Source organism: Equus asinus, chromosome 26 (genome assembly GCF_041296235.1).
Source record: "Equus asinus isolate D_3611 breed Donkey chromosome 26, EquAss-T2T_v2, whole genome shotgun sequence".
NCBI classification, from domain to species: Eukaryota; Metazoa; Chordata; class Mammalia; order Perissodactyla; family Equidae; genus Equus; species Equus asinus.
Genome location: NC_091815.1, coordinates 15,989,988 through 16,057,511, shown reverse-complemented (window position 1 = coordinate 16,057,511; position 67,524 = coordinate 15,989,988). Strand labels below are relative to the sequence as shown.

At 55.7% G+C, this 67,524-nt stretch overlaps 1 long non-coding RNA gene across 1 annotated transcript; it reads right to left on the bottom strand.

Moving 5' to 3' along the window:
- Window positions 1-7,432: 7,432 nt before the first annotated feature.
- Window positions 7,433-20,773, bottom strand: LOC139042188 (uncharacterized). The gene is made up of 4 exons (XR_011498610.1): window positions 18,366-20,773; window positions 18,208-18,278; window positions 9,432-14,818; window positions 7,433-8,396 (listed from the first exon to the last, which is right to left on the bottom strand). It is a non-coding gene; the product is annotated as an uncharacterized lncRNA (long non-coding RNA).
- Between the last annotated feature and the right edge of the window lie 46,751 nt (window positions 20,774-67,524).

The following is a 67,524-nucleotide window of genomic DNA, read 5'->3' as shown; positions in this document are numbered from 1 at the left end:
AAGGTCAGGGATGAACATTCACAGCTCTCTCCACACATATGTGCGGCACGATTATAAAGACTGAAAGAAAAGCAAATACGGGCCATCCCGGGGCTTTGCTAGTTTACCTCCACCCCCCTTTACGTGCACACCTCTATGTGCGCATGTGCGTCAGCGCACACGCAGACATGCACGTCTATATATGCATATATACCCACACACACGTGCATTCAAGTCATGACTTGAATTTAAGCAGGAGCATGAGGCTGACTCAGAATGAGAGATCTCATCAGTTGCTCTGTACACCGCCCACTCCCCCACCCAAGTGACGAAATTGCCTAAAAAGATAAAATATAAATTAGGTCAAATGGGTTGCAAAATGGCAGGGACTGGAATTTTCTCCACGGAAACTACTGGGTGCAGAATGCCACCCTCCCAGTGCTGGAAAGCAGTTGGGTCTTCCTGAGATGTGGGCTGGACTGGGGCCTGGGGCCACGTCCCCTCTCCAGCTCCCTGAGGTCCCGTACAGCAGGGGGCGCTGACTACAGGGGTATCCTCAGCCCCCAGGAAGGCTCCTGCTGCCTGGACTGAGGGGCTCTTATCAAAGCCCTTTCTCGCTTTTCCTCCCACGTGAACTCCAGAAGCCCCTCAAGGAGGATATTGTTGTCCTCATTGTACAGAGGACAAACCTGGCACCCAGAGAGGTTGGATATATGTCTAAGGTCACACAGCAAGGACGCATGTCACTCCCAGCCTAGGCTGCATCATGCCTGGCGAGCTGGGGAATTGGGCAACAGGAAATGATGGGTCTGGTGCTCCCTGGGCTGGCTGACCTTGCTAAGCCAGCACATGCACCCGATCTGACCACTGGAATCAAGTGCTCTCTTTGCTCAAAACCACAGTCTCTCCACTCGCACTCCTCTAGCACTTGCTTCTAATTCTCCTTTTCCAATTGGGCCATAACCTCAGGTAAACGAGCAATGTCGAGTTACGACGACAGTGGTAGCGGATACTAATGTTCGATGGGCACTTCCCACAGGCCACTCTCTGTGCAAAGCACCTTATACACCTGATTTCACCGAAGCCTCGTGCCCGCTCCACAGACCAGAGTCCCGGACACAGGCTCCGCCCGCTGAGGGCGCACAGCCAGGGCCCAACCCATAAGGTACAGAGCGCATGCCTCCCACGCAGCCTCCACCAGCTCCTTCGGACCCCCCTCACACGTGGAGCCAGCTCTGCACCCACCTCTTCGAGTGGGGAGCACAAACAATGCCTCACATCTCACTGGAGAAAGCAGGGTGGCAAAGAGGGTGGGCCCCGAAACCAGACAGCCCTGGACAGGAATCCAGCCTCTCCGACTCCTACCCACCGGACCTGAGGCCAAAGACTTTCCTGAGCCCCAGTGTCTTCACCTGGAGGAGGGGGTGAAAATGGAACCTGCATCTTGGCGATGGATGAGGAGGGGAGTGAGATAAGCAGAGACTCTGAACAGTCTCAGAGGTTGTCATGATGAGTTTCCCGAATATACTCTCTGCTCCAGGTGGGCTGGTCAGTGTGAAGGGGAAAGGAGGGAGGAAAGGGCAGGAATAGCACAGGTGAGCCTCTTTCTGCACTGCCCAAGACCTCCCCCTCCAAGAAGCCCTCCTTGACTGCCTCAAGCCCTATGACCTCTCCATTCTGACCTGCAAATCAGAGACCCTGCGTCTGCCATCATTTTGCAGCTGGGTGTCCCGTTTGCCTTCCAGTGAAGATCTCCTGCAGGGACCATGAATGTCAAGGTGGGCACATGACACATGCCCAGTCACTTTGTGATGGCTAAGCTTGCATTCGTCTTAAGTACAGAACATTTGCCAACAAATAGGCCTCCTTGACTTGGGGTCCTGCATGACCCCAAGGTCATTTTCTGCCATGCTTGCCTGTCTTCCACCTCAATTCCTTCCATCACAGGGGGCCCTGCAAGGGCACATTTTAGAGCTGCTGACAAACCGTGGGTGATGACGACTGCCTCAGCCCCTCCATCTTCATCACAGAGCCTGTCGGGCACACCCCCGCACCCACGGCGATGGCCCTGTGACATGAGTTACTCAGATTTCCAGCGAAGTTGAGAGGCTCCTTGCGTCTGTTCTGTGTCTGTGTGTGTGCACGTGTGTGAGTCTGAGTACCATTGTGCATGCCTGTGAATGTCGGTGTGTACAGGTCTTTGTACTGATCTGTACATATGCGTCTATGCATCTGAGCTGTGTGTCTGTGCCTGTCTGTGTGTCTGAGCAGCGTGTGTGTGTGCACGAGTCTGCTGTCCAGGTGTCCCAGCAGCGTCTTTGTGTGTGCAAGTCTGTGCTCATCTGTGCTCTGTCTGTGGCCTTGTCTGTGACTCCTTGTGTCCGTGGGCAGGAATATCAGGAAGATCCGTGGGAGTGCCTGTCCCCATTGTGAGTGCGTGTGCTGGTGTCCTTGTGCATTGGGGGGGCGGGGAAGGGTCTGTGTGCATGTGTGAAGGCACCAACAAGGGGGCAGGCACAGCTATTTTGAGGTCCTGAGTCATCACTCAAAAAGGAATGTGGAACAGACGAAGTCGCTCATTGGGTTATTAATACGAAGGCTGGAGCCCTTGATGACAAATGATGACATGCCTTTTCAGAGGAACGACGAAACATTTCCAGGCTGCAAGAGGCAGCACAGCTCAGGGAAGGAGCAGAAGTGTGGGAGTCACAGGGTCTGAGACTGAGGCCAGGCCTGCCACCACCCTGTCCCCTCGTGACTTTGGGCTGCCCTTCTGAGCCTCAATTCCCCATCCCTTAAAATGGGCAAAATGGGGGCAGCAGAATAACAAGGAGGCGGAGAAGGCTGGCTCTGGACTCCAGCCGAGCTCTGAATGCTGTCTCTGTGCCTTCTTGACCCAATTACTTAACCTCTCTGGCCTTGAGTGTTTTTATCTGTAAAATGGGCACAATAAGGGCACCTACCTTGCGGGTTTGTAGGACCAAGTGAGACAAGCCGTGCAAATTGCTCAGGACAGTGCTGGCTCCTGGTCAACGCTGACCGAGGCAAGTCAGTACCACTTTCATCATTATTCTGCCACTGCCCGTCCCAGCTCTCGTCACTACTGCAAGATTCACACTTTCAGGAATTCCTGGACCAAACCACACCCAGAGACAGCTGCACAGCGGGCAAGACCCAGTGACCAATGAAAATGTGGAGCCCTTGTTCAAAGAGCAGGGGAAAACACTGTTAAAGGTAGTAAAATAGAAAGTGTTTCCTTTCTTCTGCTATCTTTCTCCACTTGTCATGGGGGTTTTAAATTGCTATTTAATGTCATTCTGAGTAAAGAAAAATTAAAACTTTAAATTATTAGCGTGACTTTTACTGTTCATCTTTATATTGTGCCATTCCAATTTTAAATACTAATATAAGAGCATTTAGCTCATGTGCAGATTCACCAAAATTACACAGTTCGTGTTTGTCGCTCGTACATTCAGAACAGGGAGGATGCCGCGCAGAGCTGTCTCGGCTGCTTTCATTTCACGTCTTGAGACCCATGCATTCTACCAACACCCTCTGCCTTCGGTTTACTGAGGACCAAATCACTGAGAGCTTTAAGAGGATGAGAGCAGAGCATTACACTGCGTACGGGGCCCTTCTGAGCACAGGGCCTCTCGCAACCACGCAGGCCACACAGCCATGAAGCCACCCTGCGCACACCCAGCCCTGCCTTGGCTGCCATGGGGGTGGTGTTGCCTGCCTCTCTTGGTGGCTCTCAGCGCCACCTCACCCCCACTCCCGTTAAAGCCAGGGACCAGGTGACACACATGACCAGGTCTCTGGGCCAGATGCCTCCTGTGGAAGTCAGCACCCCAGCCGAGTCCACCCATATGAACGCCACTGTGTTCAGCCACAGCACTAATTAAAATCCCTGCGGTAAAAGTTATCTCCCAGATGCTCTGTCATCACTAAACGTGCTGCAGGCTCCCCATCAGGATGGCCTGCACACACGGGCTCCGTGTTTATGGAGCAGCCCTGGAAGTGGGTTTGGGGCTGAGCTTGGTGTCACGGGGAGCCCAGCGGTCCCCCGCACTGGTTCAGCTAAGGGTGGGGCTAAGGGTGGGGCCATAGCCTCAGGAACTGTGAAGATGAGCTCCTCCTGCCTCAGAGCCCAGTGGAGGCGGCCCTAGCAGGCAAGTCAGAGCCTCGGGACTAAAGGACTCGGGACTCTACACAAGACAGGTTAATGTGCACAGGACAGCCCCACAGGGTCTGGGGAAAGACAGGGGCAGCTGGGTCTGGCCCACAGGAAAGCCTGGAGTCACCCAGCTGCCTAATGTGCCCATGCATCCAGTTCCTACTCTTAGCCAATGGCTGGCACCAACGATGTTCCAGGCTAAGCACTGAGTACATGATATCTCCTCTAACTCTTACAACCATCCCACAAGCAAACAGAGCATGGCCTCATTTTTAAGATCAGGAAACTGAGGCACAGGGATGGCACAGTTTGTCAACAGTGGAGTGGGACTTCGCTGTAGGAGGGCGTGCCCTCAGCCCCCCAGCAGCCCCTGGCTACTCAAGGCAGGAGCAACTCCTGGATAGCAGCTCTGCCTGTAGGCCCGGGACCGTCTCAGGGCATGAGGCCTTGAGAGAGCCACCTGCAGCCTGTCTTCCAACTCCTCCAGGTACAAGGAACACTTCAAAATGGCTTCTCCCCTTTCTTTCCCGTCAACAACAAAACAATTCATTTCTCTCGTAGAGACTGTTTCTGTGAAGAGTGGTAAGGTGCTGCCCCAGGAGGCATCATTACCATGAACGCATTAGTCTGGGCATGCGTGGGGGTCCCCTTAGGATAGGGCCCCCCTCTGGATGGGGCTCCTCTCTGGATGGTTCTCCCCTCGGGATGGCGCCCCCCTCTGCGTGGGGCCTTTGCTGCTGTCCCGTCTGGGCCTGCGGGTCCGCCCATCTGCCCCTGCCCTCACCAGCCGGGTGGCAGAGCAGCCTGCAGGGTCCGGCCGTGCTGTGCCCCCAGGGAGGGCTCTCCTCAGGAGGACCAGGCGGGGAGGCACGTCCAGACACACCCGCGGGCACACACAGTTATAGCCTTGGGAAGCCGCCACTCGCCATAAAATGCCAAGCGGCCCAGCTGTCCTCAACCGGTTCAAGCCGCCTGGTGGACTCGGTCAGAGGAATCCATAAGCAGGCCTGAGTGGAGGAAGGGTGCTTAACGAGGCGCCTGCTGCCTTCCCACGCAGAGGCCAGCGGGGGCCCCACCTGCTTCCCCGGGAGGAAGGGAGGTGGGCCAGGGCCAAGCCCGGGAAGGAGAGGAAGAGAGGACTTCAGAGCTAGTGCTCCCCGGAAAGCCCTGGGTTTGCCGGCCATGCCCCCAGCCCCGGAGGCTGCCCCTGCAGCCACCTCTCCCAGCAGCATGAGGATGGACCCGGCGCTCCATGCCTGCTCCTCCTGGTCCCCTGAAAGCCTGGGTCTACCCGGAGGCTCCACGAGGCCTCTGGGGTGCAACGGTTTTGCTGGGCATGCATGTTCTGCTAATACAGACTCAGACAGACCGGCCTCAGCATCCCTCTGCGGGGAACGGGGCCGGCCGGCGTCGGCCATGGACCTTCGCAGAAGCCAGGGCCGCCGGCCTCCGCGAGGTAGCAGCCTGGGGCTGAGGTCGGGCGCGGTCTCGTGCCCAGTGGTCAGGCAGGAAGAAGCCTGTAATCTGTGCACAGATGAGATCCGTTTGTCAGATGCAAGTACCTCATAAACGAAATGGCAGGAGGCCAAAAATAACGGCTGCAGCCACACACGTGTCCCGCCGGAGCCTCGCGTCCCCGTGACTGTGCCTGGACGCCACCCTGAGGAGAGCACACGCCGGGAAACCACTCCCTAGAAGGTTCCGTGGAAATCGCTGGGGCGGGACCAGGCCGGAAGCCCCAGTGGGGCCCTCCCGAAAGGCCGAGTGTAGCTCTGGGGGTTCTCCCTCCACGGCCGCACTGAGGGAGGATTGAAGGTGCCGATGACGGCTGGGAGAAGACAAACGCTACAAGGGCCCCGGTGGGAATGCAGTGTCGCTCGGCCGCTGCTTCTGCCCTGTGCTCCTCAGGTGGCCACAAAGGATATGCCCCTTTTGATCAGAACAGAGTCTGAAGAGTGATTTCCCTGCAGGGCTCGGCCATGTTCAGAAGGGCAGAAATAGCTCATAAATACCGCCCGATGGTGAAGAGGCGATACACTCGGTATTAACATAGGTTATGGCATAATCAATACTGTCATTAACTCCATCTGTGACTGGAGCTGATACTGACTAACTGTGGTCGAGCGGGCTTTATAAATAAGGTGCTCTTCGGGTCTCCAGCCCGAGGGAAGAGCTCCACTGGGCCAGCTTGCTAGCGGAGACGGCCAGGCATACACCACCGTCCCATGGGCTTCCCGAGAGAAGCAGGCCCAGGCCCGGCTCCCCAAGTGACCTTCCCAACCATAGGTGGCCTTAGGGACGTTCTGCCAAAGGCTCACATCGGGGTCCCAGAAATTGGCATGAGGAAAGCCTTCATAATGAAAAGAAACCCACAGCCTTGATAGAAAAGATTTCATTTTGTACATAATTAATAATAACTTCTTTCCCCTTTTTCTTTATTACGGAAGAAAATAAGTTATCGATTTCAACCACAAAGATAACTATTTGCATAAGATAGCTGATTATGTGCTGTAACTGGTCCAGATGGAATTAATTTGCTCGAAATATATTATATAATTTTCTTAAACAGGTAAAGATTTCACATCCAGGACTATTTCTGGTTGATTAGAAAGCCCCGCTCTTGCCACAGCTGGCTCAGAAAGACGCACCGTGAATCCCCTGTCTGCGTGGTCAGAAATGAGTTGTTTCTAAAACCAATTGCAGGAGAGAACTGAGGTCCTTCCCGGCCATTTGGGAAAGGTGCAGGCGGAGGAAAGTGTCTCTTATTCAACAGACACCTGAATTGCGCTCCCTCATCCTGCGTCTCGTGGCCTAATTATTTCAGAAGGCGAGTTTCCCAGGTCAGGCATATTCATTTTTAGCCTTAATCACCTCATTTCTCTTGCCTCCTGATTGCGGTGCACAGTGCAACGTGCCACTCTTGCTGGGCCTTCAGGTCAGATGTGTGTCCTTCGGTCCGAGGTTCTCTCCCTTGCCCTGGACGAGGAAGACAGGCGCTCAAGATGCTGTCAGCAGCAGTCCCCTCTTCTAGGTCACGGCTGCAGCCCAACTCCCTGCGGGGCGGCGGGGAGGCCCAGGGCTGGGCTGCAGGGCACCCAGGGCACACTGCTGGGGGGACGTCTACTTCCTGAGAAAAGTCTGGAGCAGCTGGACACCCTGCTGAGATAGGGTGAAACTGGGGCGTGCGCATGTGTGTATTTATTAAATTGGTTATTTTGGTCTGTGTGTTTGAAGAAATTCATAAAAGCCCATAAATATAAAAATAACTTAGAAGGAAAGGTAGACAGATGAAGCCTTTATTTTGATCAGAGCTTGTATATGACTAGGTCCCAATGCCTCACTTGGCATAATAACTGTAAATGTAGGAATAAGAATACACTTATTTATATTTGTAGTTGTGGGCACTTACAGCATAATCGACACTTGTGTTAAAAGATCTGGCTATTTTCCAGAAGGGACAATCCTGGAGCAAGAAAACCCCTTGGAAGCCACTTTACACAGCTCACTCATTTACAGAGGAGGAGCCGGGCCAGACAGCTAGAGCGGTCTGCCCCAAGGCCAGAGCCGTGAGTTCAGAGTCTCCCGGCCCCTAGGGAGTACATCTCCACAGAGGCCTTGAACGACCTGTGGCTCCCCTCCCTCTCCTGCTCTGCACCCTGACAGTCGATCAAGGTCCTAGAAAGTTCAACTTTGGTTTCGCCACAACTAGAGTGCCCTGTGAGGCCTGGCCCTGAGCTGGGCATGCTGTGCTTCTCTGCGCCTGGGGCCCCAGACAGGCCCAGATCAGAGAGGTGGCGTGAAGTGTTTAGCTCAGTGCGCATGGGAGCTCTCTGGAGAGGTTTGCAATGATCCAGGCAGAGGGGGTCTTAAACCCCAAGCCTCTAACTTGAACAGCCAGAGCTGCCCAGACAGGTTCTCTTGGTCCTATCTGTGTACATTTGCGCATCCTTCCAGACACACCTGGATGCGGCGGGGCCTCCCCGACTGAGTCTGGAGCGTGTGCGACTGCTTGGCTGAGAAAGCAGATTGAGACATTTTCCCAGGTGATGGGACCTTCAGTCGATGCTTAGAAAGCAACTGCCTCCACCCTCCACGCCTCATGCTCGGCCGCGAGATGTGAGGAAATGGTGGCTCCTCGGCTCTCCGGGCTGGACAGCAGGTCTTCGTGCCGTAAGTGGTGGGGACTGACGTCTGTTTCCATCGCTCCCCCAGCCTCTGTACACTAGAGAGCCTCCATACTCTAGGAACAAAAACAAGGGGAGCTTAATAGAAAGAGATCTTTTTATTAAAAAACCATGACTGCAACTGCATTCATTCAACCTTAGAAATGTTGTGATGGGTTTTCAGCATGGCAATATATTTAGATGGGACTATGTCATTAATATAAAGAGCAGAAAAGAAACTATTAAACTAACACAATTTAAAACTGAGCAAACCCGGGTGTTTGATTAAAGTTTTTATACATTCTGTACACTTCAGCAGGTAACGTGGAACCTTAATATTATTGTTGATTTTTAATTTGCTCAAGGTGTGACATCTGAAATGCTAAAATTTCACTAATTTGTATTTGAAATTAGGAGGCAGATCCCCAAGGAGGATTTTCAGTCTGATTTTCTCAACTGTCTTTAGACTTCCCAGAGAAGTCTACAGCAAAACAGTAACTCAACTTAATGTCGGCCCGCGTGAGAGGCAATCTCCTCTTTCTCTGAGCTGTAATGCGGCACTCAATTTGTTGAAGTTGAGTTGAATGTAAATACATATGGTGAATATTAACTTTGAAGATCCGGCCTAATTCCATATATTTTTTAAAGCCTGCATATTTTTCTAGAAGGTTTTCAAATTTTAAAAAGCCCAGTTCCCTGGGTCAAGTATGACACATTGCGTTTTCTTTAAAGGGTAGGTTTATTTTTCCATGATTGATAATTAGTGGAACATCTTCCCCCAATAACACACGACCATCACCGCAGGCCGGGGGGGACCTCCCCCGCTCGGGCCTGGTGGGGCCCAGGCTCTGCAGGAAATGTGAGTGTCATCTGGCTTGTTCCTCTCAGCAGCCTGTTCCCAGCCCATCCTGGCCCCCCAACGCCATCATCTGGTTTCAGATTTGGGCCCACCCTCCTCACCCAGGCTTTCAAAACTGGCTCCTGCAAAAGACTGGCAGATGCATGGGCTGGTGGGCTGGAGGGCATCATCAGAGCTGTTTCTTACCGAGTTGGAAACCGAGACACTGCCCCCTCGCAGACGGGAGCTCACCGGGCTTGCGGAAATGACTTACTGTAACACGACGGTTTGAATGGCCAAATTACAGCAACTCATTTTCATTCTCATCACAGCCGCTGGAATTCTGATATGCTGACATCCAGAATTATTGCTCTGTCGTTTAAAAAAAAAGAATGAGTGGGAATGTTTTGAACATTCCCCTCCAAGATACGAAACAATGATAACACAGTGGGCCCCTCTGATGCGAGGGGAGCCCCGGGGCCAGTGAGCGATGGGTGCCGTTGTGGGAGGGGTCCTTCTTCCCACTCACGCAAGGCAGTGTGGGCAGCTTCTTCTGAGTGTGAATCATCAAACAAGCCCTAGTCTGGGTGAAATACCTTTAAGACTTCCCCTTAAACTCTTAGAGATCTATCTTGTCTGCTGCAAGGAGCCTCATTTTCATGTTGGAACAGATGGGGCAAAATTGTCATTAACGGAAACTGACAACTCTAAAACTGAAATATAGATTTAGAAAGGAATCTAATGAATTAAATCAATGTTATTGCAGTGAAAGCCAAAGAAATTATTAGTGATTTGTAAAGTTACCCTGTATTTTAACCTCGGTATATTTTAGTCTGGGCCATTTTAGCATTCGCAATACTTTTTCTCTCTCGTGGTTTATGTCTGACTATGCAATACACTCGTCTTAATTTCTCTCCCCTCCTGACACCGCGACTGCGGGACGGCCAGGACCGGCTCTGGACGCTCCCCAGGTCTCGTTGGAGCCGAGGAACCCCGCACCCCACAAGCGGAGGCCTCGTCGTGACCTTGTGGGGTCTCTTCAAAGACACGCAAGAGTAAGCTCATGGTATTTTTTATTTTTTAATTTTTTTAGTGAGGAGAATCTGATTTTAAAAACAACCCAAAACTCTAAGGCTGTTTTAAGTAATAAATGGGAGGAAAAGCACTTCCAGCTGTCCAATTCTTAGATACTTTTCATGATCATATCAAACCAATTACACAAACCAATCCAGAGCACCCTTGGCCTTCCTGCTGCTGAACCCGAGGGAGGACAAAGTGGAACCCTCTGGGCCGCCAGGCGTTGAGGGGTGGTCTGGAGGCCTGGGGTCCCTGGCATCACCCTGGGTCTGCGAGATCTCCAGGAAAGGAAGGGGGCTTGGGCTGTCCCCGGTTATACAGCAGGTCCTTGATCCCTAAATACTCACCCATGCAGCCATTGCTGATGGGCCTCTCTCCGTGCAGGGCCTAGCTCTGGTCCTGGGGACACGGAAGTGGCCAAGATGGACAAGGCCTCCATGTCCTGAGGCGTCCTTTGTGCTTGGGGAGAGGCGGGATGTACAGCCAACAAGGAAACAGGTACCTTCATCTCAGCCAGTGTAAGAACCAGAACGGAGACGACAGAGAGGGACTTGGGCTGTGCACACGGGTGTGCACATATCTGTTCAATACCCTGCTTTCAGTTCTTCTGAGTGTATGCTCACAAATGGTGTTGCTGACTCGTGTGGTAATTGTATGTTTAATTTTTTTGAGGAACTGCCGTATCATCTTCCACGGTGTAGAGGGATTCATATTCAACACCAGTCAAACCCTGTCACTCTTCTCTTAACCCCTTCTGGCCCACTCCATTGCACTCAGAGGAGAATCCAGATCCTTCTCTGGCCTTGCAGACCCTCAACGTCCTCTCGTGCCCCTCTCCCCACCATTCTCCAGGCCCATGGCCTCCTGTTTCTCCTTTAGCACTCCTGCTCCTGCTTCCTCCAAGCCACAGGGCCTTTGCACTTGTTATTCTCTCTGTTGGGGATACTCCCGTCTCACCAGCTCAAATCTCACCTGGATTGGCGCCTACATTGCCTCCTCCGAGAGTTTCCTGACCCCTCAGTGGCAGGTGGCCCCTGAGCCCCAGCAGCGCCCTGTCTCATTCCTGTTTCATTTCCATCATTACACTAGTCACCCCTGCCCCGATTATGGTACCTGTTTGCTTGTTGCTGGCCTGTCTGCCTCTGCCCTGGCCTCCAGAATGGCGATCCTGTGGGGCCTGGCTAGCTGAGCACACAGGCCCCTCGCCTGGGCCTGGGCACGCGGTGGCTGCAGAGCGGCTGGAAGAGGGCCCCACTTCTTCTTCCACGGAGGCTCCCGTGCCCCAGCAGGGGGAGGACCCCTGACTGTCCCTCCTTTGAAGCATTTTGCAACCTGTGACCATTAATCAGCCCTGTGTGGCCATTCGTTTGGTGTCCACCGTTGCCTCCCTCCTGTGAGTGCCGGGGGCCAGGCCACATCTGCCTGGTCCCTGTGGGCGCCTGGAGCCAGTTCAGAGCCTAACCAGAGAAGGTGCTCAGTAAAGCTTCGGAGACTGGGCCCCAAGCATCCTGGGGAAGGCAGGCATCTTCTGCCCAGTGACTCCAAGGCGCCTTTGCTGGCTCCCCGTGTGGCGGCTGCAGTCCCAGCCCCCAGGGCTGTGGGGGCCACCGAGGTGCCTGCAGGGCGGGGGAAGCAGACCTTGGCCACCAAGGGCGCCCCCTCCTGCAGAGAGGCTGGCTCGGATGGAGGCCGGGACAGCAGCCCAGAGTGGGAGGGGAGCAGAGGCCACAGGCGGGCTGTGCAGCGTGTGTGCCTTGCGGAAAAGTGACGCACAGCAGACGCCCGCCTGAGTGTGTCAGCAGAGGCTGCACTGGGCCTTCCACGCCCCCGGAATCAAGGACATCTGTTGATCCAAATGGAACTAGATGGGGAGAAGTTCCCTGTGCATCGATGCCTCAAAAGGCCTCAAACAAAAGGCTTACTGTCACGGCTTCTGCACCGCCCCGTCCAGGCCTTCTTCTGGTCTCTGTACGAGGCCACCAGGGCAGTCAGCTCTTCAACCACCTGCTCCCTGATGGTGGTCCACCCAGGGGAGGCTCCTCGTGCACCTCTGATGACAGAACCCAGCACACAGCCCCGGCTCCGGGAAAGGAAACCTGCCGGCTGCTTGGCCTAACATGGGCCTTGCCTACCTGCCAGGTCTGAGCAGCCGGGCCACTCAGGGGAGGGACACACAGCCAGGGCCCCTCGCTCCTCCAGGGCCTCACCTGATGACCCCAGCTCCAGCCGGCCCAAGCGGAAGGGAAGCCTCGGGGAAGATGGAAAGTGACCTCTCCGCCTGTGGCCGGGGCCTGGCTGAGCCCACCTTGTCTCTCCCAGACCCTCCTAGGTGAAGATGGTGGGCCCAGCCCGAAGGGGCCACCCAGCTCCCGGGGGCAAAGGGATAGGATAAAGAGACTGCTCAAGGAGACTCAGAAGACCTGGGTGGGCCTCGTCCCAGCACTACCCTTGACGTGCTGTGCATCACTGGGCAAGTCATTGAAACTCTCTGAGCCAATTCCGCCTCTGTGAAGTGGAGATGATAAGTTACATTTAACCTCACAGGATCACCGTGAGGATTTCAGGAGATCATGTACACTGAGCACTTTATACGTTAAGTGTCACCCAAATGCCTACTCTCACTGTCATCTGGACATCATGGTCTCTTGGGGCCTCAGCACCAGATACAAAGTGGCACTTGGCACACGTTCTTCGTTGTCTCTACAGCCTCTCCGCAGGACTGGTTTTGTCACGGCCATGTTTTCGGATGAGGAGACAGACTCGGGCCGTGGAGCCCTGGCCCAGCGTCACACAGCTTCCATTTGAATCCAAGCTGACCTTGCACTCGACCCACTGGCCCAGACGACACCCACAGTCAGTGCCCTTCATGAAACCTGCGTTGAGTCCATTGGCTCAAGAGCCCACTGCGGGTGCTCAGGAGACACAGGGCAAACCAGAGTCCCTCTCCACAGACGTCAAAGCGGGGGTGCCCAGGTGACGGGCGGGTTACCGCAGGTGAGAGTTTTTGTTTCCAAGCCCTGCCTTTTGAAACCCCAATAGTTGGCACCTAATGGGACAAATGACAAGCAGGCAGTCGCCCTGGCTCATGTGGGGAGCCCTACAGCACTCCCCCAGCCAGCTCTGGGATGGGCAGCCTCCTTCCCCCCTGGCTCAGGGGAGCCTGGGAAAATCTCACTGTTGGTCCTCGTTGACACATGTAAGAGTGAGCAATGACTGCCTGGAGGATGGGGCTGTGGGTGTTGAGGATGGAGTCTCATTCTGTTACAGGCGCCCCCACACCAGCACAGAGACATCTTTAAAAACTATGATTGACCATCATACCTTTTGTTTGAATCCAACCACCCTCATAACGGCATTTCTGCACCCTCTGTAAATTCACCAGTGGGGACAGAGCCTACCGTGTCCCTGCCTTCCCTTATGAGAGGCTCTCTGTGGATCTACTGAACCTGGAAGACAGAAGGAAACTGGCTCTCCTTCAAAGAGACAGATATTCTTCACTGGACAATGAAAGGAATTGAACTCATTATGTTTCCCTTTTTTGCCTTGGCTGCCGGGAAGCTCAGAAGTAGCATTAATACTTAATCCTGAATTCAGGATTCCCTCTTGACTTCATCTTTTGCCTCTAGTGATCTTACTATGCCTGTATCACACATGTATCAAACAGATGCTGGCAGGAGGAAGACTACAGGTTTTAGATAACTCTACAAAGGAAGACGCTCCTCAGCACCCTCTCCAAGGCCCTCCCCTGCTGTGGAGTCTGGCCCCTACATTCACCACTTTGGCACTCGAGAGAACCCCACCCCTGTCCTCCACTCAGCGGTCGTGTCCTCCGCGAGCTGAGCACCCCTCTCCCAGCAGGGCCTGTGCTTCTGCCTCAGATGCTGTGTCTGGCAGCACGCAGGTGTCAGAAAACCTGGGAGAAGTGCAGAGCGAGAGCGAGTCTTCTCTGTGATGGCGTGGGGCTCAGCCCTCTCGCGGCCGTGCCTGTTCCCTCTAAAACACGCTTCCCGGGGTGAAGGACTGCCCTCCTCGGGTTCAAAAAAAATGGAGCAAATTTTCCTTTACTAATTTAGTCACATACGACAATAAATCCCAGAAATATGTCTTATGTATATTCCGCATTACCTTTTGCAGACAAATACAAAAACATGGTCAACATTTGCAATAAAATTATCATAGAAATGCCATCTCAAATCTTATTTTCTTTTTTCCAATGTGCATTTCACAAATAACTTGTATTAAAATTATGTTTTACAGAGTAGAAATAGAAAACAAATACCCCTGGTAATTTAAATAGGCATTTGCATAACATGACTAGAACACTTTAGAAAAACGCACAGCATCGGAAAATATGAGTTCAAAAACACTTAAATACAAGTGATTTTAATAAGTCTAATATGAAAAATGCCTTTTGGCTGTATTAATTAGTGAGTTAAAATGTGTTGATCTTGGAATGTTTTCCCGCTGGCAGGTCTGGAGGTCTGTGTCGGGTTCTCTTTCGTTTGTGCGCAGGTCCGCCCCTCATGTGCCCACCGTGGCACTGGCCTGGCAGTGCTTCTGCACGTGTCTGCAGCAAGGTCAAACCTGAGGAGGACGGTGGAATAAGTGTCGCAGTCGCCAAGGGCCTTGGGCGTGTCCCACTTAGGTGTGAAATGGGGCTGAGTGGTTCCCCCCCCCCCGCGTCAGAGCGCACAGGCCTGGGTTCCCAGGGGGTGGGCAGGGAGAGACAGAGAGATGGTCTGGCTGGCCGAGCCTTTCCTGCCGCTGCCTGGGCATTGCAGAGCCCGCTCCCTCCCCTCCTTCTCTGAAAGGACTTGCCCGTGCCCTAGAGTTAGCTTGGGCGTGGACCCTTTGTGGGCTGATTTGCTGTGATGACGTGCTGTGGACCCTATCTTTCTACAGGGCGTCTTTGTGCATTTTTTTTTTACAGTTCTCTTTTTCTTTCCATTTCTGGGTTGTTCTCCAGTTTGGTACAGCAGGTCAGCTCTGAGTGGGTCCCGTGAAAGCGATGGCCTTATGGCCACAAAGCGCAAACACAGCTGACAAGCCCCAAAGCCAGGCCACTTGAAGACCGCTGTTTTTCCCATGGAGGAGTCTGCTGCCACTTAAGGATTCAGGCTCTGTGCAGCGATTGCTCATCAAAAACACGGAAGATGCATATTTATTTCTGCAATTTAGTTGGAATACCCTTCTGAGAACCCGCAGTAGAGGCGCCTTCGGTGCACAGCTTCTGAGCTGTTAAAATTTTCATTCTAGGTCCCCAGGAAACAGTGCATTAAACACGTCGCTGCATCTTCCCCTCACCAGCTCCCTGCTTGCCCAGCTCTCCCGAGACCTGGTGGGAAAATGAGAACATGGGAGCCTTGAGGAATGGTCTGTGAAGGGGGAGGCCCAGCGAGGAAGGTGCTGGAACAAATGGCCCGCGCCAAGCCGTGGTCTGCTCCGCCTAGCGCCCGGTCCTGGGGCATGCTCTCCATCTGCCCGCCCCACCAACGCTGCCGCCAGCTGAGGCCCCTTCAGCTCCGGCGCCTTCTCCGGCCACTCAAGCGGTGTGTGACGGCCGTCACGGACTGTCCAAGGTGGACTTAGGGATCAACCCTGCCATTTGACAGGTGGAGAAACTGAGGCCCGGAGGGGTGGTGACTTGCCTGGTGACAAGATGCCACGTTCCCTGGCCCCAGGCAGGGCCCTCTCCTCAACGGCTGAGCTGCCTTCAGGAACAGGAGCCGTATCTTTAAAACAATCTTTACTTTAGAACAGTTTTAGATTTACAGAAAAGTTGTTCAGACAGTACAGAGAGTTCCCATATAGTTAACATCTTCTATTACCATGAGGTACATGTGTCATAAAGGAGGAGCCCGTGCTGACACATTATTATTAACTACAGTCCACGCTTTATTGAGATGTCCTTGGTCTTTACCTAATGTCCTTTTTCTGTCCCAGGATCCCATGTAAGACACCACATTATGTCGAGTCATCATGCATCCTTAGGATTTTCCAGACTCTAACACTTTCCCTGACCTTCCTTGTTTTTAAGGACCTTGACAGACGTGAGGACTCCTGGTCAGGCATTCTGTAGAACGTCCCTCATTGAGGGTTTGTCTGATGTTTTCTCCTGGTTAGACTGAGGGAAGGGTTTCCTGGGAGGAAGACCGCAGAGGTGAAGCGCCATTCTTATCACACGACACTGTCGACACGACTCGTTACCGCTGATGCTGCCCCCGGAGCACCCGGCTGAGGTCAGGCTTCCACAGTGAAGCTGCTCTTTCTCATCCCCCGTCTCCACAGGGTGCACGTGGGGAGGAAGGTGCTCTGTGCAGCCCACACCTAAGGAGTGGGAACTAGAACCCCCCTCCTTGGCTATCTGTGTATCTCTGTAGGGCATCTCCATCAATCATGGGGAATTCTGCACAGGAGCTTTCTCTATTCTCATCCATTTATTTATTTATTTGATAATCATTTATTTATATCAGTATGGACTCATGGGTATTTATTTTATACTTTGGCTTATAATCCAATACTACAGTATTTATTTTGTGGCTCAAATTATTCCACCTTTGGCCATTGGGAGCTCTTTCAGTGGCTCCTGTGTCCCTTTGACTCATTCCCATCATTGTGTGTGTGTGTGTGTGTGTGTGAGTGTGTGTGTGTGTGTGTGTATTTTGAGCACTTTCTTATTTTCTCATACTCTAAGATGCTCCAGGATCACCTTATATATTTCCTATTGCAGTCCCAGAATCAGCCGTTTCTCTAAGGCGCCTTGGCTGTTATTTTTGAGAATGGTAATAGAAACCAAGGGCTGGGTGTGAGGTGTGCCATTATTACTGGGGTGTCATTGCCTCTTGGCCCCCTCAGCTGACAGAGCAAGGACATGTGTGTGTACACTACTCCTGCAAATACCCGGCTCTGTGAACAGTTCCACATGCATCTGTCTGCATCTGTATTAAGCTAGACAGGAGCTCACACTGATGTCCTCAACTCTGCTCCAGTCCCATGGATCATTCTAGCCTGCCCTGCTTGCTTGCTGCAAGGCGTCGACTTTCCAGGTGAAGAGTGAGGCTCTGAGATGGAAGTGACCCACTCAGTCACACCTCAGCTCAGGAGTGAACAGTAGAGCCCATATCGCACGCCTGGCCTGGCCTGGCCTGCAGCAAAGATGTACCCTCCTTGGGCCAGTGGTTGGAGCATGAGGACCGTGTTTTCCTGGTGAGCAGGAGGGGGGGTGGGTGGTCCTGCCCAGGCAGCAAGAGGGCCAGGGCCTCAGGAGGCCGACAGATCAGGAAGTCCCACAGGGGGTCACTGAAACTTGGTCAGCCAAGAGTCACAGCCCAGGGACGCACACATTTCCACTGTCCCATCACCCTGACCCACCTGGCCCGGAGATGTGGCCCAGGTAAGCCCACTCTAGCTGATGCTGGCTGTTCCCTGCCCACAGCTCTCATGCCTTAGCGGGCCAGCGCACCCCTGCTGGGCGGATAGCCAGACACAGAGGCTCCACGTCTCGTCCCTGCAAAACCTCCACAGCCAGAGGGCCAGGTAACCAGCTCCTGGGGGCCGACAGGATTCAGTCACAACAGCCTGACTCCCCGCCACGGGGCCATCCCGAGGGCGGTGCGAAGCACCTCCGGGCTCGGGGCCTGCAGGCTGCCTGCCTTGTTTGGCTGCCTCTCCCCTCTTCTTATCCCACCAGGGCTCAGTGGGACTGCCTCCCAAATGAACGACTTACACCACATCCTCATCTCAGGCTCTGCTTTGGGGTGACCCAAACCAGGACCCCAACACCCAAACCAGCCCTTTCTGATTTGCTCTCTGGGGACCAGGCTGCTTCAGGCTGACGGCCCTCTCTCTGCTGCTGGCCGGGCAGAGTGGCTGTCAGGACAGAGGCTCGGGGTCTGGGGCTTCCAGGTGGGCCCAGAGGGGCGGCGGGCTGGAGGTGCAGGTCTGGAGGTCATGAGAGGGTTTAAGCTACTCACCATCTTGCTTGCTCACGTTGGAGAAGTGTTAGGAGTGCAACACGGCCCCCGTGGTCTAGCTGGGGAAGGTTCTAGAAAGGAAGAGGGAGAGATCGGCTTAGTTCTGAGAACCCTTTGAAAGCCGTCCTTCCCACCGTGTGAGAGGGCAGGGACACCACCTGTCAGTGTAGACAGATGAAGCCATGCGAGGGGCCGAGGGATGCTGGAGTCTGTGCTTGCACCTCCAGAGTCCCCGTGACCTCTCCACAAAGCCTCCATCAGTCGGAGGAGCGCTCCGGGGTCCCACGAAGGGCGACGGTCGGCTGATGATAGGTCGAGGTGTGCCCATATGGAGTGGCACACTGGCTGTCCCCCCAACCTGAGGATGAACGGCATTTGTCAGGAAGCTTCCCATGGGCCTGCAAAGATGCAGCTTCTGACTCATCCACACCTCCGCCACGCTCTCGCCTGTCAGAGGCCGCCAGCTGCGCCACCCTGTGCCACCAGCTTCAGAGCCCCTCACCACCTGGCTGACCAGCTGAGCCCCTGGGGGCCTGGCCTGGACCCTCTCCCTGACCTTTGTGCAGAAGTCCACACACACACACCGTATACACACATGCGTGTGTACACACGTGCGGTTACACCCACCCAGCACGCACTAAACATCCCTTCTGCTTTGCTGTACAAAGTCTTTTTCCTTCACAGTTGATCTCTCTGACCAGCCCCACCAGCTCCGGCCACAGCCCCCAGCCCACAGGTTCCTTTCAGGGGCCTGGCCCCTCTGCTTGTCCCCAGGGCTCTCCAGAGAGCGGCTCAGGGCTCCTGTGAGATTCTGCGTTGACTCTAGAAGGGTTCCCAGGTGTCCTGATTCCCACCATCCTTGTGAACTGGATTAGAGAACCCTTAACAGATAAAGCCTGGAGTCCTCTCTGCTTGTCGGACAGGGAGCAATTATGAGCGAGGTCTTAAGAGATAAGTGCAACAGGATGCCCCAGCCAGGAGCTCAAAGGTGGTTCCAGCGAGGCTTTCCAACAATACCCGGCCGCAGGCGGAGCGATTTCCCTGGCTTTGGACGCTGAACTATGAGCCTCTCAGTGAAATCTTTTCATATCAGGATAAGACCTGGGTAGCTCTTAATCCTTTAATTCTACCAGTTGGCCAGGAGCTAGAATTGGATTTGGAACCTAAGGGAGGGAGAGGGGGAAAATGAACAGAGGAATTTAAAACTCTTCCAAGCTGGGCCAGCTCCCTTTTCCTGCCCCAGCCCAGGCAGGGATCATGCCCATGGGGCAGCTGTGGTCAGGGTGCCCCTGGCCTCCCCTCTACAGAGAGATGTCCAGACTGGGGGTGTCAGGCCGGGGACGCCAGGGATCACTGAGCAGAGGGTCGGAGCCAAGCTGGGAAGATGGGGAGGTCTTTTAGTGAGAGATCCCTTTGCTCATGGGGTAGAGGCAGTGAGGTGCTCCACCCATATTGGCCCCCCCCAAAAGTAGGGATAATGAAGATCATCTTTGTCATGGGCAACAGACGCTTCTCTGCATCTCTGTGAGTGTTGTACAGAAGCATCTTTGAAGAGTCAATAACCAGGCAAGTGAAAAGTGTGCCCTGGTCACACCCCTGTGGTCCAGGCAGAAGCCCCCACCCTCTAGCCAGCCTTCCACCCCCGCTCCTCCCAACACAGTGCCACAAGGAGCTGCCACTGCCTGGAGCCGCAACACCTGCTCCCCGGCCTGTTGGCAGCCTCACCCTTGGCAATGTGAGGCCAAGGAGGTCTCCTTCAGAAAGAGGAGTCGGGTGAGCAGGGGAGCGAGTTGGGAGGATGGGCTAGACGTCCCACAGGGAGGCCCTGAGCCCTGAGAGCCTCACGTTGGAGTCACCGATGTGACGCATCTCACTGGACCGTCCTAATGCACGTCCCAAAAGCAGAATGGACGCCACGACCATGGCCTTGGGAAAGGCGTCTGCTTCAGGCTTCACTCACTCATTCATTCATTCACTCACTCAGTCAACAGGTGCGTGTTGAGCTCTGCAGCCGACCCTGGGCTCCGTGCGGGGCAGGGCGAGGGGCAGCTTGGTTCCTGCCCTCCAAGAGACCCAGTGACCAGAGGGGAAACAGGTGGGAGTCGCCAGTTACACAGCAGCATGAGTGCACTGGACAGAGGGAGCACTGGGGCCCACCCAGACCGGGGGCAGTCACAGAAGGCTTCCAGAAGGAGCTGAGTCCTGCCAGTGGAGCGGGAGCTGCCTGGTAAGAAGTCATCCCACTCTCCGTCTGGATCTTCTCCTTCTCGTCCAGGAGCTCTGGGGAAGAGGGGTGAGGAAGGGACACCGAGAGGAAGGAGAGTAAGAATCCGTCCCTGGATCCCCGGAATAGTAATGAATCAAAAGCCAAGGATTATGCCTCTGCCCAGACATTTTAAGCCAGAAACTCAGAAGGGAGGGGGCTAAGATGGGAGCCAGGTCCTCAAACCCAGCAGGGAGACACCTGCCCCAGTGGAGGCCTGTGACAGGGAGGTGGAGGAACGGCTGTTCCCCACAGAGGGACAGGTCTGGCCCCGGCCGTCCAAGGCCTAGGATTCAGCACACGGACAGCTGCATCCCCACTCACATCACTTGCCTCTCCCCACCCCAGCCAGCCCCCTAACCCCACCCTGCACACCCACCGCCCCCGGGCCCTGGGGGACCATTTGGGTAAAGGCAGCTGTCCCCCCGTGCTGGTTATTGATTTAATTTCTGTTTACTTCGCTGTAAGCTTAATTTGCTGTGTTAATGGCATTTTAATCCACTTGCCCGTTGCATGGGGCTGATAATACCACACTTTTGTGCTGCAGCAGTGACATTTCTCTGCATCCCGGTCCTTCGGCCGGTGGGGCCAGGCATCATTCCAGAGAGTGCTCCCCTCCCCTGCCCACGTGTGACACCCACGGCCAGCCTCTGAGGATGGGAGACGTTGCTCCCTGCTGTCTGAGTCTTCAAGAAAGCCCTCTGGAGCGGAGGGGGCTGTCACTGAGCCCAGAGGGACATGGACTGCTCCTGTGGCTGAGCTGTGTGGGGGTTCAGGCAGAGAGAGTGGCCTCAGGGACCTGGGCCTGCCTTGGTCAGACGTGGCTCCCTGGTGGGGGTCAGCCTTGAGCAGGGTCTTTGAAATCAAAGACAGAAACAAGCCGGACCAATTGAGGGATTCCAGAAAAATTTAGCCAAATCTGACTCCTCCATCTGGGGTCAGACTCTCTGTTAGCTGTGTCCGTGCCCTTGTCCCAAAACACCGTCCACCCTCAGGATGGTGGCAGCTTCTGCCTTTCTGTGAGTCATGGACACGTAAACAGGGGCACCGTGGGAGGGGTGCCGGCTCGGCCCCAGAAGGTCTGCGTGGAAACCAACAAGCCATCAGTTCCACATCTGGAGAGTGGGGATTCGATCGGCCGGGCCAGCATCCAGACTTGAGGTGACCTAGGCCGTGCTGGGGAGACCCTGAGCCCTGCCCACGTGGTGGTCACTGGGGCAGCGACCAGGAGGGATCCCGTGGGGCAGACCTGGACCTCTGTGATGCCCACGGCCCGGAGGCAGGCAGAGGGCTGCCTTAATCTAGGGTCATGGGCTTTGCACCCGGACTGCTGTCTCAGTGAGCCAGAGATTGGCCCCTGACCCGAGGACCGCCCCCCATGGGCGTGGTGGTGGTGAGAGGGCCGCCTGCCAGCGGGTGCTGTCCCTGGAGAGTGAGCAAGGACCCGCACAGCCTCTCTGTGCAGGAGGGGACGGTGCTTGAGAGCATGTCCCAGGCTGGGCACAGAGCTGGGATCCCCGAGACACGACCGAAAGGTGACAAAGTCAGAGGAGGGGGGCCTGAGGGAGCATCTGTGAAGCCCCAGGTCCCAGGCAGTGGCCCAGGCACTCTCCTTGTGTTGTTATTGTTAAGCCTTGGAACAATGCCATGGTTTTCTCCTTGTGTGGAAAATGTAAGTGCAGCCCAGAGGAGGCAGGCAGCGCCTCGGGGTCCCACAGCTGGGCCGGCGCAGTGGGCAGGACCGGATGTACATGTCTCCATCTCCCTGTTTGGACTGTGGGGCCCTCATTATAGGTGTATGTGGCTTGCACACACACACGCACACATGCAAACACCAGACACCCACCTACTGCCCAGGTGCTCGGCACTCTGGCAGAGGGGCACTCCCAGGGCTGGGGCCCAGGCCGCCCCTGGTGGTGTCACTGCTCATTGAGGTACATAGCCTGTAATGACTCTGGGCATCTCCAGGATTAATGGCCCTCAGCGACACCCTGGGTCATTAGGCACCAGGAAGCCCCACACCTCAGCGGCTCCTGCTCAGGTGGGAGAAGTTAGAGAGCTAACAACAGTGTCTAACAAGGAGGGCAGTCTCAGGGGAGCGCCTGTCTGCGCTGGTCGCCAGCTCCGGCCTGAGGACAAAGACTGTGGTCAGGGCAGGGTCGCCACCTTCCCATCCCCTCCCTCCCTCTTCTAGAGGCTTCTGTTTGGCCTGAAATCACTTTTCCTTTGGAGTGTTCATGTGTGTGTGTCTGTGTGTGTCTGTGGGTGTCTGTCTGTGGGTATCTATGTGTGTATGTGTGTCTCTGTGTGTCTGTGTATCTGTGTCTGTGTGTGTATTTCTGTAGGTGCATGTGTGTGTCTCTGTGTGTCTGTATATTTGTGTCTGTCTCTGTGTGTCTGTGTCTCTGTGTGTCTTTCTGAGGGTGTCTCTGTGTGTGTGTCTCTGTCTGTACACCTTTGTCTGTGCGTATCTTTCTGTGGGTGTCTGTGTGTGTCTGTGTCACTGTGTCTCTGTGTCTGTGGGTGTCTATGTGTGTGGGTGTCTGTGTCTGTTCCTGTGTCCCTGTGTCTGTGAGTGTCTTTCTGTGGGTGTCTGTGTGTGTGTGTCTGTGTCCTTGTGTCCCCGTGTCTGTGGGTGTCTTTCTGTGGGTGTCTGTGTGTGTGTGTCATTCCGTGGGTGTGTGTGCGTGTGTGTCCATGTCTCTGTGTGTGTGTGTGTGTGTGTGTCTTTCCGTGGGTGTCTGTATGTGTGTGTCTGTGTCCCTGTATCTCTGTGTCTCTGTGTGTCTTTCTGTGGGTGTCTGTGTGTGGGTGTCCCTGTGTCTCTGTGTCTGTGGGTGTCTTTCCATGGGTGTCTGTGTGTGTGTGTCTGTGTCTGTGGGTGTCTTTCTGTGGCTGGCTATGGCCGTGTGTGTGTGTGCATGCGTAAGCTCTCCCAGTCTCACCTCTGGAACGTCAGTGCCTCCTTGCTCTGCCTCGTGAAGGAGTGTCCCCTCCGCCCACTGACGGCCCCTGGTGGGGGGGGGGGGGCTCCTCTGGTGACCACGCTGCATCTGGACCTCCCTCCACTTCCCTTTCCTGCTCCAGTTTGCACTTCATGCAGCCCTGCATTCCACATGCGTTTCTGAGCACTTACGGAGCGCCACGTGCCCTGCGAGGCCCTGGGATTGGGTGGAGCCTGAAGCTGAAGAGGCCCTGCCCTCATGAAGCTTGCAGTCTAGAGCGGGGAGATACGGAAGGACCGTTAACGCCAGAATATAAGGAAAGGGGCTTCCCAAAATCGTCCTTTACAAAATGGGGAGTGGCCTTGCTCTTGAGTCTGCAGTTTCCTGCCGTGTTGCCAGCTCTGTTCTCCCTTACTTTCTGCTTGAACGTAAAGGCAAGACATATTAGTCCCACAGGGCTTCAATCGATGCTAATTTTGGACGCTCATAGAAGTCACCCGATGGCATCAGTAAAAAACCAAAAAGGCAAAGAAAATGAACAAAATAATAATTATTCCTGGGGAGGCGTGATCTTGCACTTGCAGGCACTCAGTGCTGTCAGGAAGCAGCCTTTAAGGTCACATAGAAAGTGATCTGGGGGGCCAGCCCGGTGGCGCAGTGGTTAAGTTCGCACGTTCCGCTTCTCAGCGGCCCGGGGTTCACTGGTTCGGATCCCGGGTGCGGACATGGCACAGCGGACATGGCACCGCTTGGCACGCCATGCTGCGGTAAGCATCCCACATATAAAGTAGAGGAAGATGGGCACAGATGTTAGCTCAGGGCCAGGCTTCCTCAGCAAAAAGAGGAGGACTGGCAGTAGTTAGCTGAGGGCTAATCTTCCTCAAAAAAAAAAAAGAAGAAAGTGATCTGGAAAGTGGTCATTTAATGGCCAACACATGGCAAATGTGCTCAGGGCTTTGGACACAATTCTTGACAGCATCCTTAGTGGATTCAAACCGCCCGCATCCCACAGATCAGCGGGGCAGGCCTGAGAAAGCGGTCCTGAGGTGGAAGGCACCGAGGATGGAGGTGCCCGTGAGAGTTTTGAGACAGTTGATCCCTGGTGTGGGAGAACAAAACAGTGTGCCTACATGAGCTCAGAGCATGTGTTTTCAGACAGGTGTTGCAACATAATAACTGCTACAAGGAGGAATTGAACTATTTTGACTATATCCTTAAAAATCTAAATATGCAAGCAGGACCCCCCCCCCCAGAAAAAGTTCTCATCCTTTCATTGGGAAAATAGGGGGTCTTCTTGTATTCAGATATGAAGGCACAAACAGTAATTACATAACAAGTTATTTAATTAAAACAGTGACACATGCTGCCAAAGAGAAGCGCAGGGCATTCTGAGACCCAAGGAAGATGTCTCTAAAGAACTGCTGCCTGAGTTGGCATTGATGGAAGGAAGGAATTAACTGGACCCACAGAGGTGGCAAGCAAGGGCCCTCAGGGCAGAGAGAATGGCAGATGCAAAGGCCCTGTGGAGAGGAACAGGAAAAGGCCCTTCTGTGGGAGCCCAGAGGACAAGAGGCCAGATCTCACAGGGCCTCACAGGGATTCTGGCCTCTCCCGGGGGCAAGTGGGAGCGGTTAAAGGGTCTTACCCACCAGGGTGGAGTGATCCATTTCCATTTTAAGAGATCGTCCCACAATTGTTACAATCATGCTCTCATTACCTGTTTCAACTAAGTTTTTCCTGAAAACTGGACTCAATTCCCACGGCGGGGGGTCTCCCTTCCTTCACAACAGGGCTGAGCGAGCGCAGATGCTGGGGAGTCTGCAGGTTCTTGGGATTTGGAGCAGAGGAGGACACTCCAGTCTGGAAGGGGCGGTCTTCATCCATGACCTCCTGACGGACGAGGAACAGCCCCATGACCCTCTACAGCCTTGCAAAGCTGCCCAGCGCCAGCTTCAGGCAGGCAGGCAGCTCCTGCACCCCAGCAGACCCCAGGGACAGTCTCCCCCAGCCCTGCAGCCGCCTGACACCCCTGTCTAATCTTTCATCACACAGCACGTGGGGGTTGGATCCTAACAGTGCATAAGGTCAAATCAGAGCAAAGTCAAAATTTCCCTTAAAATCCCTTGTGAGGCCCAGCCAGCGTCTGGGACAGTTCGCCTTTCCTCCCATTAAGCCCCCGATGACGCTGGCGATTGCGTACAGGAGCACGTTGTATGACAAACGCCTTTAAACCCAGGCATCTCTGAGCTCTGTGAGACGCTCACACTGTGGGAGGCGTGGAGGAAGTGGGACCCACTGGGGAACCTCAGACTCTCGACTGCCGTGCACTCTCACCTCGGAACATGTGCCCACGAAGAGTACGGGCCAGCAGAAGCCACCGCACACTCTGAACTGTCACCTCCATCCCTCTCCACTCCAGTCCTAAAGTGGCCTGTGTCGCGGCTTCCACCGTGCCCCCCTCTCTCCAGCTGATTGGAGCTGCGCCTGGGCGCGAGCCAGGAATGGCGGGACCCAGGCACACGGGGTCAGCCCCAGGCCGCAGGAGATGACCCTAGCAGCAGCCGATCTCACCCCAGGCCAGGCCGGTGGGCAGTGGACATGGGGGAGGCTGAGGAGCCGCTGGCCACCCTGGGTGGGGGGCCTCCACGCGGTGGGAGTCAGACGCTCCGTGTGTGACAAAGGGAAACTCCAGTGTGCTTCACGGCAGCGCCTCCTGCTCAGGCCTGCCCTGCGAGAGCCGGCCGCCCCAGCCCGGGGAGCTGCTGCGCTCTGTGTGCGTGCTCCCCAACGGGAAAGATTACCTCGTATTTTATTTACATTTTCTGATGATGAAACTGGCTTTCAAAATGCTCCTCGCCGTAGCGCGCGGCTGCGGTACAGCGAGTGCACAGTCGGGGCGGATGGAGGCCCCACTTCACCTCATCTCTCCTTTCCGCTTAAATATTATGCCACATCCTGATTAATACCAGACCAATAAAATCATCTCCACAATCTGGTTAGAGGCTTTTGTCTTCCCAGATGGCCTGCAATGTTAATGTGTGACAATTTCAACAATGAACTAGGACTGTTTTATGGAACCAACATTTGTTCCACTGCTTTTTTTTTAGACTCAGAATTTTGACACAGATGGTACAAATTACTCAAAAAACAGAAATGTTCATTTAGAAGGCTTAAATATGTGGTTTTACTCAGGCCATCAGAATATTTTACATTCGCAATTCAGTAAATTTACTAACAACCCTGCTATAATTAAGGTCTGCAAAAAAAAAATCCCCTTTCTCCAGCTTTTTATATCTATAGAGTTTCATTAAAGCCAGGAAAAAAATATTATTATTTATTCTAGTTGTGCAATGTTCTTATTTCCTCGTGACATACATTGTTCGCCTCTGCTTTCTGTTTCCTCGTGGCTCCTAATTGCTGCTGAGGACAAGGAGGAAGGAGCGTGGCTGGCCTGCCGCCCGAGGGCTCGCCCATCACCCCATGGCTCAGGTTTCAGCTCCAAGTCACTGATCTCCGTTGTTAGAGCCAGGACATCTGCTAGAACCTTCTGCACAAGAAGGTGAGCTTGTCTCCTTGCACCTCCATTTAGCATCTCTGCAAGGGCATACCCCACAGCACAAGGCTTTCCTCAGCTGCAATTAGTTCTTTGTTTCCAAATGGACCAGGTCCGCCTCCCGGTATCAGGAGACAGCAACCCTGTTGTTGCTGCCACCTCGCATCAGAGTGCTTGTTCTGGGACAGGCATGGTGCAAACACTATGCACGGGCATCTCGGCTTAGTCCTCACAGCTGCGCACCCCACGAGGTACACAGGTCTCCATTTACACCTGGGGAAGCTCAGGCCCAGAGAGGTTACGCGAAGGTCAAGGCCTCACGCCACGATCACCTTAGGAGACCAAGAACACCAATGATTAATGAGAACCATGCAAACCAACACGGTGTTTTCTGAGTGCTTGCTCTGTGCCCAGGCGCTGCACAGTCCTTTCCGCATGTTATCTCACTTAACTCTCCTTCTGAAAGTGTGGGGACTGAGCCTGAGAGGGGTTAAGAGGAAGGGCAGTGGAGCTCCCAGGGTTGGAGGTCCGGGAATCCATGAGCAGGTGAGGGGAGGGGTTTATCATGGAGACAGCTGGGGGCGGGAGCGAAACCTGGCTGCCTGCTGGGGCGGGAGGAGGCCAGCGGAAGTGGGGGCTGCGCGCTCTCAAGGTCACCTGGGAGAAGCAGGACCCTGCCCTGCCCGCAGCTCCCCGCACTGGACTCTTCCCCGGCCCTCAGGCTTTCCCCAGTGCTGCCAACCGAGATGGCCGCTGCCCCACATACAAATGTGCGCGTGTGGAAGACCTTGCCATTAGCGACGGGAGCACAGGGTCCTGGTCTGCCCAGCCTTGCCCTTGCCGAGCCCAGGACTCAGAGCCTGGAGAGTGCCACGCACACTGCAGGCACCGACTGCTAAGAAGAACGTATTGCAAAATGGAAGACACAGGTCATGGCTTTTCCCACGTGACTCAGCCCTCTGAACCTGGAGGGGCTTTCCCGGGCCACTGTGTGGGGACTCGGGCTGGCTGTATGGAACGCTCTGTTCCTGGTGTCTGGGATGGGGCGCTCGGCAAGCGTCACCTGCTGTTGGTCTCGTGATTACAGTTATTCTGTTAGAAGTCTGAAAAGCCCACTAGAGTGATCAAATCTGTGACATTCCTGGTCCCAGGGGAAGGTCTGGACTCCAGAGAAACACCTCAATGGTGTTCCCTCTTCCAAGCCTTGTTTTGGGGGCTCCTGAATGTGCTCAAGTCGATCCTACAAGACCCTCCAGGCGAGCAGACTCATCTTGGTTGCATTTGTTATTTTGTTGAGATTGAGTTCAGGAAAAATGCTTCTCCATCCAAAACCTAAACAGCACAGGGAGTCCTTGTCATTTCTCCCTGCCCTCAACTTGAAGATTTGTCTAAGTGTGTTCCAATAGGACTTTTCCAATAATGGTGATTATAGTAGAAGCAATGTCAGGGTCCGGCTCGCTAGCTTACCTTACGCACCAAGTAGTACCCAATTCCATTTCTGCATTGCGTCCTGTTGTCCAATTGTGTAACAGATAATTTATTTCAACTTTAGAGTAAAAAAGAAATGAATGCGTCAACCGCTGTGGTCCTTTGCAAACCCTCGCAGTGAGCACCACACTTTTCTGTGCGAGCCTTCAATTCGTCAGAGCTTTCCACTAGCCCTGCCAACAGAAAGTGCATTCTGAGTTTTTAAATGTTGTTTCCATTAAAATCAATCCGTCCTCACAACTAAGGCAATAGTCTCACCATTTTTGCCGTTATGAGCTAAAGCGTCCTAAATATATTGACAGCTGTCCTCAACAGGACGACACGAACGGGCGGGGGGGGGGGGCAGGCCTGAGACTGAATGTCAGCGCCGGGAGCAGGCTCCTTTGCCGAAAGGCACCTCATTTTCATACCCCAGAAGGCATTCAGTACACTTTTTTTTTGCAATGGCAACATACAGTAATCAATGTTTTGCATATTACAATCAATAACACACTTAAATGTTTAAGTTTTGCATTCTTTTGCAATAAATATTGATATGTTACAAACTCTGTAAACTGCTCATTGGACTTTTTGTTTGCACTGTGTGCTGTATCATTCAGCAAATAAGTGAGCTAAATATTGTTTGTTACAAAACAGATGTCAAATAAAATTATGCCATATGTGCTATTAAACACTTTTCTTATTTTTTTTTTTCAGCAAAACCCAAGACTTATTTCAGAAGTGAATGTATTTGGCTTTTCAAGGATTTGAAGCATGAAAGCAACATCTTTGAAATATTTTTAAACCTGCTGGCTTTGTGTAATCCCGTTTTGTGAACTAATTCTGAATCGTATTATAGATTTAAAATTAAAAATATAGATAGATAAATAGAGACAAGGATACATAAATGACAATCTAGGGGTTCAAATTAATCCAGTGTTGCAAAAGCGAGGGAAAATAAAGAAAATCCTGTGCAAAAAAATTAAAAATTATAAATAAATACAAACATATAGAGAGAGGAAATTAGAAGAGTTTTTCTCAGGAGCAGAGACCTTGAGCACAGAAGAGAAAACATCCTCAACATTGCCCTGCAGAGTGGTTGAGGCCGTTGGAGATGTGGGGGCACTCAGTGGGTGTCTCGGTCCAGCCTGCCGAGCCGGGTGCTCTGAGGGCTGGGGGTGGGAGAGGAAGAAGGAGCGGGCGGGGCTCTCGCTAACTCTGAGAGGGGCTTGCAAGGCCAGGAAGGAGCTGGGGGGCGGGTGCAGGGACAGGTCAGCCTGGAGCCATACCGGCCAGCGTCCCCACAGCAAGCCCGCCGAGCCTCCTCCAGCCCAGCCCTGGCAGAAGCGTCTGCACTGGATGGCTGCATCTCTCAGCCTGGGAAGTGTGAAATAGGAAACAGAATGCGCAGGATGCAAGAAACATGTTGCTAAGAGCCACCGAGTGAAACAAAATCTGGAGGCCCCAGCACACTGGCGTTGGCCCAGGACCCTGACACTGTCACTCACAAATGGAGGCAGGACACGAAAGGCTAAGCTGCCAACCGGGCTGCTGGGACAAACTCAGGGGGCAGTCTTGGCCCCTGGCTGCAACGCTCCTGCGTCTTCAAAGGATGCCCTGGCTTTCCAGCAGCCGCCTCCACCTGGGGCCTTAGAGGGGTCTGGCCAGGACACAACCCCCACAAGAGGGCCAAGACCCCTTTCTACCTGGGAGGGCCTGTGGGGACTAAAAGCACCGTGGCACCTTGCTGCCTCCAAACCACCTGGGCCCTCAGAGACAGCTGTCTCTGCTTCCCGCCCGGCTGGGGTGTCGGCCTGCATCCCTGTGGCGGACTTCTCTTGCGGGCCAGGAGCCATGGGACACCCTCTCACCCAGCCTGCACCTGAGTGGGACACACATGGGCAACCTGAATATATGGAGGAATTGAGGCCTTTGGGGTCACCCTGACCAAAGGAAGACAGTGCCGATGGCAAATATGTCCCCATTTTGTTCCCCTAGGTGGACAGTGGAGAGCTGGCATGTCACGCACCTCCTCAGAGGGTCCCTCAGGACCAAGCACCAGTGGCCCATACTCAATATGGCATCCCTGTATGGGCTCTGCCTTCTTCCCCACCCCCAGTCTCTGGGCTCCTGTCCGATGACTACCTGTGCACTCAGGCTGTGGCCTCAGGCTCTGCATTCCAAGGGAAACCAGCGTGAGACTCTCCCCATATCCACCCCCTCCCGATTTTGTGCCCTAGTGTTCCTTTGAGTCCTTGCCCTAAGGATAGCATTTGGCAAGGGTCCAGGCCCCAAGCACGTTCTTTTTGGACTTGATTTGTTGGAAGACTCTTTCTGGGACTGATGGATCTGTGTGAACCAGATGGTTTGTTTATTTAACTGATGGCTGCTGTCCTTTTTAGGGCTTCCTAGTCCATTAAAAGCAATGTCCTTCAATTGCTAATAAGTGATGCCCTGCAATAGCAGCCCTGGGAGCAATGATTCCTGAGTCTAGACCCTGCTTGGGGGCCCAGAAGTGACCCCTGAAGGGCCTTGGCAGCCTTGCCTCACAGCATAGACCCTCCAGCCTGGACTCTGGACCATAGCAAAACGTAACACATGTACTTATATCTCCTTCCTTCCTTCGTTTTTCAGTCACTAGGGCCTTTTTGAGCCGCGTGTGTCCAGCCCCAGGCCAACCTTGAAACTTCCATCTGGAAGATGACAGGCAAGAATACAGATCCCAAGTCACAAGTGACCCAGGTGAATGACGGAGTTTTGTTGTCAAACCTCAGACTCTAGGGCTGGAGTTGCGGGGAGGGCCTGGGAAGAACAAGGAGGCTCTGCTTTCTCCGGGAAGTGGCAGGACCCGACCGTCCCAGGGTGAAGGTCCAGCCAGGCACACGGCAGGCAGGCTAGCCCCGAGGGGCGGACGGTGTCGGGGGTCTCCCGGCCCCAGGGGCATCTCAGGGACCCCATCTGTGAGTCCCCGTCACAGCCAGCACCTCCCATGGGGCACGGAGGGAAGCAGGCTCACCCCCCACCCCTGCCTGGTCCCCTCAGGTGCTCTTTTTGGTCTCCTCGTCACTTCCAGGGCTGGGGATGTCGCTCACCTGTACATGGGTCCTGTCTTCCCTACAGGCCTGCAGATTGAGAGTCCAAGGGGGCAGCCTGGCATTCGAGTCTCCGCACAGCCCCCAACCTGGGACCAGGACCCATCCCCATGACATAGGCTCTGCGGGCACAAGAAGATGAGCAGGACCTGTTCCCATGTCACAGAGCTCCATGGGCACAGGGCGGTGGCCAGGACCTGTCCCCATGACACAGAGCTCCACGAGCACAGGGGGGTGACCAGGACCTGTCCCCATGACACCAGACGATGGAGGGAACCACTAACACACGCCAGGATAGGGAGGGAAGACTCAGAGTGGAGATGAAGAAGCAGGCCATGGAGGATGAGGAGGACTGGAGAAGGGGCACGCAGAGGGACCAGGGAACAAAAGTATGGGCAAAGTGCCAGCACCCAGGCCCTGTTTGGCTTCACTGGCCACCTGCCGCCCCTGCGGAGCCCGAGAATCACCCCTTCCTGTTCTTGCGCTAATGTGAGAGGGGCTTCTCCCCCTGCTTCCAAATGCACCTCCGCTGAAACACCAAGCGGAGGAGTGGCGGCTGTGGCCGCAGCCCGGCAGGAGTGGAGGGGATGGCCGGAAGCTGGGGTCCAGAGGACGGAGGAAGCAGAGTCAGAGGACCTGGTGAGCAGCTGTGTGTGGGGTGAGGGAAGGCTAGGTGGCTAGGATGACTCCAGGGCCTGGCCTGGCGCCGTCCCGAGGATGGAGGGGGTGCCGGCGGAGCAGGGATGGGTCAGCAGTTGGCTGACTGATCCGTGCTTCTCCTCCCAGTGGGCTCAGAGGAGCTGAGCCTGGGGACGGGAGGTGGAGGTGGGAAACTGGGCCCCGTGGCGTTCTTTCGGTTGAGTTTTGTCTTTCGGGAGTGGACGGGTGAAACAAAAGAAAAAGAGAATTTTGGAGCCTCGCCACTGCTTCGGGAGGCTGACGGAGGGAAGCGGTAAGGAAAGGACCACAAAGGGGGTGGGGTCAGGGTTTGGTTCACTGGAGGCAGCAGGAACGCCGGGGAAGGCGGGCGGGGCACGCAGGAGCACAGCAAGCCATGGGCAGCAGGTGAAAGGAGCCAGCCTGGATGGGAGCTTGGCTTTGTCATTGAACCCCTTCCCACTGATACGCTGTTTTCCCACCTGTGAAATGCCCTGGGATTTGGGCCTTATCTTCACCTTATCTGCTTAGAATATGGAAGAGCATCAAATCGCAACCTTTAAACTAGGGGTTGCAAACCCTGATGCCTATGGGGTCAAGTAGATGACAGAAATGAGAGACAGGGCCAAGATCATGTGCGCCTCTGAGATGATCATTGATGCCTTCAGTGGGAGGGCCTGGGAGACTGTAGGGAGTGGTGGGGACTGTGGCAATCTGGACAGTACACACTTCCTTTAAATAGGACACTTAAACTATAAGCCCAATGTTGTTACATCTTCTGATTTTTTCAAAATAATCTAGAAATCTAAACTTAAAAACAAAACTTAAAAAAAACTCCCACCAGGCCAAAAAAAGCTGTGGAAGCCTGCACTGAGCCTATAAGCCACGGATTTGCAACTCGTGCTTTCAATCAAGAGTTCCTGTAAATCTCAGCTCTCCAGCTGGCCCTGTGGATTCAGGCCCTGGGGAGCTGGAGCCCAGTGGACTCACCGTCTGGGAGGATGGAGAGAAACGGGAAACGAGGGGCTTCTCTGGGAGCTAACAAAGAAAGATTTCTGAGGCCAGATCTCAAAATGTTAATCAGATTCAGAGACATAAAACATGACAATTTAATGATGTTTGGTGGAAACTGAAAATTCTTTAAAGTTCTAACTATCCTACACTGAATTCTAATACTTTTTTAATTATTAGATATAAAATGCTTATAATTTTAGGGGGAAATTAGACTTGGTAATTTATATTTCTTGTTTATACAGTACAATTTGCTGATGAAAAAAGTGCTAAACTTATTGATTCATGACCATAATTGTTTAATTATTTATCATTGCAGAATGGTATTAGCATTGCTAATAATGCAGATGTGCACAAAGGCGGAGGACTCAGATGCAGCTTTTGTTTGGGGGCACGGGGCTCAGAAAGGTTGTTTCAGGCCGGAGGGCAGCCTGCCCAGGACGTGAGGTCCCTGAGCCATGCCCATCCCCATGAGAACGACCACAGAAGAATTCTCCATCTTAGTAGCAACAGAACTGTGGGGCCACGCACTGGTCCCGCCTCTCTGAACTCAGAGCTTGGGCTTGGAGACCAATTCTTGGCCACTGTGAGGGCTCTCCATTCTGCCCACAGCCCAGTGGGTCCTCTTCCACTCGCCCTGCACAGCCCAGCCGACCTCCAGAGGGTCCGAGAGAGCTCCATGAGAGCCAGGAGCATGGGACTGGAAGGGGTCAACAGAAGGTTCTAGCATACTCCAGAATTGGTCATTGGCTACACATCCATGTTCTTCACCGTCACCTAAATCCAGCGGGGTAACAAATCCTAAGGAAAGTCAAAGGTGATGCGAGACCTCAACCCCCAGACCTACTCTCAGAACCAGCAGATCGTCTGCTTATTTCACAGGTGGGGAAACAGCCTTAGAGAGAGGGCACAGATGCTCTGAGTAATCGTCGTCTGTAGCTTTCTGCCAGTCAAGTGGAGACGTCAAGGGGGCATGGACTATGAGTCAGGACAGAGAGTGGCCTGGAGACACATTAGGGAGTTGTCGGCACAGAAGTGCTGGGTAGATTGAATTATTGGCCCAGGTGCCTCACTCTCCACGATAGAATCATTCGTCTACCTCTGTGCCACTGCTCACTGTGGGTCAAGCACGCTCCCTGGCCCCCGACCTCGAGGTCGACCCCAAGTCCACACAGTGGAAGTGGGAGCTTGAAGTGCTCGTGTGCAGTTGGTCTCGCTGACTCAAACTTTGCCATTCACCGTGAGACGATCACGCCTGTGTGACTGGGCCCCAGAACGAGGCACGTGGAGCCGAGCTGCTCCAGCCGGCCGCAGACGCACAGACGGGAAACGCACGCTCACCGCGCTCTAACGCCGGTTTCCTGCGCTCATCGCACGGCTCTAGCCACCTGACAAGGGCAGCTTTGAAGCTGTGGGATAGGAAGATCACCCGTGGAGAAGGAGGGGAGGAGAAGAAGGCCAAGGAGCCACCCTGCCAGACTCTGCTGTGGGGTAGAGGAGTGGGAGCCACCCAAGAACCACTGGGCAGATAGACAGAAGGAAATGCAACTGCAGGTCGTGGAGGCCAAGAAAGTCACGTATTTCCAACAGGAGACAGGCACACCGCATGTTGCAAAGGTGTCAACTAAGATGAGGGCAGAAAAGCCTACAGGATCTGTGTGCATCGAGATCAGCGGTGGTGGCAGCCTGACACGGCAGGGAATGCACTGATGAAGGATGGGCTGCAGGAGCCAAATAACGAGCAACCGGTGACCACACAACCGGTCCAGGGCGCTCTGACACCCAACAGCAGAGGACGGACGAAAGAGCTGAGAAATGCTAAGATGTCCTGGTCAGGTGGCCCAGCAGTCACCGGCAGGGCAGACGTGATAATCTCTTTGTGGCAGACAAGCAACTGAAGGACAAAGAGGACAAAGCCAGGCTGTAGTCCGCACCCAGACGCAGGGGAGGGCAGGTGACCACACAGAGTGCCAGCTGGGTCGGCGAAGGAGGCTCGTGGCCCTGGGCTCCTGGCCCCTCTCCTGGCACGCCCAAGCTGGGGAGGGATGTTCTGTTTGTGCGGGTCTCTGACGCGCCCCCTGGGGTCATCTCGCCTCGCATCCAGCCGCAGGTCCCTCGAGGGCTGGCTCTGCCACTGGTCCTCCTGGGAGTTTGAGCAGGGGATGGAAGGAATGCTGGCCGCCCTGACTGTCACTGGGGCCTGGATTTAAAACCCTGAGAACCAGCTGTGGCCCCAGAATCCACTGCCACAGAGAACGGATTCATCTGAGGCATCCCCTGATTGTCAAGGTTCTAGCAGGAGAACTCTTCATTTGGCCTGAAGCCGCCTCCCAAGGTGTGTGAGAGAAGTCCATGTCTCAGAGTGAACTGTTGAAAAAGCACAAATGTAAGCGACACACTGAATTTTTGTTGCTCCTTTTGAGCGTCTGAAGGGTTCTGTTGGGTCTGCTCCGGAAGGACAGGAGCATCTCTTCTCCTTTCCCCACACCGAAAAAAGGCAAGATGACCCCTCCAGCTCTGGTGTTTCAGAGCCACTGACGGGACCAGCTGAGACCTCCACGGGGCGCAGAGAGGGGATGGTGCAGTGCTGGGAGCTGCAAATGCAGACCGACACGGCCCACCCAGCCCACCCGCCCTGCCCGAGGGGCGGAAGCTTAACCTCCACAGGCCTGAGAAATGGACACCATTTAGCCAAATGGCGGCAGGAACAGTCAACACCCTGGGCCTACGAGCCCCTGGTTTTCCAGCACCTGACAGCGCTGACTCTGTGCCTGGTCTGTGACAAGCAAGAAGGGGCCCAGCAAAAGCGAGGCAGTCTCCCTGGAGCTGGAGTCCAGAGACCCTGTCTGACTCGAAGGAAGTAGAGGTGACCGTCTACCCCCTCCAGAAGTCACCGGGCAAATCTGTGCCCAAACACGAGTCCCAGGGGGTGGGTGTCTCCCCACACGTGGCTCCGAGAGGCAGGCAGGCAGGCAGGTGGGTGGCAGGGGTGCCCCACCCCACCGTGGGCGCCTTGTTCTCGCTCCAGGGATCCCTCTCTGTGGTCCCTGCTGCTCCCTCAACCTTTCTTTCCCTCTCTCTCTCTCCCTCTCTCTCTCTCTCTCCCTCTCCCACTCTCTCTCCCTCTCCCCCTCTCTCTCAGGCTGGTTCCCACCCTCTAGAGGCGGCAACCCCCATCCATCGAGCTAGCTGGGAGCCCCAGCTTCCCTGGCAGTAGCATCAGTCCCCGGCCCATGCGTTTCCAACAGCTTTGTGGCTTGGTTTTGGCCAAAACTTTTGTTCCCCTCAACAAAATGTATTTGTCTCTGACACCACGTGCTTCATGTTTCCACAGCGTGTGCCCCATGTTTCCCGGATGCTCACTGAGGCTGTGTGTGTGCTGGAATTGGAGCCGGCACCTGGGGCTCAAACCCAGTGTGCCACTTACGGGCACATGTGACCTTGGCCTCTCATTTGCCCTTCCTGGGCTCGGTTTCCTCATCTGTGAGTGGGGTCGTAATTCCCACCACACGCACTGTCGAGAGGATTTGACAGGATACGATGTGGAGCGTACCGGGGCAGAGGGAGCATTCCAGAAACCCCTGTAAAGAGCAAACACCCACAGAGGCCCCTGGGAGGAAACAGTGGCCCAGGTGCCAGGCCAGCCCTGCCACGGGGCCCGTAATGGTCCCTGGGAAAGGCCTCCTCTCGGGCCTCAGTTTCCCTCTATGAAGAAAACAGGAGTCGGACCCAACGATCTCTAGAGGCCCTCCCAATTTGAAGTAATAGTAGCTCGCCCCTATTAAGCACGTAAGTGTCGCCAGGCATATTTCTAGACACACTGCCCACCCATACCCCTCAGCACTCCGTCCCCAGTGCCGGCGGCGTCCTGCCTTCCTGCCGCCAGCGCCTGCGGCCGGCCCTGGACGGCACCCACAGGGGAATGGTCCCACGCTGCATGCCACTCCCCAGGACCTGGAGGTTCATGGCCTCTGACCCCTTCACCCATTTTGCCCACTCCCCACCCCCTACCCCCTTCGTCACACACGAGAACAGAGATGTACTCAAAGTGACTTATAAGCTGATCCTAAGCAGCTACAGGCAGGAGTTTTTCTCACAGTGCACTTCATGTGGCACGGTCCTCAAGTGCCAGCGCTGGCACAGCGGAGCAGGCCTCGGCCAGCGAGGGAGGGACAGCTGGAGAGCTGTCGCCGCCAGCCCTGAGCCCAGCCGTCCTGGGGTAAGTTGCTCCCAGCACACTCAGAGGCCACCTCTCCCTGGCCTCACGGCCCTGCTGCCCCTTGCGCCCTCCCGGGTGGCCGCCTGCGTGCAGGTCCTTCCTCGGAGCTGGCCTCTGCAGAGCCCACACCCAGACAGCACTCTGCACACGCTGTCTCCTGACGCCCACACGCCCTGCAGGCAGGCGCTGGCCCCACAGCCAATCTGCAGACCACAACCCGGCTCCGTGCCAAAAGCACCTTCCCCAGGCTGACAGCGTTCCCGGGGCACCTGCCTCTGCACCCCACCGGAGCCCGAGCTTGGGCCTCCCACCCACCGAGCTGACGGTGAGGGATTTGCCTCCAGGCCTCCCTCCTGAGTGGGTGCTTGTCTCTGATGCCAGCGAGATTCAGGCGGGCTTTCACAGGGTCATCTGCTCTGTGCCTCCAGGAGCAGGGGCCGGAGGCAGCCCTCCCTCACCCCAGCGTGCAGTCTGTGCCCTGTGTGGCCACGCAGGGACAGCAGGTGTGCACAGAGAAGGGCCTTGCAGAAGCTCAGTCTGTGTCAGGATTTGCTGCATGAGGCCTGAAGGAGCTGGGCGCGGGGGGGCGGGGGGGGGCCCTTCTTATCCAGCTCTGAGCTTGTTTCTTTGGACCTGGGCGCCACACCACCCTGTATGGTGTGCGTTTCCAAGGATGAGGATCAAGCAGACTCGGGCTCAGAGGACCTAAGCCAACGAGCCTTATGACTCTGGGTCACTCACTCCTCCTCTCTGAGCCTTAACTTCTTTTTCAGCCAAGTGGGGCTCCCCTCTGCATTGCCTGACTTGCAAGGAGACTGAGGAGGAACCAGGGGCCCAGTGTGAAGAGGGAAGCACTCAGTAGACCAGAAAGTACAGGCTTTTGCAGGGGGAGGGGACTGGTCTTGGATAAGGAGCATCTTCTCAGGCCACTGTGCTCCCCGCTCAGAGGGGCTGGACCCTGCACAAGTCTGCCCAGCTGGGCTGTGCCTGGTGACCGGCCCAGGCTGGAGGGGCCTCTCTTGTGTGGACGCCCACTCTAGCCTGTCCTGAGTCCAGGAGCCCAGTGGGCCAGAGGCAGTTGACTAAGTGAATTCACTCACTCATTCTGCTTCCCAGACCCCCAGCACGCTGTGCTGCAGTGCAGAAAGGCACCCGATGTTCTGGTGTTAGCCCACACAGCATCTCCACCTCCGCAATGGAAGGGAGGGTCCAAGACCCTCAGCAGTCAGAGGACAGGGCCATGGCGTGGACCACAGCGGGCCCAGCCTGAGGTGGGAGCAGGGAGGCAGTGGGAGTAGCACCACTGAAGCGGCCCCTGGCCTCCGGGTGCACCCTTGTGGACAGACAGGTGAGCAGGCAGCCAGAAGGTGAGCTGCAGGGTGGAGGTGGTGGGGCATCCTGGGAAATTAAGGAGGGTCAGGAGGAGGTGACGTCTCAGTTAGGACCGAGCATTAGCGGGAATTAGCCAGGCTAAGAGGAGGAGAGAGTGCTCCAGGCAGAAAGTGGCGTGAGGGCCTGAACTCATTGCGGGTAGCCAGAGTGACCGGGAGAGGGGCCTGGACTGTGGGCAGGGCAGAGGCTGGAGAGGGCAGGAGGGAGCAGGCCACACATAGGCTGGACGAGGAGCTGAGGGGAGGATGGTGCTGAAGGGCTGAAGGCAGGAAGGTGACAAGATCAGATCCCAGAGCGCCACGCAGGGAGTGGGAGAGGAGGCAGTAGAAAGCCCCGTTGCTGGCGTCCCAGCAGGAGTGGTGGGGCCAGGACCAAGCACACACAGAGACACAGGCCACCCCTCCGCACACAGACATGCACTCAGGTGTGTGCACACACTCAGCCATCAGGGTGCACACAGCAGGCACGCACACATCCACTCATATAGGCTTGTGTGCACAAGCCTGCACACACAGATACACACACGTCCGTGCTCACACACACACATGTAATAATATCAGATAACCTTGACCAAGTGCTCCTGTCACAAGGGACCATTCCAAATGCTCTCCAAATCTTCACCCCTTTCACAGCAAACACCCCTGTGAGGTAGGGGCCATCACTGTCCCCATTTCACAGGGAGTAAGTCGAGTCTGGCTGGGAGGCTCCTGCCATCTGCCACGGGGACTAGAGCTCATTCCTGCTTTGGGAGGAGAAGACAGAAAAGGAAGATTACAGCTCGACGGGAGGCAAGGTGCCTTTTTGACTAGAGATGCCCTAGCTGGGCACCACCCTGGAGTGCAGACCAGGCCCCGGAGAAGTACCACAGAACCCGGGAGCTCACGGACACCCAGCCTGCGTGGTGCAGCCCCTGGCAGGCAGTTGCCTCTAACAGGGGCAAGGCTGTGGCCCATGGTGCAAGCCCCCAACAGACATCACGTCTGCCTGCTCACAGGGCCTGCTGCTGCCTCCGTTCCAGTGGCAGGAGGCCTGGAGAGGGGGCTTGTGCGGTGCTGGAGTAGAGGAGAAAGCTGGGGAGGCTGAGATCACACTGGTTTCCTGCCCTGTGCCATGTCCCTGCCCCTGCCCCTGTCCCTTGTGCTGACAAAGGAGAGCCCCCTGCCTGACACTTCGCACCCAGCCCTGTGCTGCCTGGCCCGGCTTTCCAGAAGATCAGGCCTGGCTGTGCCACCAGCTGCGTCACTCACACATTCCCCGAGTATTTGCTGAGTACCCCCTAAGTGCTGGGCACAGAGTCACTTTTACCCTGGGCAGGAGCTGTTCACACACTCCCTTGGGAGAGTCAGGCTGGGAAAGCGATTCCCCCATATTCCAGATGAGGCCCTGAGACAGGCCCTGGTAGACTGGGTATCTTGCCTTGGGTGCCATCCCCCAGACCTGAGGCCCAGGCAGGGGCAGGGCATCCTCAGTGGAACTCGCCTCCCACCGTGGTCCAGAGAGAGAGCAGGGCTAGGGCTCCGGCACACAGCACAGCCCAGAAGCCGCAGGGAGCTGGTCCAGCCAGGCCGCATCCTCGCCCCAAGAGGCACTGGAATTCAACGGCTGATGGTGCCCAGCCATTCCCAGGACTCTGGTGAACACCCCTCCCCTCCGAGGTTAACAGGATAAAGCCTGGGTAAAGAAACTACTCATTTCCCCAGCTCTCAGAAAAGCAATTATGCGACTTTCTAACGTGGTTTCAAATATATTTTGCAAACTAGGACTCAGACAAATATTAATGGCAGCAAATTACAGTACTTAGCAGAATTATCACCTAGCAAAGAGGCGCTTTTAATCTATAAAAAATATCAACAAAAGATGTAAATATGAACCCCTCAATGGGTGGTGTATCTTGAAGAAAATATACATCTAATCTCACAGTGTGTTACCTCTAATACCTGGGGAGAAGGTTAACAATTCTGAGACGTTCCCTGTGGCTAGAGAATATATTTTGATGTAGATTTGTGGATATCAGAGGCTTTAAATCTATCGTATAATCACAGGGCGGGAGGGAGGAGCCGGCCACCTGCTCTGAGAGGAGGGCTGCCCTTGAGGGCCGTGTGAGGAGCTCAGCTCCCTTCCCAAAGCTCCTGGTCCCGGGGCCCACCCGGCGCCAAGGCCTCCTGCCAGGGAGCCCGAGCCAGCTGAGCGGGCTGAGCACTGGGGAAACGAGGGCTCCACTGATGACAGGGTAATGCAGCCCGAGAAAGGCAAACTGTCTGTCTCACGAGGCTGCTGGGGGTCCAGGAAATGAGTGAGCCAAGCAGTGTGAACTCCACTGTAGCAGGACATGCATGTGTGCATGCCCACACATGTGTGCATGCGTGTGTGTGTGTGTGTGTGAGAGAGAGAGAGAGAGAAAGAGAGAGATAAAGAGAGAGTAGGGACTCCCTCCAATACCATCACAGGACATTTGGGGCCCCCACAGCCCACCCGCTGACTTCCAGGAGCCACATTCGGCAGCCAGGCCCAGGCGGCCCTCCTGGGGCCTCCCTCTCACCCCCTGTGGCTGGGACAGGCCTGAGTAAATATCTAAAGAACCCCAACCAGCAGCCACAGCCAAGGCGAAAGGCCGGTCCTTGGGAGGCTGTGCGGGGCGATGGTGCATCATGGAGCAGGTGCTCCCTCCATGCCAATGCCCTGGATTATCCCTTGAACCCTGGGCCTCAAGCCAGGAGACCTGGAGCTCCGGGGACCGTTTACAGTGCTCAGGGCGGGGGCCCCGGGGTGCAGCTATAATCTTCAGGGACGAGTGAAAAGGACCACGCCACTTGGGTTTCGTTATCTGCTAGACTCACCGCCATTCAGCTTTTTCATGCTCGCCTCCGCATGCCCTGTAAGGAAAGCTTAGCTGGACTTGGATGTCCGAGCCTCCTCCGCGCGCGTGATGGCATTTGGAGGCGGGGCCTGTGGGAGAGGGTAGGTCCTGAGGGTGAGCCTCCCTCTCGCCACCAGCTGAGGACCGTCTGCAAACTAGGAAAAGGGCCCTCACCAGTCCCTGCATCTGCTGGCACTTTGATGTGCCCTCCCAGCCTCCAGAACTGTGAGAAAGAAAGTCCCCCAGGCTGCAATATTTGTTATGCAGCCTCAGCAGACAAGATGGTGATTCAGTGATTTGGTGATTCGTGTTACCAAAAACAGGCGCGGTGGAGTCTGGGGTGTGTCGGTTCACGCATCACCAAGACCCGCCCTCCTGGCTCCTTTCTTCCGGTTCCTTCCCACCAGGACGCTGCCTCACGGTTCCCGAGGCCAGGACATCCGCTCCTTGTACACACCCACCCCTTCACAGGCAGCACCCCAGGGCTCCCCTAAGTGCCCCTCCGCAGAGGAGTCCCCCTCTACCACCAGCCCCTGCAGTGCCCACCCCACCTGCATCACTCATTCGCATTTTCCTAGGCCTCTTTCCTTCTGGAAATCGCCACATAAATAGTACATTTATTAACCATCTGAGTGGTTCTTAAAAACTAACCTCTGGGCCCCCGAGCCAGCCAGCCCCCCGAGGGCGGGGACTGGCCTTGTGTTTGTTGTTTGTGATTCCACTTTGGTTCATTGGCGTCTCCCCAGAGCCTGATACTCATATTTTTCGATGAGTGAGTGGATTTGGGTACACCCGTGGGGGCCGGTTCTGTCCTTCTCCTGGCTGACGACAGCGTTCGCTAAGCAAGCTCCTGCTCCGGGCTGTCATGAGGAAGCCCTCCCCAGCTCTTTTGGATCCTGTGTCTCCATCACGGATGGAGCATCTGCACGCTCTGCCCACAGGTGTAGAGAACTTTCCAGCAACACCCATATCCATACACACCTGGGACCTTTTTTTTCCTCAAGTGTATAAGACTTTACATTTTATTTATTCCATTGAAAATCCCAAGTTCTTTACACAGCAGCCATCCACCCTCATGGCCCAGTGGGGCCCCCTGCAGGCGGGGACCAGCACTGCATCTGCCCATTTCATCCTCATCTCACGTAAAAGGGATTTAACTCTCAAACTATATACATAGTGGTCCCACAGGCCATCAGCTGGGCCTCCCATCCACACCCAACCGAATTCCCGCATGCACTGGGGTTCCCACAAGCTATTTCCCAGCATGGTAGTTGGGATCAAGGCCACTTCTGGGGTTCCCTCTGCCTGTCTGCCAAGGAAGTTGGGGTGTTTATAATTCAGGTGAGGCTAGCTCATAAAACCACCTCATCAGGCGAGCTACTTAAATAGTTATTACTCTGTTGATTGTTTCTCACAAAAGGAGGTTGTTCTTCATAGCTAATTTGCTCTGCAGCCCATCAGTGGTCTCTGGCTCGGTCGGTCCTCCGGTCACCACCACTCACCATCTGCGGGAGCTCTTACTTTTTTGCAGAGCTCTCCGCAGGAAGCCGGGCCAGGAGGGAGGGGCTCAGCCGGCAGTGGGGGCGCCACCCTCTGAGTTCCAGGGGGAGACCGTGTCCTGGGGCCACTTATACGAGAACTGGGCCTCTGTACCTGCCGTTGGGAGAGGCAGTGGCAGAGGAAACTCTTTCTGTGAGGACACCGTCCATTGCACACTGAGCGGGCCTCTGTTCTCGGCTCTGTGGGACCTTAAGCAGGTCACTTAACCTCTGGGTGCTGTGGTTCCCTGGCCGTACATGGTGCAAACAGGCCTGTCCCCACCTCTCCCCCCAGCTCTTTCCAGAATTAATTGGATAATGCTCACAGAGTGCTTTGAGCTTCCCAGAAAGAGGGGCACCTGAAACACGGGACAATTATTCTAATTATAACTGCTTCGGACCTGTGTACACAATTTTGCCTTTTAATGTTATCACTGCACATAATGGCAGGAGAGGCAAGGCCACTTTTCCCAAACGGGTGATTTTAAGAAGCTGCATTTTGAAAGAAGAGCAGAGCCTGTAAAATAGAAGCACATTCAGTCCTGCCGGCATTTGGACAGAGTCCCCCGGCTGGTTCCCACAGAGAGCCTCTGAGGTCTTCAGCCGTGTGGCCGGGAGCAGCCAGGCAGGGAAACGTGGCCCCTTCCCAGGGACACAGCCCACAGAGAGGGCTTCCGGATGAAGGCGGCCACCTCCCTCTTTGGCCCCTAAAATGTGTTGGCGTGGCACGTCTCCAGGCACACGGCAGAAGTCAGCTCTGTGTGTCGGCTTGGGCAGGCCCGTCGTTGTCCCCTGGCCTAATTCACGGCTAGGCCTGAGCAGCCATGTCTGCTCTGCTCCTTCAACAGGCAGTTAGTTCAGGGCTGGGTACAGGGCCGGTAGAATTGAGCCAGCTGACGGGCAGCACAATGTGGGCTCCGGCCCTGGACGATCATGCGGCTCGAGCTGGCGGCCATGTGGGCGCACACAGAGAGGTTGCGGAGGAGACACAGAGAGAAGCGACGTGTGCAGCCTGGGAGGGGGCTGGAGAGGAGGTGCCGAGGAAGATCCAGTTGCCCCCGGGCTCAGTAGTTTCCGCGCCCCTTATTCCTCCTATTCTCCAGACTCCTTCAAGGAGTCCCTGTGACTAGAACTGATGAAGGAGACTTCTGAGCCTCGCAACAGAATGTCCCTCCCAAAGTCACTGCCAGGGTCCAGGCCACCGCTAGAGGCTATAGACACCGGGCCACACCTCTCAGGGAATTGCCTGGAATCTGGGTCTTCTCCAACATCTTGAGCACAACCGTTCACGGCAGTGGACTCTGTGCTGGATGCTGACACGCACTGCTTCATCTAAACTCAGAGCGGCCAGGTGAGGGGGTGCTGGCATCACACCAGAGGAGGAAATTAAATGCCCCCCAAGTCAGAGAACCTGTTGTGGCCTCACAGGGTCCAGGTGGCAGGGAACACTGGGACTTTGAATGCATTCTGACTCTTGACCTCAACCTCTTGCTGCCCTCTCTGGTGGCTCCCACAAGCCTGTGCCCCCTCCCTGACACCTGACACTCTAAGGGCACACAGGACACACCTCGAGGCAGCCGTCTGTCCAGCCCCCACCTGATGACACCCCATCCCCAGGACCAGGCAGGCCCTTTACGAGTCCTGCCTTGTCCTCAAATCAGCTGTGAGGTATTTACCTTGTCTGGGCTTCCTCTGCTGTAAAATGGGAATAACAATACTTCTCAGCAGAACTTTTGTGAAAATTAATTAAGTACTTTGTCAACTGACTGCCCTGACAGGCTAATAAGGTCTCCTTTGTGGAAAGCCAATAGACAGGTGTTGCCAGTGTGGCCCCCGGAACCTGAATTCCCTGCAGCCGAGGCTGGGGTCCATGGCAAGGGCGTGGCCCTGGGTGGCTCCCTGTCTGGGCTCGTCTTCTTCTCATCAGGCCCCAGATCTTCAGGGGGTCTGCACCTGGGACAGAGCAGAGGAAGGGTCTCGAGACAGGAATCAACAGCAGGCGGCAGGTCCCTCCAGTCCTTATTGAAATGGAGATTGTGGAGTGATCCGTGAAACCAGGTGCTGTCCCCTGCGGCTCCTCCCAGGAATGCCCAGGTCAGCATGTCCAGCTGGGGAGACCAGCTCTAGCAGCCATGCATAGACAAGGACCCCTGAGGGCATTTCTGCACAATCTCTCTCTGATTTGCTGTGGCTGAGGCCCATTCCATCCAAAGGGATGACATTTAGTTCACGCTGGAAAGCTGGTTTGATGAACCAAGAAAGCATTCATCAAGGGACTGGCCAGTCTTTGCTGAGGGCCAAGCCACACACTCATTGCTGGGAGGACCAGGGGCACATAGAACACAGAAAGCCCAGGGCCCAACCTTGAGAAGCCCTGAGTCTTCAGGGTGTGCTAATAGAACATTCTCACTTCACATGGGGTCAGGAGGGGCTGGGACCAGCAGGGGCTGGTGGGCAGGGAGGAGGGGGCGGGGGGTAGGACGAGCTGGAGGAAAGAGGACGCGTGAGAAGCAGAAGGGTCACCTCCGCCCGCCAGGCCAGCTCGTGGGGGTGAGGAGTGAGCAAGTGGGTCCCAGTGCACCGTGTGGCAGGATGGGCAGGCCTGTTCCGCTCTCCTGAGACCCTGGGCAAGCCACTAAACCTTTCAGTGCTCTGTCACTTCCTAAGCGATGGAGCAGCGCCAGAGGACTGCGGGGAGGACGCACATCGTTGTTATGCTGGGTTTTATGACTGGCAACTGATGCTTAATCAATGCTAACCACACAGCGCTGAGTGCTTCGCATGAATTCTCTAAGTTTAACGTCCCTCCAATCTGACGAGACAGGTACTATTCCCATTTTAGAGAAGGGAAAATTGACACAGAGAGAGATGATGTAATTTGACCAAAATCAGTTAGTGTGGGAGGCTGGATCTGAACTCTGAGCCTTTGCCCTAAAGCGGGTCCCTGACCGGAGCCAGCTCACAGCTGGGGCGACCGTGTAAATCGGCACCGTCCATAGACACAGAATGCAAGGCACAGAGGTGACTTTCCGTTTTCTGGCAGCTGCATGAAAGAATCGGGGGAAATTAATTTTAATAATGTATTTTATTTAACCCAATATATCCAAAAGATTATTTAACGTGTAATCAATGTAAAAAATATTAATGAGATAGTTTACATTCTTTTTCCTGCACTGAGTCCGTCTTCACGACCTGGTGTGAATGTGCGTTGACAGCACGGCTCCCTGCGGGCCAGCCACACTTCGAGCGCTCGCTAGCCACGTGTGGCTCCTGGTGGACAGCACAGGTGAAAGTCACCTTCTGACCCAGAACTCTTGGAGGCGAAAGGGGTGCCATTAACGATAATGCGGGGACAGCAGGCACAAACCAGGACTGACCCGCAAACCAGTCCTGGCAGAGGCTTGGGAAACGCAGCTCCTTTCCCACCCCCAATCCGGAGTCGCTCGCCCCTTCCTCTGCCTTAGTCATCTTTTCAAAGAATTTGTCCGTGCCTTTGTCAGTCTGCTTGACCTTATGAGTGTCTGCCCCTGTCCTTACTGCTTTCCCTTTCCTTTCTTTGGGTTTGCTCTTTTTTCCAATCTCTAGGGTTGAACACTTAGCTCGCTTGTTGTCAGCCTTTCTGGTTTCCTGATAAATATATTGAAAGGCATAAATTTCCTTCTAGGTGCTGCTTTCTCTGTGTCCCACACGCTTTGACACGTAGCATCCTTGAGATCATTCCATTCTAGGTTTTCCTAACTTATTGTTTTTGTTTTAAATATGTTCTTTAGCTTCCAAACACATACGAATTTTTAACTATCCCCTTGTTTTTAACTTCCAATATTATTCCGTTGTGACTGGAGCACACAGTGTGTGCCTCACTGATCCCTTGGAATATATGGAGACTTCTTTCATGGCCTGTCACGTGGTTTATTTCCTAAATGATCTGTTCTGGGGCAAGTCCCTTCTCCTAAGAAGCCACCTGCTGCAGGTACAACTTCTTGAAAGTACCAGTTAATTCATGACAGCCCCTGTCCAAACCCATCCTTAGCTCCCAGCCAGGCCTGGCAAGTCCCCCAGACTGAGCATGGCCTCAAGGCCTCCCTGTGACCTAGGCTCTCCAGCTCCAGGTCCCCTCCCCCCCCCCATTCCCTGCCCTCAAGGCCCCGCCCCAGCTGTCACTCTCCTGCGTCTACCTAGAGGAAACCCCAGGCCAGGAAGGAGCCCACTGGGCAGAGAGCTGGGACAGGGATGCAGATTCCCATGCCCCGGGGAGCCATCAGTGAAAGGAACAACAGTAATGGTAATAACAACAGCTCCCTCTTCCTGAGCGCTTACTAAGTGTAAGAGAAGGAGCGGAGAGGTTTGCGGGAACATATTCCCGCCTTTAACCCTAACACCCCTGTTACAGCTGAGAAACAGGCCCTCCACTGGGGGCCATTTGGCCAGGGCTCCGGCTGGCTGCCAAGCCGGGACTCGAGGCTGCCCCACGGAGGAATGTGAGGACGAGAACTGATCCCTTTCTCAGAAAGGACAGTTGGGATAGGAAGGCAAAAGGGGCCTGCCCAGGCCCAGAGGTCGTCGGCGGGGCCCTGGGATCAACCGACCATCCAGGGCCTGCTCCTGGCCTTCAGGAAAACAACCAGCAGAATCTGGAAGGCCCCACTGCCCACGAAAGCCAGAACCGCCACCGCAGGGACAAGGCCCGGGAGATCGCAGCCCCAGAGGAGAGTGGACCCATTTTTATGCATCAGAGTGAAGCCAAGATCTCCTCGGAACACCTTGGAGTGACCCTGGCAGTTGGGGGCTCAGGGAGGGGACGGGTGGTGAGGGCCACAGGCAATCTGCTCCTGGACTTGTTTCCCTCCGTCAGGCGTGAAAAGGAGCCCAGAGAATTCGGACAATTTCCCAACAGGCCACAGACCCTGACACCAGCCTCCCAAACACAACCCAGATAAAGCCAAACGCAGACTCCGCCACGGTCCAGACACCTCGCACCGATTTCCTCTCCGCGCCAGCGCCACGCCGCCAAAGGTCATGTACGAGATAGAATTTGACACAATAAGACTCCACTCCCATGTTAATGCCCCTCAGATCGGGCCCGCGAAAGTGAAATAATAAATTTAGGAAAACAAGCAGAATGACCCGTCTGGTTGGTTGGTTTTTCTAGATACGATCTACATATTTTAGAAACGTACAACCTTCTAATAGAAATGAATAAACTAGTCAACCATAAAGTTGCTATAGAAGATATGCTTGTTCTGATTCGAAAGGGCATCTGCTATCTGCAATATTGATAATACTTTTCAAATTTCATCTGCTTTTGTTTGCATTCTGTGTCGTCTGTTCAAACACACTGGGAATAATAATGAATCCCAGCATTATCTCTACTTTTTCAAGGCCGAACATATAACTTTATCACAAAAATAATTAAAATTCTTTGGCACTCTTGTATCTTTTCCATTAAACGTTATCAACCAGTGACAATAAACTAACACAAGCCCAAGGCTGGCCATGGGCCGCCTTTACAAAGAATGCATTTGTCCCCGGGCGAGAGACATGAATTTTCAGTTTACAGGGTCAGCCGATCCTGAAGTTTTTTACAGTAGAAGACCACAAATCTATACCTCCTGTCCCCTAACAGGGGCTGGCAGCGGGCACGGGGTGCCCCATAAATTCTCAGGCAAGAATACACTTTAATAGGCAAAAAACCTTGGCAGCTTAATAATTCTGAGTTGCAAATTTAAATATTTTACATATCATTAGACATTAAAAACAAAGATTTATGCTGCTCGTCTCAGCCAGTGAGGACCCCGTCGACTTCACACACAGCCGTGAATCTGCTCGGGGTTCATTAGCTGAGCGTCTTCGGCAGAGGAAGCCCTTCGAGTGGCGGCTGCCTCTAAATCACGGCTTTTATTTTCCCGCCATCAGGCAGCACTTGAGGACACCCTCCCTTGAGCGATGCCCCACACCGCGCCTGACCTGCAGTGGGCAGTAACCAGGGGCCAGGAGCCCACGTCCCCTCCATCACAGGCCCCCAGCTCCTGCCATGGCCCCCAGGCCTGGGGCTCCCTGCCAGGACACACTGCACCGGGAGGCCAGGCTGGGGGCCCGCCGGGTACTTCTTAGAGACCCATTAACACACATAACTGGACCCCTGGTTGGTGGCCTCAAAGGAGGAGGAGGAAGAGAGGAGGGAGGGGAGAGGGAGGCAGGAAAGGAAGGACTTCTCACAGCCACAGGCCCTGCTCCTCAACGGCCAGGCCTGCAGCAGCCCCACTGCACGCTTTGGCTGCCCATCGCCTGCCCTGGGAGTGCCTCCTTCATACACCCACACTTGCCCCTAAATCCTCCTGTCCTTCCAGCTGCTCACGGCCCCCATGAGAAGCCCCTCGGCTGCCCGCACAGCCAGCTCCAGGACTCCAGTCCATCCTTCTGGAGCCTTACCCAGGACTTCCTGGCAGCCTGCTCCCCCCCAACCCCAGAGGCTCCTGGGCCGGCTTTCCCTCCCCTCAGTGCAAGAGGGGCCACCCCAGCACGCCCGGCTCTACACTGTCCCCATGTCCTGTCCCCCAGCAGACCTCCCTCGCTGGCAGTCTGGGAGGGGGCGTTTATTATCTATGTCTTTTACTTTCCGTGTGTCTGACGCTTTGACATCTGGGGCCTGGCTGAGCCCTCCCAGGGCTATCGCTACTGTCCCTAGGAGAGTAAACCAGTAGGCAAACCAACCACCCCAGGGTCTACCGCCCAACCACCTCCTCTGTCAGCCCTCACACTCTGGCCTCTGTCCCCTGCCCTCACCACCCAGGTCAGGGAGCAGACGGCTGGAGACAGCCCCACCACCCCAGAGCCCGCTGAAATTATTCGGACTAGCCAGGCCTAAGCCTGCTTACCCAGGCTCGCCTGGTGCTTCCTGGGGAAGCCACAGGAAAGGTCTCACCCACACTTTCCCCTCGCTCCCCCTGCCTCCTGAGCGACCCTGGTGCTCCCCCGCGTGGCCCTGCGTGGCATGGTGCCCCCTCCTCTCAGGAAATGTGAGCAGCAATCATTTCAATGGTAATCATCTGACCTATTGGCCTTATACTACAAATTTTCTATTAACACACTATATTTTAAAACTGGCAGAGGTGGGTATTTATACTGAAAACTTTTAACATGTGTGTTTTTTGGTGGAGCAAGAGCTGTCTGGGTGCCACAGCCCCACCACTCCCTCTCTGATCACATGCACATCCCTTCCAGGCCTGAAGGCTCACGAGCTGGGATCCTGGCCTGTGGATTCGCTCTCTTGGTGGCTGGAGTGTGAGGAGGAGGGAATGACCCCCCTCTTGGGGGTCAGTGGACTCCCGGGTGCTGAGTGCTGGTGGAGTCAGCTGTGGCTGGGAGAAAGCAGGGCTCAGTTCAGTCCACTGGTGTCCTGGATGAAACAGCATCACCGTGTCTGCCTCCAGCCCAGCTTCGTTCTGTGGGGTCTGGGCAGGTTTCTCCAGACCTCCACAGAATCTGGAAACACAACCAGAGCCAACGGGGCTTGAGATGTCTCTCACTCAACACCCTCCTCTCCCTCACTTGAGGAAACTGAGTCCCAGGGATGGGAAGGGGCTGGCGCAGAGGCGCCCAGCAGCTGGGTCCTTCTGGGTCCCCGTGGATGCTGCAGCATACACACATCTCTCTGCTCTCAGACCAAATCCCACCAGCAGACAACGCGAGAACAACAAAGCCACAAGCCCACAAAGCGGAGAGGATGGGAAGATCTGTAACAGCAGAGGAGAGATTCTGACAGCAGCTTGAGAGCCGGAAAGCAGATGGAGCAGCAGCAGCCGGGTGAGCGGAGCTGAGGCCCAGCACATGCCACTGCAGCGGGGTCGCTGGGGCCAGAGGCGCCAGGTAGGTCTGAGCATGGGGTGTTGGCGAGCCAAGGCTGGAGGCTGGCTGAGAGTCGGATCCGCCCAATGGTCTCCCAGGCCTGTGCAGCCGAGAGAGCACCCCCCACCACAGCAGCAGAAAGGGGAGTTGATGCTCTGGGGAAGCTGAGCAGAGGCAGCAGTTCCCATGATGAAAACAGGGGTGCAAAGACGTCTCAGAGGGACGGTGGGCCACAGGTCCCTTCCTCCAGGACCCCAGAACAGACAGCCGTGCCCCTCCGCACGCCCACGGGAGATAGGAGTGTTTCTCACTGGCGAGACTGACTGGCCCAAGAGAGAGACCAAGGGACACTGCACGTGGCAGTTCCCAGGAAATGCGCAGGTCACCTCCAGTGGCTCACAGACAGACCCCAGCTGGCCAGCCCTGCACACAAAGCTTCAAGGAGTGTCTCTAGTCCTTCGTTCTAAGATACGCAGGGACAACTGACGCCGTCAGACGTCTAGGAAAGTCCACTGTGAGAGACGGAGGCGAAAGGAGGAACCTGGGAGGGATGGAGGCAGCGCAGGGGGAGAGGAGACGCCCCCAGACGTCTGGACTGTGCTGTCCTCACGACTGAAGCTGTGACCTCTGGACAGCAGCTCCCGTTTCTCCCTCCTGCCCCTGCCCCCGGAACCACCACTCAGCTCTCCACTTCTGCAAGCTGGGCTACTCTAGAGACCTCACGTCGGGGGCCTCAGGCGGGACTGGTCCACTTACGGCTTAGTTCACTCAGTGTAATGTACGTGCAAAAGTTTGTTAAGAGGGGAGCTTTCATGTTATGTATTTTTTACCACCATTTAAAACAAAAAAAAAGAGGAAATGCTCACAAAGTTATCATTAATGCCTCAGAGGGGTAGGAAAAGAGATGGCTCCGTGCAATAGGAACCAGAGACTGACAAAAGGAACATTCACTAAAAAAAGAGAGAGAGAAAGAGCTTTGTAAAATTGGAAATATGAGAGCAGAATTTTAAAAAATCGGTAGATTGCCTGGAAGTTAAAGTTAAGGAAATCCCTCAGAAGTAGAACAGAAAGAAAAAGATGAAAACACAAGAGAACAGGTAAGATAGGGGTGAGAACAGACAGGAGGACAAGGAGGTGGAACGGAAGACCAGCCAGAGTGGAGAAAGAGGTGACTGAGAAAAGGCAGGCAGACCCTCTGAGAGAAGTGGCCTGAGGAGCCCCTGGAAGTGAAGGGGTTCCAGACAGAAAGAGCCCATCACTGCGGGATTTCAGAATGGCAGGAATAAAGAGAGGATCTTACAGTTTTCGGAGGACAAAACAGGCCACATCCGAAAGACTGGGCCTAGGAAAGGCACTGGGCTTCTCAAAAGCCACCCTGGAACCAAGACAACAGTGGGGCGACGGAGGCAAGACAACTGCAGCCTAGTATTCTAGATCCAGCCAAACAGCCGGGCAAGAAGGAGGGTGGACAAATCACATTTCAAACACGCCAAGTCTAGAAACAACTATTTTCCAAGGGCCTTTTCTCAGAAAGTCACTGGAGGGTGAGTACCACCACAATGAAGGCATAACCGAGAAAGAGGAAGACGTAACGTACAGGAAACGGGAGGGCACAGTTGCTGCCCAGATGATGTGGAAGGGAGACACCAGGAGAGCAGCTGAGCCTCATTCTAGAGCAGAGCCAAATGGTACAAGAGGGAAGTCCTCAAAAAAATCAAACCTGGAAATGTGAGACAGCTGGCCATGTTGAGAGTTGTGATAGGAGCTTACGGTTCTGGCGGGAAATTCGGGCACATGTTAATAATGGCACTTTTCAATAACCCAGCGAAAACAGCAGCAAACAAAATCAGAAGCAATTAACACAGCTAAAGGCATGGACAGCGCCGCCTGGGGGCTGGAGTGCCAGTGGGAGGGCAGCTCAGAGGCTGCCGGCTTCACTGCTGGGCAGGTGGCTTTCACCGCAAGCCCGCTCATGTTTAAAGTCACGCACGTATGGCAGGTACATACAGCTAATGTGTTAAAGGGAAGTTGTGTTGAAACAGGATTGTCTGTTAAGATAGCTCAAAGAAAATTCTCTTCAGGGACGGGCCTCACTGCCCACGGGGACGTCCCACTCCTGTTTCCGCAGTGCCTGGCATGGAGCTAAGCAGCGCCCCATAGGGCCAAAATGTGTCATCCTGGGAGAGAAATTAAGCATCATGTCAGGGCCAGACAGCCTTGTCTCAGATGCAGCTGTCCCAGGTCCTCAGCAGATGGATACCTGGCTGACCAGGGCGGTGAGGGCTCCCGAGCCCCAGAGAGGGGCACTGCCCCAGGACCCACCCTAGGCCCAGATGCTCCTTTGCTCCCACTCTGGGATGGGCTCACTGGGCCCTGCCCCCCAAGATGAGGAGCCAGTCTGGCCCCTGCAGCCCCAGGGTCTCCTCAGGAGCCCCAGGAAGGTGAAACTGCTAGAAGATGCCCGAGGCCATTGTGTGCTGCCTTCCCTCCCGGGAGAGGGGCTTCTGGCTCAGCTGGAGGCAGAAATCCATACTTCTAATATGATGAGATTGTCCTCTCTGAGAGATGGATTTTTTTTTCCAATACCCCAGCCAGAAAGCAACTGACTTCCTGTGTCAGCACATTCCCACCCTCCTCACCAGCCGGGCGCACATCGGCCTGGCCCCATGGGGAGCCAGGACTCCAGCTCCATCCCAGCGGTGGTAGACATCCACCCATGTGCTCAGCTCTCAGCCAGTCCCAAAGGTTTCATTGTTCATTCTCTCTTCTTCCATGAGGTGGGTACCACCATCCCCACCTGTGGATGAGAACGCCTAGCTCAGAGGCAGGAAGGTCGCATCTCAGCTCAGCACTGGGGAGCAGAAAGAACCCAGGCCCGCTCTCCCAGCCATCCTGCAGGCGCCCCTCCTGGCTCAGCGGCCTCAGCTTCCTCAGTACAAGAGGCCACGTGTGGGTCAGGGAGCCTCCCTGACGCCTGACTCCTCCAGGCGGCAAGGCCAGCCAGGTACGTTGCGGGACGTCGGATGGGGTGCCTGGGAGCTCCTGATATGCATGTCACCTGAGACAGACACCAGGAGTGCCGGGTGTCCCTGACCCCAGCGGGGGGGCCTTGCCCTGTCCTCTTCCCTTCCCTTCGCCCCTCCTAGGCGGACATTCAGCTTCCGGGTTCCTCTGCCGGTTTCCTCTCTCCAGCCAGCGTGACTACTTTCTTGTGATCTTTGGGATTGAAACAAAAGGGATTTTTTTAACTGTACCCCCCTCTAGTCCTGGGCAGCAGAGGGGCTGTGGGAGGGGCAAGGGCTTGAAGAAGAGAGGCAAGATTAGGAGCAGGGCCCAGGCTGGCCCAGGGCTTGCACGCACACGCACGGTCCCCAGCCTGACAGTGCTGGTCCCACCCAGATGCTGGAGGAAGACCCTCTTCGGTCCCTCTCAGTCCCCTGCCCGGGCATCTGTGCCCCCAGTGGCCTGTGGGCATTTCCCTCATGCACAGTGGCCCATCGTTCTTGGGCCCAGGTGTGCACTGGCCTCTGTCTGGCACAGCGGGGCTGTCCAAGGAGGCCTGGCCCAGCCTCAGAGGAGCCGTGTTCTGATGAGGAGGAGACAAGGAGCACTGAGGGCAGAGGTCAAGGTGGGCACAGGAGAGCAGGCTGGTCCTTAAGGTCTCCAGAGTGTGTGAGTGTGTGTGTGTGTGTGTGAGCAGGAGTACTGTGAGCCTGTGGGAGCATGTGTAAGTGTGTCAGAGCCTGTGGGAGTGGGTGTGAGCAGGAGCATGTGGGAGCATCCTTGTCCCTGCCACGTCCCATGGCCGCGGATGGTGTGATGTGGCCTTCCAGTGGAAAGCCCTGGCTCAGCCTCAGGGCTGCCATCCTGCACTCCTCCTGGGGACACCCTTCTCATATTCATCTACGCGAATGGCACCCCTACTGTGCTTCAGTGCACAGCCTATGCAACTGTATACCACAGCCCCACTGAGTCCCCGGTCTCACCAGCGTCCTCCGCATACATAAAGTGAAGGGTCTTGTGAGCAAACAGCCCTCCTCAACAAACTCCTCACAGCACCAAGACTTGGTTCTCTTCTAAAGAGGCCACGGGGATCTTCCCGACAGCCTCAGCCCGGTGCTTGAGATCCCTCCATTGCTGTTTCCCCCATCCCGGGGGCCGTCAGGCCAGGGGCTGCTTCCCGTTCTGTGGGGGACCCAGGTAGGGTGGCTACGAGCGTGCCTGGGGTAGGGACCTGCGGACTAAAGGACAGAGCTTGCAGATCAGAGAGCGGGAACTGAGGCATGGTGACCAGTGTAGGCAGCTCGGCCACAGACTCGCTGAGCAAGGTCGTGCCTTCTGAGCCTCGGTCTCCTTGCCTAAAGTTGGGCGGCTGCACTCCAGGAGTCTGTCCCTACAGCCGCGCCCTACACCTCTCCTGAAGGACCACACCGCTTTGTCCCCCGAGCTGGGCAGAAGCTGGGGTTGCCGGCTGCGGGTCCTGCCTGTGGCCCCGTGTCTCCCTCAGTGACTGACATGGATGTCTCAGTCACTTCTTCCAGCGTCTTCTCACCATCGACTTAACACCATCAGCCCAGCACATCGCCTTTAGATACTGCATGGGCCCTGACCGTGGGTGTGGCTGCCCCAGCCCGGGCCAGCTCCTGACGTGGAAGAGGGTCCTCGGGGGCAGAGAGTGGGCTCAGGACACTGAAGGAGCCCCAGCTCTGAGCTCTCACGCTCCCTGGACCCCAGAGCCTCCATCTCATGTGAGGGTCAACAAAGACTCAGTGGGACCGCAGCCAGCCCCACAGTCCCCCCAGTCGCCTCCTGGGACCCCAGCCAGCCCCACAGTCCAGGTGGGATGCAGGCAGGGTGGGTGCAGAAGGAGAGAGGCCGGGGGCAGCAGGGGGCAGCCAGCAAGGAGCTGCTGGAAGCCGGCCAGCCCCCTCTCCCCTCCTGCTCCCATCACAAAGGGCCCGCTTCCCACTCGCCTCCTATTCAACCACTTCTCCCCATTGTCAATAAAAGCCATTTTTAAGGTCAACTGTCTTCTCCCATCCACCGCCAAGCCCACACAGCTCCAGCAACACCGGCCCAGCACCACACCATGAAATAAAAATTAAATTGTAGTTGGGCTTTTAAATCAACTCAATTAAAATAAAGAGATTCTTGGCTTGATATAGGGAAATATTTGTATTTCCAATTCTATTTGTTAATACATTGACATATGTGCTATTTTTTAAATGTAGCACTAAGTGCACTTTCTGTCAATGCCATAGATTTTTTAATAGACTGAGAAAATGCATTTCATTTCTTCTTATTTTCCTTCAATACATCATTTGGTTCTGCTTTTTTGCCTGCATGAAATTCATTTTCTAATGGAAATATTTGTTTTGTAAATCAAATATGTATTATGCACAAAATGCAAAGCACAAATTAAATTATGTTAATGAAATGAAAGAGATATGAAATGCATATTTCATGGACAAAACATAACCTCAGCAAACAACCATTTCTTGATAAAATCTTTAAACACAATCTCATTCTGTGACAGACATATTGTTAAAGTAGATAGCACCTCATTTAAATGGTTTCCTTTAATATTAGTGCTTAGTATATAATTGTAAATAACTTTTGGGATGAAAAACCAATAATGAAATACTGTCTTTAATAGTTTGCTATTGATGTCAGCATAAAATTTGTCGGAGTTGAATATTGGAAATTGGGAGTGCACAGAAATATTCTCAAAAGCTGTAAATGATTGCATATTTAAATAGAGCTGACTAAGGCAAAGATGTTATAGATATTAGTAATAGGCAGAAAATTATGCTGACCTAACATTATTTGACAAAACCCACTGTTTTAAATTATATATTGGTTACACTTAATGAATAATAGATTTTGGAGGTGTTGTTTCTCCGATCATAATGCTGATGATACGTGATGTCGGGGTTTTAGTCGTCTTTCTGATAATAACTGCCTGGGCTCAGAGACCCAGGCCAGAGGCCAGCGCACGGCCGCCCAGTGCTCTCGGGTGGGGAAGGGCTCCCCAGGGAGGAGCTGCCCAAGAGGTGAACGGGGCTGTAGCGACTGTCCCCCGCCCACCAGGGAGCCGGCTGGCTTGGACCCAGCTCCAGACGGCCAAGCTGTCTTGGGTTTGACCTGTTGGAAGCTCCGGCTGAGAGCCAGCCTAGCCAGGAAGGCCAGCACCTGGAGTGGTGACGGCCTGGCTGGGAGTGTGGGGAAGCCGCCAAGGGCACTTGTCCTCCCCACGTCACCTTATCGCCAACCACACAGGAGATGGGAATGGACAGCATGCACATGGGCCAGGCGTCAAAGGCCCGCAACAGACTGGGAGGAGAAAGGCCCCCACGGCCACCTGGACTTCCCTGCTCCCAGCTGTGCGCACGCAGACACACTCACACACACACGCTCACACACACACACACACACTCACACACACTCACACACACACACTCACACACGCTCACACACTCACACACACACTCACACACACACACAGACCACGTGTGCTTCGCACAGGTTCTCAGGGGCTCTTTGTGATTTGCAGCCTCGAGAGGCGTGAGGACCCACCTTCCTGTGCTGTCAGAGACCCCTGACCCTTTGTCCCCAGGGTCTGCCTGGAACACAGGAGTCTGCGTGTCTGCGTGTGTCCTGTGTGTGGCACTGTGGACACTCAAGCGCACCACGGGTGTGCGCCCTGGCCGGGTGTGGCCGGGGGACTCTCCGTGTGCTTGTACACCTGCACGTGCAGGGGGAGCGGTGCGCGGTGAGGAGCAGGGTGTGGGTAGAGAAGGGAGGGAGCAAGTCGCAGTGGGGACGAGAAGAGCAGTCAGCTCGGTCCGGGGTCTCTTTCAAACGCTCCTGACAAGCACGCACTTAGGACTCAGGATTTAAGGGAGGGGGCAGGAGGGGAACAGGAAAAAGAAAACTCTCGGACTCCATCTGCTGCGAGCTCCTGCAACGCAACCCGAAGTCCACCAGGGGCTGGGCCGCCCCCTGCTCTGACCCTGGCCGGCTGTGTGGCTTTGGATGAGTCACTCCCCGTCTCTGGGCCTGTTTCCCACGTGGCATCCTGGCACAGGGTAGACTCAGTGATAGCTGAGGTCCTGCCCAGCTCTGGCAGCGGGAGATCTGAAGGCACCAAACCTGCCCACGACTTAAGCTCCACCCGCCAGAGTGTGCGGGTCAACCGTGGGGGTCAGCTGCCACATCACAGAGACGCCTGTGCTTCGGGAGCAAAGGGGAAAGCCCTTTGTGATCCCTTGCAGGGTGCCCAAGGGGGTGAGGACTAGCTGCTCCTTTGTAGTGACCTGGGGGACAGGTGCCACCCGAGGGCCCCCGAGGAGGATGGCCTGAGGAGAGGCCTGCTGCCAAGGCCGCCTACCCCCAGCAGAGACCCCCAGCTTCCAGTGGCCCCTAGGTCTTCCGGGGCCACTCCTCTGCCCAGGCTGCGGGCTGCCCTCCAGACTCCGCCCTGAGCTCCCAACAGACCCTCAGCACCATGGGGCGCACAGGAAGTAAAAATCAAATCAGGACAGGGTGGGCTGGGCTGTTAGGGGAGGTCCGTGTGCTCCCCAGCCCTTGGCACCATTCTGGGCAAACAGGAGGAGTCTGATGAGTACTTACTGCCACAGCTCTAGCAGAGACAACAAGATACTCAGCCATTTATCCCACAGCCGCTCTTTGGGCAACTACCACACGCCGGGCAGTGCGCCGGGCACAGGAACACGGCAGGTGCACGGTGGAGCCCCGAGTGTCCCTCCCCTCAGGGAGTTTACAGGAGAGCCACATCTCAGCGAATGTCTGTGCGCCACGGTGACAAATCTACAAAGTCTCCAGGCTCCACCCGCCAGAACACGTTCCCTCGCACCTCTGGAGGCTGGAGCCCAAGATCCTGAGTGGGCGGGGTGGTTGCTTCCGACAGTGGTGAGGAAGCATGTGGGTGGCCTCTCCGCTGGCTTCTGGCAATCTCGGGTATTCCCTGGCTCATAGACACATTACTTCGATGTCCGTCTGCACCTGCACATGGCGTTCTCTGTGTGTCCAAAAGTCCCCATTTTATAAGGACACCAGTCATATTAGATTAGGGGCCCACTTGACCCCAGTGTGACCTCATCTCAACTAATTATCTCTGCAATGACCTTACTTCCAAATGAGGTCACATTCTGGGGTACTGGGGGTTATGACTCCAACATAGGGATTTGAGGGGCACACAATTGAACCTGTAACAGTGCAGAGCCTATAAAAGGGGGCCTGATGGCGCCAGGCATGGCCTCCCCCAGGAAGGCCTCTGGGCTGCCATCTGTAGGAGGAGAGGTGAGATGAAGGGGGATCTGGGGGAGAGCAGGCAAGACCGCAGAAAGCCCAGAGAAGTGAAAGAAGACCTTGGCTAAGCCCATAACAAAAGGGGGGGACACTGCGGGCACAATGAGGGGACAGAGAGCAGAGCAGGTAGGGCCCTGGGGGAAAAGGGCATGTTTTGATGTGGCATCTCCTTTAGGGACGGGGTCCCAGGTCACAGAGTACTCTCTGGCTTCTCCCCCATTCTGTTCCCCAGTCTGCCAGGGGTATGAGAACAAATCGCTGGTCGGGCAGCAGTCACGGGGAGAGGGGCGTTGGGGCCTTCAGGGGGTGGGGTGGCAGGTGCCCGAGTCTGCAAGGTCCGGCAGGAGCCCAGCCCTCGTGCACCCCGGACAACCCGGAGTCCCCCCTCTGCTCTGGGACCTGGGGGGCTGCAGGGGCTCATCGGAAGCTGCTCCTGATGGCCTGAGCACAGGGCAGCTGGGATGGGGGCTCCAGCTCCAGGCCGGCCACTCCCGGGCACCTGGGCCACGGCCTGGGTGGCACTCCGGCGGCGGGTCACCTCCCAGGCGTCCGCTCCGGCCTCCGGGGATGCCACCCGGGCCTCCCATGCCGCTAGCCTCGCAGCGGGCAAACGTTTTTATCCGTCCCCTGAAATTAAACTTCCCCATTTTTCATTATCAGGTCCCGAGCCGGTGTCATCGCCCCCATGCCGGCACGCCGGCCTCGTTTACAGCGCCCGAGATTAATATGAGGTGTTTGTAAAAGGCGAATATTAGCTTCTCCCTTATATCTGTCAGAATTAATAACTTCCCCATCACAGATAACTCCGGGTCAATATTAGATTCGCAGATGAGGCTGGAAATAAAATGTATGGAAATATGACGTCTCATTTGTACATATTCAAAAGAGGCCCTTTCATTATTGAAATTCGGCGGCAACTGTTCAAAGGTCAGAGGACTTTGTGGCCTGGAAATACCCACCATCTGGCCTGAGCCGTCGCAGGCGGGGACAAACTGTGCCCTCCACGGGGAGCCCGGGAGGATGCGGGGCTCTGCCAGGGGCTCAACAGGCCAGAGGGATAGAGAGCTCACCCGCCACCGTCCCAAGCTCACGCTGGGACCGAGGCCAGAGCTGGGCACGGGCAGCTTGCCAGCGGTTGCTGTCCATATGCCCTCCCACTTCAGTGCCAAACTGGGGGCACGGGGTCCCCTCCCTTCCCTCTAGCAGCCAGGTACTGGACACGCAGGCGACAAGGAGTTAACAGCCAGTGCTGTGGAGGGACCCACCTTCTCCCAGAAAAGCCCTGCCATCCCCAGCCTCGCCCACCAAGTAGGGGGCAGAAGCAGGCCCCCGAGACAGGCGGCCGCTCCCCGGTTGCAGTCACTCATAAATCATGATTGACAAGCAGAATTTCCCCGTGAGCCGCAAGGCGCTTTCTGTAGTTGTTTCCATTTTGTCGGTTGCAGGGGGTGCGGCCCCTCCTCACCCACCACGGTGGCTCTTTCCCACGATAAGGAAGCTCCCCAAGGCCAGGCCAGATCTGACTCCACGACCGCTCCCACCCGGGTGAACTTGGGCGTCAGGCCCTGAGTGGGAGGGCCACACGCCCCCGCAGGAGGCCCGGAGCCCCAGCCCGGCCTTCCCTGGGGGCAGCCCTGGAGGCAGCTCTCGCCCTCCGCGAGGGCCCCCACACCCCAGGACCCCGTGTGCAGGTGGACCGAGGACTCCCAGCCTCGGTCACAGGGGAAGGGGACGCGGCGCCTGCAACAGCAGGCCCCAGGCCACGTGGTGGGACACCTGCCCTGTCCCTCCCAGACTCCGCCCGGAGCAAAGACCCGAGTGTCCCCACAGTCACCGGGCCGCCCAGCCTGGCCTGTTCTAGCGGACGCCTGCCTGCCTGCCTGCTGCCGTTAGACAGGAACGGGGAGTGGGTCTGATGACGAAAGCCGGGCGCCGCCCCCCCCACCCCCCGCAGCGCGGCCTCCCCGGGGCGGGGCCGGCGTGGGGACGAAGCCCCTCTGGTCCCCTCAGCGACTTGTGCGCTTCCCTGTGGACGGCCCCTCCAGCAGGGCGGCACTGAGGCCCGGCTCCAGGGCCGCGTCTCTGTGGGAAGGCCCCACTCTGGGGAGGATGAAGGGGAAAGCCCTTCTCGCTCTTTCCTCCTAAGCCCCTCCATCCACGGTGACCGGCAGCTAAATGCCCCTTAACATGGCTCACTTCCTGGCCCCACCAGTTCAAACTCCCCCAACAAACAAGGCTCAGAGCAGGAGTCCCGCGGCTCTGGAGGCCGGGTGGGGGGCAGCGGCTGACCCGACGGGGCAGGGTCCTGCCTCCGAGCTGGGGTGCTGGGCCCCTCCCGGCCTGAAGTGCCCCAGGGCTGGGCTGGGCTGGGGCAGCTCCCGGGGCCACCTGTGCCCCCTCCTAGCCATCGGTCCCTCGGCTCTGGGCTCCCCTGTGGGACATTCATTCTGCTGAACCAAAGTGGCATGAGCCTCGGCCCCCTGCCTGACCCGTTGCGGGAGCGCTGGCCAGCCCGCCCTGCCATGGTGGCCTCGCTGGCCTGTGCTCCCTCCCGAGCCTGGGGGCTGACGCATCAGGCAGGCGTGGAGCCCAGGCAGTCCAGGCTGAGTGCTGGAGCATCAGTGGGGGCTGGAAGGAGGGTGCTGCCCAGCAGGACCAGCCCAGGTCCCTCACTCCCCTCAGAGCTGGAACATCCGTAAAACCCCTTCTGTGCACACAAGTGGCAGCCACAGCCACCTGGGGCCACCCTGGGCCACCAGCTCACTCAGAGAGGTGAGCCCAGAGCCTCCCTGGGCAGGTGGAGGGTGCTGGGTGGGGGCAGGCGTGCCCGGCCATGACCCCTCCAAACCCAGAGGGCGTGCTCCTCCCTCGCCTCCTTCCAGAGCTGGCCCCTCAGAGGAGCCACAGTGCCAGAGACCCGCAGGATGGAGACGGGCTGTCCCACAAGGCCCAGGGTGCTGGGCGAGCCCTGCAGACCCCCACCAGGGCCACCTGGGGACTTAGGAGTCAGGGCTCGGGGTTGGCAGGCCTGTGCCTCTCTCTTCCCACAGCCCTCCTGCCCTCCCTGGGCTCCAGGACAGCAGCCCTGCTGAGAAGCCCTCAGTGCCCACACCCTCTCTGGGCACCTCGGATTATATGCCCATCTTCTGTCCATCTGTCCACCCCCAAATATTTATATATCTATCTTTTTTTGGTGAGGAAGATTCGCCCTGAGCTAACATCTGCACCAACCTTCCTCTATTTTGTATGTGGGACACTGCGACAATGTGGCTTGATGAGCTGTGTGTAGGTCTGCTCCCGGGATCCGAACCTGCAAACTCTGGGCCACGGAAGCAGAGCATGGGAACTTGACCACTACGCCACTGAGCCAGCCTCCACCCCCAAATATCTATTGGGCATTTGTTGCGTGCAAGACACCATTCTGAGCACTGAGGACGTGCAACCAACATGACAGGAGAACTGCTGACCCCAGCACACCCGCAATGAGAGAACCGCCATGGGTGCTATTGGACAAAACTGAGGATAGGCTGTTTCCTGGGGCAGTCAGGGTTGGCTTCTTGGAAGAGGTGACGTTTAGGCCGAGCTGGTGATACAAGAAGCTCAGGAAAGAATCTCAGGCCAGGGGATAGCAAGCACAAAGAGCAGAGGTGAAAGTCTTTGGAGTGTTCTAGAAAGCAGTAGGGCAGTGAGAGTGACGTTTACTGAGGGAGAGGTCAGTGCCTCTTCCCAGGACTGCTCCCACTGGCCATGCCTACTTCCCGCCAGAGGCGCCTGGGGCTGCAGGGAACTCTGGGAAGGCACTCACTGCCACACGCGCCCAGAGGGGAGGCGCAGCAGGGCCCTGGGGGCCGCCGCATCTGGAGGGGAGGCCTGAGTGTGGAGCCCTCCTGGAGCAAGGGTCCATCCAGCATCTGGGCAACTCCCACACACGAGCCCCCCACTGTGGGCGCCCTGTGGCCTCCAGGCCGGACCCCGGCTGGCACGGCACGCCCGTCTCCCAAGGCTGCTCCAACAAGGTTGCACAAGCTGCGTGGCTTAATGGCAGACGTGTGTTGTCCCCCAGTTCTGAGCCCGAGAGCAAGGTGCCACATGGCTGGGTCCTTCTGAGGCTGTGAGGGCAGGATCTGTTCCCAGCCTCTCTCCCTGGCCTATAGATGGCCGTGTTCCCTCTGTGCAAGTTTGTGCCCAGACCTCCCCTTCTTGTAAGCACACCAGTCACATTAGATGAGGGCCCACCCTACTCCAGTGTGACCTCATGCCAACTACCTCTGCAGTAACCCGTTTGCAATACGGTCACATTCTAAGGGACTGGGGGTTAGGACTCCAATATATGAATTGGCGGGGGGACATAATCCAACTGACAACCCACAGGGTCCAGGAGAGGCCACCTTGTCCCCCCTATGCCATGGAAAGCCTGGAATCATTCCTTCACTCATTCCTCAGTGTCTGCCCATCAGCAAGGCCCGGGGCAGAGCAGAGCTAGATGGGGTGGCTGTTGTTGCTGTCTACCTGCCACTGGCCTGTGGCTCCCAGGGCACAGGGCTGGGTCTACTTGCTGGCCACTGTGTCTCCAGGGCCCGGCCCAGAGGAGGAGCCTCGTGAATGTCTGTCCCAGGGAGGAACCGGGAGAACTGACTCTCTCCCTCCAGTTGTCTACACAGCCACCTGGGCACAGCCACAAGAACATGTCAAGGGGAACTGACTGGGAACCCAGGCCCCTGCCCTGCCATCCAGCCTGGCTGAGTTTGAGGTCTTTTTTTCCAGCTGGCCCCATCTCATCAGCCAGCAGAGGTGTGGGAGCCACTCTCTCCTGGCAGATGGTGACGTGTAGGGGTTTGCCTGCCACACAGCACAACCCTCAACTCATACATGTCCATTCTCCTGGCCAGAGGGTAGTAACAAAAGTCAAAAACATTCTTGGTTGTCCTTTGGCCCCTGGCATCCATTCACTAAGACCCTCAAAAGGTCATACCCCAGTGTGTGAACTCTCGGGATGGATGGGTGGATGGGGTGGATGGATAGGTGGATGGGTGGGTAAGTGGATGGGTGGGCGGATGGATGGGTGGATGGGTGGGTAAGTGGATGGGTAGGTGGATGGATGGGTAAGTGGATGGTTGGGTGGATGGATGGGTGGATGGGTGGGTAAGTGGATGGGTGGGTGGACGGATGGGTAAGAGGTTGGGTGGGTGGATGGATGGATGGATGGGTGGATGGGTGGATGGGTGGCTGAGTGGGTGGGTGGATGGATGGGTGGATGGGTGGGTGAGTGCATGGGTGTATGGGTGGGTAGATGGATGGGTGGATGGGTATGTGGATGGGTGGGTGGGTCGATGGGTATGTGGATGAATGGGTAGATGGCTGGGTGGATGGGTGGATGGGTAAGTGGATGGGTGGGTGGATGGATGGATGGATAGATGGGTGGATGAGTGGGTGGACGGATGGGTGGATGGGTATGTGGATGGGTGGGTGGGTTGATGGGTAGGTGGATGAATGGGTAGATGGCTGGGTGGATGGGTGGATGGGTAAGTGGATGGGTAAGTGGATGGGTGGGTGGATGGATGGATGGATAGATGGGTGGATGAGTGGGTGGATGGATGGGTGGATGGGTAGAGGGAGGGAGTCAGTGAACTTAGACAGACTCTTCATCTGCAACCTTGCTTTATCTTTACACTCCCTTGCTCCGTGAGCTACAGAGTAAAGTCCATAGCTTCACCCAGCATTCCAGGTCTTCCTGGCCAGGCCCTGCATCTGTGGCCTGTCCTCCCCCTGCTGTCCTCCAGGAGCCCTCTGTACAGCCTGGTGGGGCTTGTCATCACGGCCCCCCACCCCTCCATGTCCTATTCACCACCGTCCCACCATGCTGGGGCACGAACTCCCGCGCCCCTCCCTCCCTGGAAGCCTCTCTTCCCAGCGCCTGCGGGGAGATGGGTGGCCTGCAGGGCGCCTGGAGCGGTTGCTCCAGCCTGTGAGCCACCTGAAGCCCCTGAGCTGCGGTCTGCGGGCAGTGGAGACTTTGCCCTTTCACAGAGACATGAGGCAGTGTCGTGAGCTTCTCCCAGCAGCAGGCCGCCTGTCTAAAATGGACAACACACTGTGCCACCTCATGGCTCATCCTGCGGAGAGTGAAATGGGGAGGTGCGGAGCACGGCCCCGCCTCGTGGGTGCACAGTGGCTCCTACTACCGGCGGCAGTCCTTGTAAACACCCACCGTCGGCCTCGGTGGGAAAGCTGGCTGTCACCGACTCCAAGCTCCAGGGCCTCTGAGCCTGCTTCTCTCTGAGTCTATCAGCCAAGTGCCGTACGTGGGCTCCAGGTGAAGCCCAACCACTTTCCAGGTTGTACAAGAGAGAATGTTTGGGAAGGCTGAAAATGGGACACTGCCAAACTCCATCTACCTCTCAGGGCCCAGCTGGAACCGTCACCCCTACTCCTCCAGGAAGCCTGCCCTGACCACCACAGATGTCAGCCAGCATGGCCCTACAACCTCCCCTCAGCTTTCTCCTTGTCCTGGGTCACTATCTCGTGCCCCTGAGTGAGAGCCCAGTGGCGGTTGCCCCTGCTCTTTCCTTTAGAATCCCCAGCCTCAGTCTGGCTCAGAGAGTGCAATAATGATGGCTTCACTGGGAAAGACCACAGGAGGCCGGAGGGTCCCGGAAAGAGGAAGCTTCCTGCGACAAGTGCGGAAACTCAGGGGCACGACAAATGTCTGATCCGCTTTGGGGAAGCCCCCCCAGCCCCAACCCCTTACCATCCCTCTACTTCAGGTAACAGCCACACTCTGTGGTGGGGAGGTCACATGAGCCAGGATTAACCAATCAGGGCACCATGTCACCCTGGCCAGTAACTGGCTCAGGGAAGGACACATGTGACTTTTACGAGAGCAACTGTCCTTAGATTGCTAAGGTGATAGCAGCTGCTGCTGGGGAGAATGAAGCCAGCACAGAGGAAAGCAAAGCTAAGAATGTTCCAGAGAAGCAGAACCTTAATTTCACTCTAGGAGCCTTGATCCAGCCATGCCTGAAGGAAACATGTTACATGAACCAACATGATGCCCTTTTTGGTGAAGGCCAAAAGTGGGTTTGTGTCACTTGCAACCAGACTCCTGGAGCCAAAGCAGAGCCCAGAGCCAGTCTCACTCCACCTCTGGGATCTGGGCTCTCCCAAATGGCAGCTTTCTCCAACCCGGAGTGCAACAGCCAGTCCTACAGGAATGGCTCCTCGGCAGCCCCTGTGCGGCCCTTGTCCCTCTGCACACCTCCTGCTGTCCCACGCTTATCCAGGGCAGCCGCGCTCTTCCATGTGTGAGTGTGGTTTGTCCCCACAGCCCCACGACACGGCACCAGAGCTGAGACGCGGCCACACCACCTGCCTCCACAGCGTGGTCCTCCCCTCTCCACCCACGGCCTCCACAGCTTCTCAGGATGGATGCATCACACGTTCTGCGGTCTCTGTGACCTTTCGGGGGCATTTACTCCTGGCACACTGGCCAAATGACAGGCCCTCCCACAGAGACGCCCGGTCAATGCCCGACATCGACAGCACCTGCTTGCCCCCGCTGCAGCACCCGCCGCCCAGGCCCGGCTCTCACCTGCAGGCCTCAGCGCCCCCCAGAGAGGAAGGGTCTTGCAGGCCTGCCTGTCGCAGCAGCCGCCCTCCCCTGTCCTCAGACCCCTCGGGGAACGTGACAAAGGAGCCACGTCCCCCCTGGAGAGCCGGAACTCGAGGGCTGCTGCCCCATGATGCTCCCCGCAGCCCCTGGAGCAGCTGCGGGCCCCCGCCAGCGCCCTGCCCACGGGCCGCCTGCGGGCCATGTCAGCCTGAGAGTCTTGGCGGCCTGCGGCCTCCCAGGCGGATGTGATGGCAAATAGCAGGGGCTTGGCCTAGCTTCGGGATTTCTGAGCATGACAGAAATGTCAGGCGGGTTTTAATGAAAGCCTGGGTGCTACTGGGGATCGACAGGCCGGTGTAGAATTCTAATTTTCAGATGGCTTGCTCTCAGGGCCTTTGGCACCCAGGGCCAGAGCTGAGGGGACCCTGGAGGCCTAGGCCATCCCATTTGTAGGAGCAGCCACCCTGCAGCCGACAGGCTCCCCTTCGGGGTTCTGGCCCGGTGCTGAGGACTGATTTAGAAACTGAATTATTTCTGC